This window comes from Ctenopharyngodon idella, chromosome 7 (assembly GCF_019924925.1).
Source record: "Ctenopharyngodon idella isolate HZGC_01 chromosome 7, HZGC01, whole genome shotgun sequence".
NCBI classification, from domain to species: domain Eukaryota; kingdom Metazoa; phylum Chordata; class Actinopteri; order Cypriniformes; family Xenocyprididae; genus Ctenopharyngodon; species Ctenopharyngodon idella.
In genome coordinates this window covers 42,741,222-42,813,310 of record NC_067226.1, presented here as the reverse complement: position 1 = coordinate 42,813,310, position 72,089 = coordinate 42,741,222, and the positions used below count along the sequence as shown (strand labels likewise).

General features: G+C 38.0%; 1 protein-coding gene and 1 long non-coding RNA gene across 2 annotated transcripts; one reads left to right on the top strand and one right to left on the bottom strand.

Moving 5' to 3' along the window:
* Positions 1-41,801: 41,801 nt before the first annotated feature.
* hnf4b (hepatic nuclear factor 4, beta) lies at positions 41,802-64,767 on the top strand. Its single transcript, XM_051898516.1, has 10 exons — positions 41,802-42,269; positions 47,117-47,300; positions 49,533-49,627; positions 52,106-52,209; positions 52,331-52,480; positions 52,574-52,661; positions 55,032-55,184; positions 56,987-57,250; positions 58,745-58,864; positions 61,225-64,767. Exons 1-10 carry the CDS (start codon positions 42,155-42,157, stop codon positions 61,350-61,352), a joined length of 1,401 nt encoding a protein of 466 aa, XP_051754476.1. The 5' UTR covers positions 41,802-42,154; the 3' UTR covers positions 61,353-64,767.
* Positions 61,427-67,258, bottom strand: LOC127515178 (uncharacterized). Its single transcript, XR_007930780.1, has 2 exons — positions 66,370-67,258; positions 61,427-65,086 (listed from the first exon to the last, which is right to left on the bottom strand). It is a non-coding gene; the product is annotated as an uncharacterized LOC127515178 (long non-coding RNA).
* Positions 67,259-72,089: the final 4,831 nt, after the last annotated feature.

Sequence of the window (72,089 nt, the reverse complement as noted above, 5' to 3'; positions counted from 1 at the left end):
TTAAGATTTTCAACAAATAGTGAGTCAAATTTCAGTATTTTTCCTGTTGTATGCCTTCAAAAGATTTTGAACATAGTGCCCGAGTCATATGGACTGCTTTAGTGATGGTACAATGGCGCTTTTTTGTCATTTTTTTAAGTTTGACAACCCATGCAAGTCAAGTTGCACTTTTGGATTCGTGCTGAATGAGAGCGGTACGTGAGCCCAAGTTTATTTGTAAAGCACATTTTCCACACGCCAGTAATTTCAGTTTCACTTTAAATAAATTTGTTTAGGCTTGGTGTTTATAATAAATGTTGTTTATAATGAAAGCCACTATCATTTGTTTGTTTTAGGGGCCATTTACATGACACTGTTTTCAACTAAAAACGGTAAACGTATGCGTTTTGGCCTTTTATTTACACAACAGCAGCATTTTGGGGACCTGAAAACGCAAACTTTTGCAAAATATGCTATACATTTTGTGCTTTCATTGTATGAAAAAGAGCAGCAGGAACATTATGCCAAATGTTTCCTTTGTGTATGGGGAAAAAGAAAATGATACATGTTTGGAACAATATGAGGGTGAGTAAATGATCACAGAATGTCCAGGCAAAAAAGAAAAACAGAAAGAAATAAAAACATTCTTTGGAAGGAGGGAAGGATTTGTTGGGTGAGCACCACACTGAGATATACACTGCTCCTCCTCAGACCTCTTCACTAGTCCACAGGGGGCAGGAGATGTATATAGACGGGGGGAGGAAGAGGAGCACAGAGCCTTCGCCCCTGCCCTCGCTCACCCGCTCCCTCCCCCCGTCCCCTGCATCTCTAGATCTCCATCTTTCTCTCTCTGACCCTGCAGCAGGCCGGAGCAGCCCGGGCCTCTCGCTGTGCAAATGCCCTCTTCTCGTCTTTCTGAGGCCATTCCTGACTCTAATTGGTTCAGACCAGGCTTGTTTCTGTGTAATCCTTGCATGTTAATACTCCCACAGTAACATTCTCCCGCCTAATGGCTGCCCAGCGAGAGGCATTTTCAACCGCATTACCTCTTATCGAGTTACGGAGCCCCACCGTTCCAAATAAGACAAATTTAATTGATCCAGTCTATAAAAATCCCACTCTGCTGTGAAGGGCCTGGTTCTAGGGATTCTTTATTTATTTATTCCCTCTGTTTTCCCCACTCAGGCTGAACTGCCTCTGCATGTGGCGTGGGGAAATTAGGTTTATTCAACTCCTTACAAAGAGGAGGGACAGGGGAGACAAAATTCAAAAGGCTTCAAAATTAGATCAATGGTCTCAACAATCAATCAACGGCCGGGCTACTAAGCCGCCTCGCTCAGGAGGAGATGTGAAATGAACCTTTAAAACAGCAGGCTTTTGCTCCATACCTCTGCGTGCCGTGCGGAGGCGAGCTACTAAACTGCAGAATGATTCAATGGTTAACAACATTCATCGCTCTCTCCGCTGCGCTGCCAAAATATTCCTCGTCCTAAAAGGCGAGCACACACACACACATACACGCACAGGAATGCATACGGCAGAGGATGGAAGTGTGGCATTAATACTTGTTCTGTGGTCTCACGGCTCCCAAAATAAGCCAGATGCACAGGAGAGTTTAAAGAACACAACTTTGCCGAGCAGTTGTGATGTGATGATGTGCGTGCTTGGCCTTAATTTCACCCACTGTGCTTTTTTAATCCTGTTACTGCACATTGGTCTTATTGGGCTCAATGCAACATTGCAGGCTTATCAGAAATAAATACATTCGATTCACTGTACGAGCTGGGGATGAGGAGCCGGCGTTTCAAAACTCTGGCTTTAAACTTTTCTATAGAAGAAAGGGGAAAACTCTGGATTGGAATATATCCTATTAATGCATGGATATTTGGAATACTTAATTCTGATTGGTCAGTCATGACATTGAATGTTCAAAAATGTATGTATAATGATGCTAAAGTGCAGAGTTTACTGCTGGTCCATGGCATACCAGTGCTATTTTTCATACCAATATTATTAAGTTAGGATAGCTAATTGCTGTCATCTTGCGACTTTATGGTGAGTATAAAACTTTTTATAGATGACAGTACTCTCAGGAATCAACTGAACAAAAACATTGCTGGGAAGAACAAGAAACCGATGAGACTGAACAAATAAATATTCCTCAAAAGCCTACGTATCGTATTTGATACATATTGACATGATTTTTCTAAAAAATAAATTAAATGATGTACGGATAATCAGTTAAACCTAAGTATTTTCAGTCTAGTAAGTGTAAATTTCTGAATTATTACTAACAATATAAAAGTCATTCTTTCATTTATTTTATAAAACCATGAAGGTTGGGCAACTAAAAGGCCTTTACATGTTAGAAAGTATAAATTACACGACAGAAGGCATGTAGTACATTGTGTACAACAGGTTCTTCAGAAAAGTTTTGATCATGTTTGATCATTTGCATATCAAATATGATACAATAGGCTTTATAGAGTTATTAATGTATAAATTAATATTGTAATATTGTTGCAATGTCTGTCTTGTTTGTAGGCTATTTGTTTTCTACATTGTAATGGACAGTGTTGGGGGTAACGCATTACAAGTAACTTGAGTTACGTAATCAGATTACTTTTTCAAGTAACTAGTAAAGTAACACATTACTTTTTTAATTTTCAATTACTTTTTCAAATAAGTAATTACTTTTTCACATTTATTGACTGACAGCTCTCCTGTCCTTATGTTGAGAGAAATAAAGTGTTGTGCGCTGTGTGAACATGATGGTTATTGTAGTTCTAGACTAAATGTGAACATGCATTCACTCATCTCACTTGCACAAAAACACATTCAGTATTCCTCAAAATGAATAAAAACAGTGAAATGCAATCTCAGAATTTTACACAAACCTGTAATAATTAAGTATATTAAATTACATAAATATACTTTATGTATTTAATCTCACTTTATTAACCAATATCTTTGCTGCTGACCTTCAGTGATCTAATTCAACCATACTAATAATGCTGGGTACACACCACAAGATAATAGGGCTGATTTTGAGCCCATTTCTCGCCTTCCGACAATCCTAGGTAATGTCCCGATTATCTTGATGGTTCTACAGATTATCAGATTTTCCTGTGGTGTGAGGTGTGTTAAGAGTGACTGAATCTGCTCGCCCCAGTCGCGAATCGTAAATATTCAACATGTTGTCCTGATGTGTGGGGGGAACCCCGAGGACAAACGCATGCACGCTCTGGAGATTATTGCGTGAAATGAAACAATATCCAATCAGAAAGCGAGCTGACAGAAGAAGGAAGCATAATAAACGCAGTCATGGCGCAACACAAAGTAAAGACCATGTTCCCGCCGTCTCCACGACTTCACCCAAACCCTTTTCTTCTTTTCCATGAATTTTCTGTCAAAATCATTTTAAACACTATCATCGCAATTTCTTCCTGCCTATCATCCGCCATGTTTATTCTGAAGTCTCGGGAGATTTTGTGAGATTTCCCGTGTTCACAGTTGGGACTCCGGTTGAAAATCTGTTTGTGTGTGGTGTGCTGTCTTTGTCACATCACGGCACACCACACACTATAGGAGCAAAACGGTTAAATCTAGGATTTTTTGTCCTCATGTTTGTGGTCTCTCACATTTTGAAAATCTCATACGAGTTTAAAAATCTTTTAGTGTGTACCCAGCATACGCAAAAATTACTTTAGATTTAAAAATAAGAGTGTTGAACTTCCTTCTTCTGGCTGTATCCTGTTCTTCTTTAATCCAGAATGGCAGCAAAGCTGAAAGGTTTGTTTGAGCTGCGCCCTCTACTGTACAGGCGTAAATATGCATTTCCTTCAGCCTGAGCCTTATTCTTTTCACTTTGGGTGTGAAAGGGCCTTAACATTTGCCAAAAATAGAACTTTTTTTTGTTTTGTTTTGTTTTTATTAAAAAAACAAACAAGCAAGCCCAGTCCAGGTGAGAAAAAGTAACGCAAAAGTAATCTAATGCATTACTTTTCATAAAAAGTAACTAACTCACACAATTAAGTTACTTTTTTAGGGAGTAATGCAATATTGTAATGCATTACTTTTAAAAGTAACTTTCCCCAACACTGGTAATGGACTTTATTTCTTAGACCAAAGAAGCTAATTTTTAAGCTAATCTACAGTTTGTGTTCATTTTTTATTGGGTAAGTTGCCTTGTAATAAGCAGGATAATGTACATTCAGCTGGTCATTAATGCAAAATAAAGCCCTTCAGGGTGTTACAAGACCCGAACGCCCTGTCAAGGTTTATTTTGTGATAATGACCGGCTGAATGCACATTATCCCTTACTTAAGCAATGCTTGGCATATGGAATATATGCTAATCCTAGAAGAGTATCTTCTGCCCAGCGTCTACTTTGCACAACTAAGAAAGTAACTCTGAGAGGGGGCAGTAAAGGCCACAGACCTCGTGTTTCATCGAGGAACTATTGGCACAGCAATCTACTGCCCCTTCCTGCCCTCATGACTAAAACAGAGCTACCCAGCAGACTCTCCTGCCTTTCATCTGTTCATCAGACATTCAGAGGAGTGAGAACGAGAGGATGAGAGGGAAGGGGAGGAGACATGCATAACATGTAGAGAGACGGCCACTGGAAAGGGGTTTCGTAAGATCTTTCGCAGCTTCTGGTGTTTGGAGAGGCGGCTAAATTAAAATCCTGTCCATTAAATCCTCTGTAGGCATTAGAAATCCCTTCTCCCTGACCTTTGGATAAATTTCCATCAATCTCATTTTACGCATGATTAAGGTTTTAATGAGAGATGGGCAGCCTTAATGCTGGGTTTAATCTAGACAACCTATTCTTCAGTGCTGCTAGCTAGCCTAAACGGAGCTGATAAAGCTAAAGCCAGGATTTTAACAAATGCGTTTTTAGAGGAAAAGTAATACGTTTCCCTCTTAAAGGCAATCGCCCTCTGATTTATTTGGCAACATAACACTTAGGTCAGGTGCACAGACATCGAGAAGGACAAATTTTCAAATGAATTTCTGTTTAAAGGGTCGATCTGTATCTGCTATTCTGTGACAGAACCTTACGTTTGAGTCTCCCCTGAATAAACCTTGACTTACCGTAGGTAACCAGATTGTAATGTATATATGCTACATAGGCTCATTAGAAAAACATGCCTTTACCTACATTTTTGCAAAACTCCAAAAACGTACCTATACCTACAATCCACTGCAGTTAGCAGTTGAACTGAACACTAGTGGCAGTAAAACAACAACAACTTTTATTCCTTTTCACAAAAGGTTTGTTTACGGAGGCAGATTATCAATTAATAAAGACTTATATTCACTGCTTCCTTGCAAAATACTGTTATGACCTCAAAACACTTTTAAAAAGCAATCTAATATGGCACGGTTGCATTAGAAAATGCTTTTTATCAACTCTATCAGTTAGGTTTAGGGTACACTGTAAACCTTAATGCTCAAAATAATTAATTGGTTTGAGTAGGGTAAACTTAAATTACCATCATGGTGACAAGTGGAGCATGAGCTTGGCTTAAGAACAGATATATGTTAAGTTAGTTCACCCAAAAATGAAAATTTTGTCATTTATTACTCACTCTCATGTCATTCTACACCCGTAAGACCTTCGTTTATCTTTGGAACACAAATTAAGATATTTTTGACGAAATCTGATGGCTCAGTGAGGCCTCCATTGCCAGCAATGTCACTGAACCTCTCAAGATCCAGAATAAATACATATCCAGATAAAGAATCCAGATAAAGACATATTTAAAAGAGTTCATGTGAGTACAGTGGTACTGGATCACGTAAACAAAGCCTCGTTTACTGAAATCACGTGACTTTGGCACTCCAAACCACTGATTTGAAACAAAAGATTCGTAAAGCTTCGAAGCAGTGTTTTGAAATCGCCCATCACTAGATAGTGAAAAAGTCGTTATTTTTTAAAAAAAATTTTGGCGCACAAAAAGTATTCTCGTCGCTATATAATATTAAGGTAGAACCACTGAACCACTGGTCTTTATGAATTAGCTTACTTAAAAATGTCAAGTTAAGAGCAATTAAAATGTATGAGTACAAAAATAATGTATGAGCCAGTTCTGCTTACTTAAACTTTGAATTTATTTACTTTTGATGTAACTGATTACCTCAAATTGTATGAGTTTTGCCAACTTATTCAGGTTTACATTGGGGTTTAGTGTAATAGAAAATTAACCTTTCAATGCCACATAAAATACATTTCCGCAGTACGTACAACAACCAGTGTAATTAAACATTGCCAAAAACACATTCATCTGTTTTTGATAAAACTGAACGCACTTTTAGCGCCACTGCCAGGAGATTTCACTTTGAAAGTGTTGTGAAACATGCAAGAAGCAATGCAATTTTGCAGAAATGTCACCACTGTTGGGTTGTAAACAGGAATTTCAAAGAGCGAGATTTGTCAAAATAATAAATTTCCTCCTTGAATTACAATAAAACATTCATCAATTTATTACTGATCTGAAATTCTCACATAAGGTGCTGTGTAATGAGGGGCTGTGCTTTGCAAGCCTGAGCTCGAAGCTGTTTGCTAGGTTCTCACAAAATTCAGAGACATCCAGCTGGACATGACAGCTCCTGTTCTATTCACACATTTAAGATTGCCTTCCTCTGAAAACAGTATTCACCAATCAGCTTCAAAACCCATTCCACAATGGTGCAGTACATTCAAGTTATAAAACATATCCACTTTCTTCAGCCATAGCAAACTGAACAAATTTTTAAACTAAACTTTATCTGTTCTAATATTGAAGGCCCAGTGTGTGGTTATTGAGAAACTTTTTCAGAGGTATAGTGAAAAAATCCATGCAACCAACATCCAACATGTCCACTGATGGTAATCATAGGTATTTGCATGTAACGGTTGCAGACATACATTTTTGTACATTTGCATACACACTGAAAAGTACATAATCAATGTATTGTCAGCATATAAAGCAGAAGTATTTTACATTTTAAGCAGTTTAGAGATGTAAAATGTTTATTCATTGAATATTGAATTTTAAAATAACTTTAATGTATTTACCTTATTAAATTATCTGCAAGTACAGTTTTTTAAAAATATACTTTTGGGATTTGAAGCACACTACAAGTGCACATTCAATACAAAAATGGAGACCACAGTTTAAATCTCCTGCTTCTCAGATTTGTTTCCTGAGAAAAAAGACCCCAATAACCCCAATCTCACCCAAGTCACACACTGTTCTCACCAAAGTATGTGATGAAAAATTTGAGATTTCAAAGAACACAAACATTTCTCATTTCTTCCAAAATCAAATTCTATTTGAGCAACGCTATCTACAATAATTTAACTTTATAGCTTTACGGTTTTATCAAAATAGTTACATTTGTTTCTTTTTTTTACTTCTTGTAAAAAAATAAAAAATAAAAATAGAAACATCCTAAACAAAGTTCATATTTAAAATATAACAGTCACTGCACCCTCTGAATGATACAATTTTCATCTGGGAGGCAAGAATCAACCTAACTCCTCGCAGGAATATACTATTTTGTTGATTCATATTTTTAGCCATTTTTAACAAAATCTTTTTTTTTTTTTCAGGTAACAGCTTGGATAAAAACAGATGAAAAGCATCTATCATAAGCACCATGTTCCCTGGTGCAGTAGGTAAAATCCGTGGTGAAATCCCCCTCTTTGTATGTGAGCCTGGTGTGGCGTAGTGCTGATCTCTGGAGAGGTAGCTCTTTTGAATACATATTGATATGACTGAGCTCCTAAGACACAGCGGGAGAGCCTAAGGCCACTTCCTGTTTATTACACATGTACTCTGTGCGTGAGCTGGGGGTGTGGAGCCGTAGAGCCTCGGGAGGGGGCAAAGACTCTACACTTTATCTCCTGCTGTGCCAGGCTAAAGCAGCATGTACTGCCACATGGGGCAAGCACTTTTCTGAGGCCCATGTACATGCACTGAAAGCGCTTGTGTAAGAAAAGAGCGAAGCCATTTGAAAAAGCAATCAGGGATAAAGATGAATCATCTTCTGGTGGTGCTTAGATCACTTAGAGTTCATAACAATCCAATGTTCACAGAGTTTGTGTGCAAACGAGAGGAAATAAGGGTGACCAGGTGGCACGGATAATGCGAGCATGCTTAAGTGTGTGTGAGAAGTCGTCGAAGACATCCGTGATCATTGTGAAAGTCCTTCAGAATTAATGCAAATGAGCCTTCGAGAGACTGAGGAGAAGTCGGAAACGAAAAGGGGGAGGGTGGCAATTAAAGAATGCCCAAAGCAACAATATTGAGGACAAAGCTTTTCTTCTATCTAATTATATTCTACAGCAGACACCTGCCCTTTCACCCTGTGTTCTCCACCTCCTGGTACTCGAGTGAGGCAGTGAAACGCTCTTGGCCTTTTTGCCTACTGAGACGACTTCACAGATGGAGTCAAACTGTAGCTCAGGTGCCATAAGAGGACTGAAAAGCACAGCTATTCTGTTCCGTTTTCACAGGGCAGTTACACAGAGGAAGGCAGTAGTTCATCTGAAAGGAGGACAGTGAAACCCCAGCCTGTTTTAATGTTGGTCTGCATTCGAATAGTGGCATGATTGTGACGCTGAACTCATAAAATCAGCTATAAACAGCAAACCAGTTGATATATCAGTTTACTTCACCCAAAAATTAAAATTCTCTCATCATTTACTCACCATGTGTGTAACTTACTTTCTTTTGTAAAACACAGAGATTTTTAGAAAAAAAATCTTTCTGACTCCATATAATGCAAGTGTATTTTTACACTTATTTTGAATATTATTATTTTCAAATTTTGCCTATAATGACTAGTCAACATCCATCTGACTGTATGACTATTAGGGGTGCGACAAGATCTTGCGATATTAAAATGTGATAAGATTTCTCATCGAGTGAAAAGCTGTCTCGCGATATCACTATGACGGAGCGTGAGGGTGAAAATTAGCATAGAATATGCCGCTGCTACGTTTACATTACATTGCTTTTTTTATAGAAGTAAAAAACATTTAATTCAGTTGGATAACAGTCGCTTCAATTGTAAACGTCTGCTCATCCAACACGAGCTGCAGAGTCGCACACAGTGCAGCAGGAATCAGTTCGGTGATCACGTGATGAGAGTAAGGCGAGATGACTGACAAGACCATAGCGGAGGATTCGTTGCGCAACAGAGCCTAAGCGTCTGATAAATGTCTTATCTTGTAGAAAGCATGCTCAGCACCGCCGCTCTCTATACACAGAGTACGTGCGATCGCGAATTTGAAAGCGAAAGTAAAACGCGAGCTCCCTGTTGCAAGCAAATTAGGCTACAATAGCCGGTCTCCCAATATCAAACCTATCTTAGGCTGAGCTGTGTAGTTGTAACCACCTCTTAGCTCTGGTCTCTGTTTTGGTTTCTGCTTGCACTTTGAATATCGAGAGAGTACTTTGATTATGGTTGCACTTATTGTTTGCACTTAATAAGACTAAGAAAAAACTTTTATTTATTTTTGTTATTTATACTGATTTTATGTTCAATTTGTGCAAAGGAGTTCAGTTAGAAGGTCACACGCACCCTCAATCAGAAGTTCTGGAAGCTCATAATTCATGTACAGTAAGGTCTGAAGAGACTCGTGTGAAATCATACAGGAGAGAAGCCAGTCAGTTGAGTTTGTGGCAAAACCTTTTACAGTGCTTGTATATTGTTGTCTTTCATTGCATATGATAATTCATACTCAGAAAGTAGAACTGAAATTACATTCATTACAAGATTATTAGTTAAAACATTTCGGAATGCACCTGCAGACAATTTTGCCAGACATGAATTTTGTCATCGAGGATACTGTGCAAAAATCTCGTCTCGTTCTCGTGAACCCAATTTCGTATCTCATCTCGTGAGCTACCCCTACTAGTCATGTATTGGGTTATTTTTTTCTAATATGAAAAAAAAAAAAAAATTTGTTGATATTTTTTGCAGTGGTGTTAATTAATGTGTTAGCTTTAGCTTTTAGACAGTTTGGTCACTACAGCAGTGCTTTAAAGATACAACTTTCTTCCTGAGAGGTTTTTACAGTACTATGCAAACAGACTAAAAGCTAAAGCTAGTTAAAGCACCAGTGCTAAAAATATCATAACTAAAATATCCATACCCTTGAGAAAAAGAAGTACACTTTAGCATACTTTTGAAGAGAGTTCTTTCTATGAAAAGAGCGAACTGAATGTAATGTTTTCAGACACTTAACTGCTATTTATATGAAGATGTATTTAGTTTCAATTTATATTAAAATGCAATTAGTTTAACTAAAATGCTTTTCTTGCTTAGTATTTTTGTCTTGTTTCCAGTCCAAATATCTAAAACTTCTTAAACCAAGATGCTTTTACTAAAATGCCATAAGACATTAGGTCTTGTTTTCTGGGGAAATATATCAAATTTAAGTGATTTTTTTTTGCTTAAAACAAGCAATTGGGTAAGAAAAATAATCTTGTTTCTGTTTGAATTAAGTAATTTTGCTTATTAATTATTATAATTTTGCTTTTTCAATATTACATACTGCACCTTTATGTACACTTAAGTTGCCTTCTATTTCATTAATATTATATTATCCACAAGTATACTTTTAAGATCTGAAGTACACTACAAGCGCACATTCAATACAAATCAGCACACTTCTTTTTCACAAAGGAAACCATGTGCACTATCCAATAAGCCACAGCTCAAACAGCAGATCACTTTCAAATTTTAAGTATAACAATAAATAAAAGAGGAAACTGTGCATGTCATAACTTTTACAAACATATAAATATTCAATCAAATGTAGCTTAGAAAAGTACATTTGGTCAGGCACAGAGCCCTGACTCAGAGTTCATTAAACAGGAGATGATCTCCCTCTGCCTCACTCCAGAGGAATTCTTATAGGTGAAACACTGTGGAGGAGTCAGTAGTAATGGCACGGAAGTTCATAAAAGAGAGACCAGGTACTGGAGATTGGTTTTAAATCACTGGCCAAGTTGCTTTGCTCCGAAGGGAGACAAGTTTAGCTAATGAAGCCTGACAGCCCATTCCAGAGCAGCTCCGCACAGGAGAAGATTCCGCCCGGATGCAGCCGCCGCCGCCCCCGGCTCGGCTTCGCTCAACGAGCACAGGGAATGGAAGAACTTTAGAGAAACTAACTGCTGCCCATTTCCTGCTTATTTAACACCCAATCTCACTTCAAAGCCTGTAATAGCAACACGACTCTGAAACATCAAACACGCTCGCTTCCCGATCTTCCTCTCCCACTTTCACTCATTCAATAACTGCCTCTCTCTCTCTAATTCAATCCTGCTCTCAGGTGGCACAATTAGTTCCTACCACCAGGGCTTGAGGCTTCATCCCTGCAATGAAAATTCAGCACTAACTACCCATCACTTGTACCAGGGGCACAGAGTGATAATGCACATGCTGGCATTAGCATACTGACTAATAGCTGTTACACTGTACATCTGGAAACGTACCGGCCTGAACGAAAGCAGATGGATTAATCAACGTACTACAGACTCTAGAGATAAAAGAGTATTTTCAACATAATAACCTTTAAAAACCTTTCTGTAGTTGTAATTTGTAGAAGATTAACACTAAAAACTAGTTAATCTTTTATACTAATGAATGGCGCCTTTAAGGTTAATTGTGTGGATCCCATTGTGCGACTCCTCTAGTATTACACGCAACAATGAAATCTCACAAGGGAGGAGAAAGTACTAACGGAGCAAGATTTACGGATTCCTTTTCACAACCTCTGGGAGAATCACGCCAGCAGGACATTTTAGACAGAGGAACCAAGACGAAGCGGAAAATGCTTGTGAACCTGGCCCTTAAACATATTTCACTGCCTTACTAAAATGAAGAGAGAAAGTGGTGGACTTTGAGTTGAAGGGTGCTGTTAATTTACAGCACATGGCAAAAACAGAGAAGTGAGGATGGAAAGAAGGCAAGAGAGAAAGGGAAAGCTCTGAGTTTAATACGATTCCCAGCTCCCTAATAATCCCCGGCCTCCCCCCTGGAGTGGACTTCCACTAACCCCTCCACTGCTCTCCTCTGTTTCATATTCTTCCAAGATGATCTGGAACTAATGTGCTGTTTATTTTTCCCAGAAGATAGTGTCTGGGCTGCTCAGCTCACGCAACCTGTCTTTATCCACCCACAGGTGGATGGAGAGAGAGAAAATGACACGGGGAGATGGAAAAGGAATAGGATTTAGATGGATATTTGTGTTGCTAGTTGGATTTAAATATTTTTAGATCATCGCTGTCCCCTATAAAGTTATATGCGAGTGGAGGTGCTGAAATCAGTGTCTTGCAACAGTTGCTTGCTGCTGATAATACGCCAAGTTTCTGATGACACCTTTTGTTTGCCCAGTTTATGAGCTGAAAGATATAAAGTGTACGTGATTGCATTTGCAGAATGTTAAAGTAATACATTCACTCATAGAGATCAGCCTCAAACAAATCCTACGCAAAACTGTTCTGAATTCAAAATTCTCCTTATATATCATATCATATCATATATATATATATATATATACACACACACAGTTGCAAGAAAAAGTATGTGAACCACTTGCAGAATCTGTGAAAATGTGCAAAATTTTAACAAAATAAGAGAGATCATACAAAATACATGTTATTTTTTATTTAGTACTGTCCTGAGTAAGATATTTTACATAAAAGATGTTTACATATAATCCATAAGACAAAAAAATAGCTGAATTTATTAAAATGACCCAGTTCAAAAGTTTGTGAACCATTGATTCTTAATACTGTGTGTCATTACCTGGATGATCTACGACTGTTTTTTTGTTTTGTGATGGTTGTTCATGAGTCCCTTGTTTATTCTGAGCAGTTAAACTGAGCTCTGTTCTTCAGAAAAAATCTCCAGGTCCCAAAAATTCTTCAGTTTTCCACCATCTTTTGCATATTTGAACCCTTTACAGCAGTGACTGAATGATTTTGAGATCCATCTTTTCAGATGGAGGACAACTGAGGGACTCAAACACAACTATTAAAAAAGGTTCAGACATTCACTGATGCTTCAGAAGGAAACACGATGCATTAAGAGCCGGGGGGTGAAAACTTTTGAACAGGATGAAGTCAAAAGAGGTCCAAATTTTTCTTATTTCGCTTGAATATCATTTTTTTTCATTTAGTACTGCGCTATACTTTTATTATTTAGAAAGTGACCAATAATTTGTGACCGATATTTTACATGTAGATTTATTTCTCCTCTGTAAACTGTTTCTCAAGCGCGTTCTCTCATCACCACTGCTACTACGTGAATATGACATATCACACTACGGAGGCCGAGGCGTGTCCTGAGAGTCACACAGAATATAAATTAACATGGCACTACAATGTTTGTGAAAGGGCCATGCGTTAGAAGTCATAGAGCTCTAAGTAAATTTATGATTTGCTGTCTGTTTGAACCAAAGAACTATCTGTACCATATTTAGGGCCCTGTGATTTCTGCGATGCAGAAATCACGGACGGAATCGCGAAATCCATTCATAAAAATGGAATTTACTGTATAATGCAGAATATCACAGAATTTGTCACATTTTGGATGAATAAATCAAAAGTAGGTGGGTACACTTAAATCAAATCACTATATGGACTAGTGTCTGTGAATATTTAACCGCAAGAAGACTATTTGAATATGAATCCTGCATGTTCTGCATATGAATGAATGGGGCAGAAGTGCTAATACGTTTTTTTTTGTTTTTTTTTTTTGAATAAAAATAAAAAATAAGCTGGTCGTGCAGTGCGCTATCAGAGTTCCTCTAAAACCCTCCACCTTCCCCAGCTCCACCCTTCTAGATCTACGGGATTTATGTATGCCTATTGATGCAGCAACATCAGATCTTACATGCTCACAGCAGTGTGTCTGCTGGCAATAGCAAGTCCATACTTGCTCTGCAGCAGCAAGAAATTTAATACAAAAAACAGTTAAAGGAGATCTCTTATGCTCCTTTTCACAAGATGTAATATAAGTCTCTGGTGCCCCCAGAATGTGTCTGTGAAGTTTCAGCTCAAAATACCCCACAGATCATTTATTATAGCTTGTCAAATTTGCCCCTATTTGGGTGTAAGCAAAAACATGCCGTTTTGTGTATGTCCCATTAAATGCAAATGAGCTTTCCAGAAGAGGGCGGAGCTTTAACAGCTCACGCTTCGGATCAAAAACAACAAAGCTGGAGAATCTTGCGCAGCCAAAATAAGGATTGTCAGTAACGGTGTTCAGCCTTACATTGTTCAAACCGGAGTCGGACACTGATGGAGAGACTCAGGAAGAAGTTACAACTTTTAGAATGAAACTGGACGTTTCTGAATGGTTAGTGGATAAATTTATGTAGTTTTTGTGGAGTTAAGTTAATTCAACTCGACTAGCATGTACATCATATTTTGTACAGATCCAGCGTTGAACTGACCCTTGTTTGTGAAGCAGTCCAGCGTAAAATGATTTGCACAAAAATGTAACACTACCAAATTTCTTTGCCACATTTCCCTTATAAATGAAATTCATCCACGATGTCCTCAGTGGCTCAGATGTAGAGAGTCTATGGAGACTCTTATGTTCAGAACATAAGATAACAGAACATTTAAAATGTTTTTTGCCACAGACATTGTATATCTCCAGCTGATAGAGCGAATAAATAGAAAAGGCGGACTGCTGCAGCTCACTCAGGGCGGTATTCTATGCTAATAGGGCAGATCATCACCACTCATGGGCGGGGCTTCCCCTACTCTTACGTAAGAGTAGAAGGAAATCTGGAATTGCGCGTTTGGAGAGACTATTTATGATTAATGGGGATTAAAAAGGATTAAGTGGATTTTTACCATTATAGGCTAGTTGTTCTTACACACTGTGGACACACATCTGTGTTTAAACACCTAAACACATAATCAAAGATGAATTTTGCATAATAGGTCCCCTTTAAAAGATCATTGCATGTAATAATTGCTTTTATTTTAAATTAATAGATTCTGAAAAAAAAAAAATGCATCATGGCATTGACCCACACACTCATAAAATGCACAAGCTATTTTAGCTCTGGTTCACTGTCGTTACACACCTTCCTTACACATGGTGAGTGATAAAATGATACGAATCAATATGAAGGGACATCTGACAGGAAACAATAATAAAACCTGCATAGAGAATATGCAAAACGACAGGTGACAGGACAGACAGATATTGTGTCTACTGTGTCATCTGTGTCAACGCCACGTTACTTCCTGTCTTCTATCCAGTGAATAGATGATGGGTGCACATGGTGATTTGAGCTCCGATGCAACCTCCTTTACTGTTGTTGGACAAAAAGACAAGCCAAGATGATTTCCAACAGACCGGCCCAGTCAGTTCCAATAAAGCCTGACAGCAGCTGTCAGACACTCTAATGCATGCTCTTTCAACACTCTCTCCTAGTGATAAAACATCGCCTCAGATTGTGTACCCTGATAAAAGTTCCCTCCGCTCACCCTGTAGGAGACACAAGGAGATCTTTGATGTAGAGACACCAGGGATGCTGCGTTCCCAAGTTGCTATGGGCGTCTGAGAAAGCAATGAGGGCCCTGTACTGGCCTTTTCTCTCCTTGAAGATTTGTAAATAAAATATCAAGGCATGGAGAATCCTGAAACAATCCCTCCTCAGCTGCAGCGGCATGCACCGGGGTGTGCGGCGCAGCTCGGGAAAGGGAGGTGGGCAGCAGATGCGTGATTGAACTCCAGAGGTGCTGGGCATGGGTGTTAATGAGATGGGAGTGGGAGCGTTTTCTTCTCTGCCCTCCACACGGCAGCCTTGAAACCGGCCCCGACCGGGCCCCGTTCACGCTGGGGAAAGGTACTCGGACTAATCTGCTTCATTTTCTGCCTCTTTAACCGAGACCAATGTATTTAAACGGTTGCTCCTTTGACAGATGCTCAGTTCAAATTATTCCTAACTGGAAATTTGCTGGAGCAAAATTAAATATCCTTCAGGCCAGGCCGCCTTAAGAGAACGCTCAACATCAAAAGGGCGAACACTTCAAAAACTAAAACTAATGACCCCAGCCCACCTCCAGGGAGTGTCGTTCCAGCCTCAGATCCTGGCCAGCTAAGATTTCAGTCTTTAAATGAAGATTTTAACTGTTCCCTTGACTCTGGTCTTTAACACAGAATACAGAATAAGAAACTGACACTACATTTTACCACGTTTCATCAGTCCCAGAACAGAAACAAGGTTATAATCTGATGCATCTATTCATGACTGATTTTCACTTTGTCAATCCAATCATTATCACCTCTACACACCCAAGGTGTGGAATCGCACCGCCAGGGCAAAGCCCTAGGTTTGCTGTGGGTGACTACCATCCCAAAGCACGTTAAACTTTCGAAATCCCTCTAAAAATGAAGCTCCATCCCCACCGTGAGGCCAGAAAAAGCAGGGCAGAGAGAGAGGGTGCACGTGAGAAGGGGAAAGAAGGGTTACAACAGCTGGCAACATTCATCTCGGCTCCCTGATCAGAGCCGACAGGAGTCATTAAGTCATAAAAACCACAGAAACTCCCACTCTCCAGATGAGCAAAAGGAGAACAGAACAGCCACTCGGAGTAGAGAGGGAGGTCCATGTCGGCCCCTCTTTTCCCAGCGAGACTGAGGGAGAGCCTTGTACTGGAGGTTTAGGGTATTGAGGATGACATATCTAAAGCATGGGTGAATTATACATCTGGACAAAGCTGAAAAATCCAAAACATCAAGCATCATAACAGCCATCAGTGTCTTAGGATGGACAGGCTGTTTTGAAAGAAACAAAATCTTCGTTCGTAGGCAATTCCAACCAGGAGTAATGGTTGAAGTAAAACAGCAGATTGACTGAATTGCATTAATAAGCTCTTGTTTTAACTGACAGACTCCAGTCCTTGGATCAGTAAGGGTAAACATCATATTAAGCAACTATGCATTACTTAGAGAGCTTATGATCTACTAGCAACATTCTGCCTTTTGAATAGAACAATTGATGCTACTGAAAAAAGTACAGAGTTAGGGAATGTTTACATGACAACAATGTACTAAAAATGGAAACTTTGCGTTTTTAAAAAATTTTGCGTACCAACGCCAACATTGCTAAAACGATCCTCGTTCACATGGATCCATGAAAATGACTAAAAACGCTGTATTATTCATGCCAGGCCAGTAGTTGGCGATGTCACTTTGTAAAAAAAAACATTATATAAACTGAACACGTAATACGCATGATGTCACCAACGACAGCTATATGATAACAATATTGTTTTCAAAAACTTGCACTTTGAAAGTCTGTTTTCAAAAGTTTGCACCAAAATGTCGTTGTCGTGTAAATTAATGGCCAAAAGACATAAAAAGCATAAAAACTGCTTTAGGTAGTAGTTACTAAGCCTCTAGTGTAACTAAGTTTTAAGTAAAAACTTACTATTTCTAACCATATTGTTATAAAATGTAATGTTATAAGACAAAAAAAAAAAAAAAGCTAAAAGACTGCATCATCTGCGATTCTTGAAAAACAGTGATTGATCACATCAGAAAAGCTCCAAAATGCCTTTCACATTTTCTGACATAATAATCCATAAATATTTCAAAATATGAATGCAAGGAACTCAAGCAAGCATTAAGATAACATGCGTGGCACAGCACGCCAGAACCTGCCTCTGAACTCGCTATAAAGACCGACCTATGCATATTAGTAAGATGTTGAAATATTGAGAGTGAAATGAACCGACAGTGAATGGTGTGCCATGCTTTTTTAAAATCTGATCAACGAGGTGTTTCGGTCTCTTGTGAAAGGCAGCAGTATTTCGTTTCTTCAAGCAGTGGGGTTAAACAAAAAGCAAATGTTAAGCCCCAATCCTCTGAAGTTGTGCCGGGCTTTGAAAACCAATACCCAAGTCCTCTCACCCAGACTAACCCACCATTTTACAAGTCAAATCAAATGCCTTCTCAAATCAGGACACATCATTTGTGACATTTATTTCAGTTCTTTTTTTTTTTTTTTTGTAGCATCATGGATAAAGACAATCCATGAAGACAAAATAGCTCACCCACTCAAAATCTAATTCTACACCTGTGTCTTTTGAGTAAACAGGCAAAAAACACTAAATGTTTAGGTTTACAAGTGCTAGTGCCCTGGGAACATGGGGAGAAATGGACAACGCGCTCCAGAACAGATTCTGCCCGTTCAAACCCTCACAGTGAATTTTCCACATGTCATCCACCTACCACTCTTCTTTGTGCAAGGCAATGTCAGGCATGAAAGAGCTTTGATAGATTTAAGACTTATTCAAGCACCAGCTGCTTAACCAGGGCATGAGCTACAGTGCTAACCAGGATTTAGACAGTAAACTTCTGCCTCTTAAAATCTTCTTAAGCCAGCAATTCACAAATATTGTCCTCAAATGTTGGGGGAAATATATCAAGAGACATATTTAAAATAATAATAATAAAATTGACTTTAAAATTAAATAATTCAGAGCATGTTATGCCTCAAGGCTACATTTTAAATTATAATATTAATTAATATTAATTAATTTATACTATTATATATTAATACTGTCTATCTCTAAAATAGAATATATTGACTTCTAAAACCACTTTTTAACTATTGAATGATATTCTCGCCTGGCACAATAATGTAATAATTTAAAGGGTTAGTTCACCCAAAAATGAAAATGCTGTCATTAATTACTCACCCACATGTTGTTCCACACCTGTAAGACCTTCGTTCATCTTTGGAACACAAATTAAGATATTTTTGATGAAATTTGAGAGGTTTCTGTTCCCCCACAGAAAGCAACATAATTACCACATTCAAGGCCCTGAAAGGTAGTAAAGACATTGTTAAAATAGTCCACGTGACTACAGGGGTTCAACCGAAACAAAACAAAAACAACGACATTATTCAACAATTTCTTCTCTTTCCTGTCAGTCTACATTGTTTATGTTGTAAACACAATGTAGTGCTCCAGGTTCTACGTCAGAACGGCGACTCATTATTGGCTGGCTCCTGCGTTAGCATCACATGCATGTGTCGTGCTGCTCACATGAACAGCGTCAGCCAATACTGAGCCAACCTAGAAGCGCTACACTGCGTTTACCACGTAAACAGTGTAGGAGACAGACAGGGAAGAGAAGAAATAGTTGAATAATGTTATTTTTGTTTTGTTTTTGCACACAAAAAGTATTCTCATCGCTTCATAACATTAAGGTTGAACCACTGTAGTCACATGGACTATTTTAACGATGTCTTTACTATCTGTCTGGACCTTGAATGTGGTAATTACGTTGCTTTCTATGGGGGATCAGAAACCTCTCGGATTTCATCAAAAATATCTTAATTTGTGTTCTGAAGATGAACGAAGGTCTTACGGGTTTGGAACGACATGAGGGCGAATAATTAATGACAGAAATTTTATTTTTGGGTGAACTAACCCTTTAATTCTTTTTCTGGAATAATACATTTAAAATATATTTGGGGCTTTTCTCACCAAATACAAATATGTGTGATCAATTGCAAACAATTTGATTACTTAATCAGCATGTGATTTTAATATTTTTTATTTATTTTATGTTTATATTGTTTATTAAGTGCAAATTTGATAGTCAAAATATATAATTAATTTACAAGTTCAAATAAATCACAAATAAAACACACATTTAAAATGAGGAATACATTCTTAATAAGATAACAGTATTATGGTTTTTGCTATAATACGCTTTCGTACATCTCTACAGAGGCAAGAAGGATGGCCATTTAAGTTTTTTTTTTTTTTTTTTCCTGGTGGAATGTGGAGAGAACAGCAGACAGGGAGGAGGATAGATGTAAACCTCTGAGCGTTGACCCGGAACGGTCTTCCCTTGCCCTGCAAGCACAGCAAGGTCCACAGTCAGAAGAATAAACTCTCAGTCCTGTTAGCCGCTCCGCTGCATGGATTTAATTTTCACCATCTGTTGCCTTCATGCCTCCATGCTTTCCATTTCTGCCGCACATTCTTCACAAATTCAGTAGCTTCCTTCTTCTACATTTGTAAATGTTGTTGACTGTGGAAAAGGTCCATGTTTACTTTGAATCCCTGGCCATTTCAAGGCCTCCTCTAATCACCCACAGCTGTTCACTTCTCCTTTGCTTTCCTTGGCCCATCTCTTCAAACACACAGACTATATTTTCAATGTAAATTATAGATTTGTGACAGACTAAATAAAAAGTCAGATTGTTATTGGAAGCAACATGTCCTACAGTAATAATGATATTTCATGTTTTTCGGGACATTTTCTTCCCTGGCATCTGTCCAAAATAGAGTGGCAGCTGTATTTTACTGTTGTGCACCACTCTTGATGAGTATTGTGGTGAACTCTCAGGGCAGATAGCAGAGAAGTTATTCTAGCCTTTCTCTCTCTTTCTCTCTCTCTCTCTCTCAACTAAAGGCAGTAACAATTTAAAGGCACAATATGTAATTTTTGCCGCTAGAGGTCGCTTATTCAAAACAAAGGCTTAGCTTGATGACACCATGAATAAGCGTGGAATCATGGAAATGTCTTCACCTCCACAGCCGATGGAAAGGAATCCCACAGACTCGGGCAGAAATCTTGTTCATGAGCTAATGTATTAAAGTTTTATTATTGTCACGGTGGTATGAAGCATACTTGCCAAGAGCGAATGCCAATGAGAGACACGATTCACACCGGTCTCGAGAACAGCGGAGCATTTATTATGCTGCAGACGGCCACTTTCGCACTTTTCATTTGCGCGAGGGGTAATGGAGCGCTGTTTTACATGGTTAAAACAATCATATTAAAAAGATTTGAGTGTGTTGAAAGTTATGATATAACGTTACTCTGTGCGTTCGCTCGGTGGCTGGTATGTGACATCTGTTGCACATTGCAGTAATCTAGATAGATATTAGAATATTATATTAATAAAAGCTGGATGACTAAATGACTGTTGCTAAATGACATGCAATTAAAATGTATGATGGAGAAAGCTCTCTCTGATTATGCTATGTTAGCCACTTGAGAGAATAAAAAAATTCAAGAAAACAAGCAATTCAAACAATGAGACTTACTGTGTTGAGCTATATGACAATGATCAGTTTTCTGTTGATAAATGTATCAAAACAGTCGCTCAGCTGTCTAATAAAACAATATATTAAAGCGTCTTTGTTTTTTCCATGGTTTCTACAAAAGTAAAACTGGAAATCGAGGGTAACGTGGATATGACATCAATGACAAGCGACGCAATGACTCGGTCCATGTCCTGGTTAAAATTGCTGATTTCTCTGGATTTAAACATTGTTGGAAACGTTTGGGATAATGTAAGTACACAAGTCAACAAAATAAATAACACTGTTCTAGTGGTTTTTGGATATTTTCATCTAAAAATCTTACATATTGTGCCTAAACAATATATTTTATTTGTGAACTGATGTTCAGCTGTTCTTTTTAATTGTCAGCTTATTTTCGGATCATCAGTAAGGCATCACAGGCACGAAGATGTACCTCAAATTTCACCAAGCTTACTAAAAAAACCCTCAGTCATCATGTTTTCAGGCCATTTGAAGCTTGATTTTGACGTGACAAAGCAGTGATATCTAAGTGGGTGAGTTGTTTACTTACTTTTTAATGAGTCTTCCCATTAAAGCCATAATTTTCTTCATTCAGGCCGATTCGAGAACACGGATGAAAACAAGAGGCAGGGTTTATTGCATAAACCAATCATAGCCAATCATAGCCAATCATAGCGCGATGGAGGCATTGCCTCCACTCACATGACTTTCCCCTCATTCATTCTCAATTGCCCAACACCAAACCCTTTGGGGGGTCTATTAAATGTCAATGGGCTCAGGGGAGGCAAGCCTCCTGCTGTAACTTTACCTGCGGGTATCGCTATTGGACAGTGTTACTTTATAAATACGGGTGAATTTTACATTTTTTAATGTCACATTTTGTAATATTTGCATTATCAATTATTTTCTCTTTTTTCTCTTTATCTATTTTTTGTTCTTTTTTTTTTTTTTTTGAGGTGACACTGCCTCCTTGCCTTCTCAGAGGAAACAACCCTGACATACATATAAACATAGGTATATACATATATATAGCTGTCATAGGTTTTATAGGTAAAATTCAGACAATATTTCGACATTCAGACATCTTAATATTATGTCTGATTGTCGAATAGTGTCTGAATTTTACTTTTTTTTGCAATTTTTTTCAAGTATTCTGTGTTTGTTTGATTTGTATTTTAGACTTCTGTATAATAAGTTTAACCTCTCATGTAGAAAGTTGTTAGAGAGGGACAGAGCAAAGAGACCAAAGAAATGAGTAAGAGAGGGAGGCAGAGATTGAAAGAACGAGAGTAAAATGTATAAAGAATCGTCTGTTCTTCTTCCTGCCTGAGGACCTCGTCTGCTCTCACCTGCTCTGTTTGGCAGCAAGTGGAAAAGCAAATTTTACACAGTCTGGGACACAAATTGGCATTCTGAACCACAGTGATTCCTTGAGTGTAATCTAATTAAAGCACACAGCCAGTGGGGTAGCGGCGAGAAAAAAATATCAGTGCATTAAAAAGTTCAATGGATAGAGAGACATAAAAGTGTCTGGCACTCTTCTCCAAAGCCATCATCAAGTTCACTATCTGTAACTTTACAGCTCTTACCAGGAATGACAAGCAGTGGATAGTCTGGTACATCAAGGCAACAAGAAACCCAGACCAAAAATAGTCAAGAATATAGAGGGTCTGTATAGTCATTGCATTGTGATTTCTGTAACCGTACACCCACTTACAGCACTGCTGGTTACAAATTCATCCAACATGAAACTTCCAGTGTTATTTAATTGCCTTTAAAAGTCACATAACAGTTTAAACAAGCACAGGGTGCTTTGGTTTTCCATCATTCAAGAAAAAGGGATGCATAAAATCCTTTCTCCAGCTTTGAGAGCCATTGTAACTCTATAACTTGATGCAACATCTTGAGTTGAGGGAGGATCAGTTGAGTTTAAGCTAATCCATGACATTATCCTCAGAGATCTGAAATATGAGCGTAACATGTCTTTTTGAGAGAGGGGGAAAGATGATCTCAGCTGCGCTAAGGTTTAATGTTATCACACTTGAAATACTTTAGTTCATCCAGTGATAATGTTCACCACAGAAACAGATAAACAAAACACCCTCGGGTTGATTTATCCAAACCTGGGGACTAGGGGTTAAACGGATCGTAGTTGATCCGTTCGGACCAGGCCTCATGGTTCGGCATGCAATTCGCAAATTAATTGCAAAGTTCAACCATCATAGAGTAAAAGTTTATCTTTTGCATGTGTTTTGTCATGCTGATTTACACAATCAAGCAATTTTAAATAATTCCAACATGCAAAAGAGGAATCAATTTGGTACAACGAATTCCTCTTTTGCATCTCCTTGCGCTTAAACGGACACAAACACACAAAATTATGTCAAAATACTATATATATGTTCTAATTTCAGTTTTAGTGGTTTAGAGCAAAACACACAGACCATGTATGAAACACACAGCCCAAGCAACACTAGTAGCCCATTATAGCCACGCTTAATTATTTACTGCTCTGGAAGTTTTAAATGTGCCTTTCAACCTGAGATAGTCCGAGAGGGCTTACAGGCCAGGTTCTCCGCATCACAGTGGGGTGATCGTCATTTTACACCACCTATAAACTAATTCAAACAAGACCCCACTACTGCCCATATCCCAGATCACTCCTGTGAGAGAGAAAAAGAGAGAAGTTGAGTTGAGAACCAGTTGGCACACATTGTAAGCACATAGATGCCAGCTACATCCATTTGTGTGTGTGTGTGTGTGTGTGTGTGTGTGTGTGTGTGTGTGTGTGTGTGTGTGTAACGTGTTGGCCTTCCAGCCCTAACCACCAGGGATGATGTGATCATGGGCAATAACACAAGATCTTCACAACATAATCAAAGCCGCTCTTGGGTTTTTCACTATTATTTCTCACCCATATATGTTTCATCTAGGGGCATTCAATTTAACAATGCCCAGTTCTTGAAGCCCTAGAGAATAGAAATCAACCAATATCACATAGAGCTGCATGATTAAGCATTAAAAGATCGCAATCTCAATTCAAATACCATGCGATCTCATTCCTACAATAAATGACAACGATTCGCCTGTCTATTAAACCTTTGACAGTATCACAGCAGAACATTCAAATCTGCATTGGTGCATCAAAATATTCATATTATCACAGAAGAATGGGGATAAAAGTTTATAGTTCAGATATAAACACTGATGTCTATGGAAGAGATCAAAATAGAGTAAATCCCCTTTAGTAAGTAACATGGCTCTTCAAATAACGATTGTATCGTAAAGTGTCTAGTCATTAAATCTTTCATGCAAGAGATTTGTTCAAAAACACTGATTTATCAGTGTTAATTTGTTAAGTTGTCTGTTCAGAATAGAATCGTGATCTCTGTTTGAAACAAAAGTACCATTCTTCTTACATGTTTCACGGCACTTTTAAAGTGAAAAGTTAAAGGATTAGTTTACTTTAAAATGAGAATTACCCCAAGATTTACTCAAGCCATCCTAGGTGTATATGACTTTCTTCTTTCTGATGAACACAGTCGGAGTAATAGTAATATATATCCTGATGCATCCAAGCTGCCAAATAATGGCAGTGAACTAGCTAACAGTCATCTAAAAAAAGACGTCAGTTACATCTTAGAATAAGATGTAACTGACATCACGTGTCTACCTCGTGTTGCGGGTTTTCATGTGTGGTTTCGCATTCGGTAACTTACAGCGATGGAGATATGTGTCATCTGACAGTTTTAGATACAGTCACCGTTCGTCACTGGAGCTGCTCCCATCAGTTTTGCATTCTACGTACGACTCAAATGCTCCGCTCTCCACCCAGATATAAACGCTGCTGTGGTTTAATGAAGATTTGACGGATGAACTCGCATCTCGATTGGGCTCTTATCATGTCAAAAGTAGTGCTGTCAAACAATTAATCGAGATTAAGTTTGTGTTTCCATAATATACGTGTGTTTACTGTGTATTTTTATTATGTATATATAAATACACACACACGCATGTATACATTTAACAAAAATATATTTATATATATATGTTAAATACTTATATATAAATTATACATAAATTTAAAAAAATATATATGTGTAAATATTTTTTTAAATATATGCATGTATGTGTGTGTGTGTGTATATATATATATATATATATATATATATATATATATATATATAATAAAAATACACAGCACACATATGTATATTATGTAAACACAAACTTTTACTTTGGATGCGATTAATCGCGATTAGTCAATTGACACCACAAGAAAGTGATACGAATTTTTAGTTTTATGGACGTTTTACCGTTGCACGCTCAAACTGACTGTATTCGAGACGCTACTGTAAGATGCTGTGTTAACGGGATATTTCAAGACTAAGGCCGTGTGTCCACCAAAGCACTTTGAGCCAGCTGAAAACGTTAGGCGCTTTGCTTAAAACGCCTATCTGTGAGCGCTTGAGAGCGCTTCGGCAGCACAACGTTTTTTTTTCAAGTTGAGACGCTTTGTTGCTCTGATACGGAATATCCATGGCACTGTTACTTGTAACTGATTTTGCAGGTAATTTGTTTCAGACTTAAAATGTTGACACGATGTAGAGTACTTGCTATGTATGTTCGGAGACAAGCAATATTAATTTCTCATCCATTTTGTTCCGTTCTCTGCTTGTTGATGTCGTTGTACAGCAAGAATGTTGTGACAGTTGGTCGGTGTTGTATTTGTCCCGCCCCTCCTTCACTCTGATTGGACGGCTGGCTAAAAAGTGACAGTGATGAGCGCAGCGTTTTACTCAAAGTTGAACATTCTTCAACTCGAGACGACCGGTAAAAAACGCAGAGCTCTCAGCGCTTGAGCGTGAAAAAGACGCTCAGCACCTCGTTACGCTCCTGCCGTTTAAAAAACGTGGCGCTCCCATTGAAAACAACTGGAAAAGTACGCTAGCCGCTGGAAAAGACGCTTTGGTGGACACGGGGCCTGACACCCGTAAGTAAATGCGGTTGGTCAATCCCAAAACTGACAGTGTGCACGTAGCCCTAGTTGTCTAGTCAGGTTATTTTAACACAATGCGTGTTTTCCAAGAATGAGTCCTGAAAATTTACGGGTGTGAGTTTGGTTATAGAATACAGTTGTCACTCCCATAAATAATTGAACTGTGTGTGAACGTAACTCAAATACAGGACTGACAACCATATTCTGTTGCTGTGTAAACATGGCCTGTGTCAGAAAAGCTACACATATGGAGGTGGTTATGTGATGCAAACATCAAAATGTATTAGTTTACAAATCACACGCTATGGTATTTATTTTTTATTTTTTGTATTATATCGGTTACATGAAGGACTGAGTCTCACTAAGGAAGAAAAAAGTGCTTGCTTCATGAAGGGAGGCAGTGCCAATCTACTGTCATGCAAAAGAGGACAAACAGAGGCCGTGTGGGATTTTTTATAACAATAGCAATACATCACTGCTCCAATTAGCCCTATTACATGCTCAATTAAGCTGTTCACATGCATCATCTGTGCCAAATATCTGTCAACACATGTACATGGATAAAAAAAAAGAGCACATAATGGCTTTTAAAACATTACATTAATACACATTATGACAACATTCTGTACAACAATATTTATGGTAATGTCACAGTGCTTTTCTGTGACAATAAAAAGGTCCAGAATTCTCTGCCTTGTTTTGCCTCTGGGCAAAATTACAGGTCTTTGACATAAGTATACAATAATTGAGATTTTGAAAAATAAGATTGATAAGCATTTAACATCTACCCAAGGATATGAATCACAATGAAATCTTAGATATCAATACATCAGCCTTCCATTTGCATACTTTAAAAAAAATCTAACCCTAATTCGCATAGGCGTACACATCGCTCAGTCTTATGATGGAAAAAGTGACATATTCTTAATTCAAGAAGCATCCCCCACTCTGCTAATATGTCATGGTGCATTCCCAAGGACCCAAACGAGACAGAATGGATCTGAGCGTAGATGTGGCCGCTGGGTTTCCCTCCTTCCCATTCTTTTTACTTCCCACTCGGCTTTGGGTTTTTATTAATTTTATTTAATTATCCTAAAAAGCTCTTTTTACACCATAGCAGCGCCGCCGCCACTCCACTCCCCAAGTATGAGCTATGTAATTTAATAAAGCTCCATTAAAGGGAGGATTTGATTAAAAAATTAAGCTGCCACGATCACCCCTTTCCCCCACCCCAACTTAGGATGAGATCCAATATTTCACATTATGAATATGTCGAGCAGAAATTATCACCGCAGGACAAATTAATACATTTCACGGGACCTCCGCGATGACACGCGTCCCCATGCGGAGGAGACGAATGTATAGAAAGTTAAAGAAAAGGAAAATGAAGTGTGAACTTCTTCCTTTATCTCGGGTGTTACGCCTTTTTTCCTCTCTTGTCTTTCCCATCAGGCTTCATGTTCAAATCTCCTCTCATAATTCCCCATTTTCCACTTCCTCCCACACCAGGAGACGACTGACTGAGTCCGAATCAAATATCTCAAATGGAAGTCACTTTTTACCTATTCGCCGTGTATGACGACACTGCCTTGCAATTTCTCGAGGACCCGAGCAAAGTCTGTGCTGCAACTTTTCTGGCTTTGCTTTGGAAAAGCGTTCCTGTTGCCTAATTGTTTATACGTAGTGTAGCGACCCTTTGAAATCGCATCTTCCCCGCTGTCCAGCCAGAACAAGCACACTGTGTGCAAGCACAAAGACTCCCTGATAAAGAAAACGTGCGAGCTGTCATTTGCCATCGGTCACGAGAGAGACGGTGGGATTTTGTAAGAGAAAAAGCATAAACAGCACAGTTTAAAGTTAAATGGCATTTTGGCATTACAGTTTTGGAGGAGAAACATAATCTGTGCAATTAATGCCTGAAAATTATAGCCTGGATCTAGTAGTGGTTTGAAGCATAAGTTATTGATTTTGAAATGAAAACCTGTACTCTTCAAGGTTAAATCCAGTCTACCCTCATTACGGCTCTGTCCTTGAGAGGACCCACATTAGGGGCCGCAGCAAGGAGGAGAGAGGGGCTGCTTTAATGAAGGTGAATTTAATGGGATTTAATGTAGCTGGGGGCAATGGAGCAGCAGAGATAGGGTTTTAACAAAGAGCCGGGGAGCAGGGGTACAGCCCAGAGAGCAGCCATTTTCCATTCTTTTTATTTATTTCGCCATTCAGCCAGATGGGATGAAAGCACACCATGTCTTAGTTGTAAGTGGGTCCCGCGAGTCAGCACTTACTCTTTGCTCTGGAGTCAAGCCGGCAAAAAAGAACCCGGCTTTTCCACCCCTGTCATCTACACAGCCTATTGTACAGACCAATATAATATGATACGATTTTTTTTAAAAGAATCCAAATCTGTTCCACACACCTAACCCCTTCAACCTGAGCTGAGGACAGGGGGACGTAACACACAGTGCCGTCCAAATATACGATGATACATTCCAAAATTCTTTTCAAAGAATGCATTTAAATAATTTACGAGCCACTGATGTGAAAAGACACACTCATTTTGCAAATGCTCAGCACGCCTTGGCTTCATAAGAGCTGTGGAATAATTGTTTTTATTGTATGACCAAGTTTAATTTTCATTCCACACGATCCATGGTCTGCTACAGCACGGCGTAACCACTGCATTCTATTTCTTTCTTTCTTTCTATTTCTTAATGTCAGACTATGGTTGTCACTCATACAGTACTCATACAGAACCTTTAGCCATGGCTTGTACCAGTGTTGTTTTAGCATCATTGATATCCAGTGTTGGGGAAAGTTACTTTTAAAAGTAATGCATTACAATATTGCTTTACTCCCTATAAAAGTAACTAATTGCATTACTTAGTAATGTAACGCATTACTTTTCATAAAAAGTAACTTTTGCATTGCTTTTTCTCACCTGGGCTGGGCTTTTTTCTTCCCGACTTCTGTCGGGAAGAAGTCACCAGTGCGAGCTCAGCAAAAGTGTGCATCGAGTGCACATATCGGCCACAAAGGAAGCGCTCGTGAGCACCCTTCTGAAGCCTAAAAGTGACAAATGGGACACCCTACAATCTCGTGGACTTAATGGGCACACGTACGCGGCAGCCATTGTAAGTCCACAAGACCGAAAGTGCATAGAAGTGTGCTATTTGGGATTCAGCCAACAAAGTCTGATTTCTTAATCTAATATAAAGTAATTTTTGCTTATTAGTTTGGTTGAATTAGATCACTGAAGGTCAGCAGCAAAGACATTGGTTAATAAAGTGAGATTAAATACATAAAGTATGTCAGCAATCAGCGTGTCGAATCAGCGGTTCGGAGCGCCAAAGTCACGTGATTTCAGCAGTTTGGCGGTTTGACGCGCGATCCGAATCATGATTCGATACGCTGATTCATTATGCTCGAAGCTTCCTGAAGCAGTGTTCTAAAATCGGTCATCACTAAATAATAAGTCCTTATTTTGTTTTTTTTGGCACACCAAAAATATTCTCGTCGCTTTATAATATTAATATTGAACCACTGCACTCACATGAACTGATTTAAATATGTTTTTAGTACCTTTATGGATCTTGACAGAGGAAATGTCATTGCTCCCTATGTAGGCCTCACGGAGCCATCGGATTTCAACAAAATCTCAATTTGTGTTCCGAAGATTAACGAAGGTCTTACGGGTGTGGAACGGCATGAGGGTGAGTAATAAATGACATTATTTTCATTTTTGGATGAACTAACCCTTTAATATTTTGAATTTTGAACATTATTTTTATATTTTATGTTTTCATTTTAATATTAATTAAAGTTTTTGCAATTTTTTTGAGTGTTTTTTCTATTTTTTACATTTGTATTTTTAGGTTTTTTTTAATATGTGTATTTAGTTTTATTAAGTTTTTGTTTAATTAGCTTTAGTTATTTTAGTACTTCAACAAACTAAATAAAAAAAATGAGAAATGTTGCTTTGGCAACTAGCTGAAATAAAATAAGCTTTATTATTATTATTATTATTATTATTATTATTATTATTGTTATTATATTTCAGCTAATGTTAATTTTAATTCAAGTACACTATAAAAAAAATAAAGTTTCCAAAAGGGGGTTTTCATAGCGATGTCATAATTAAAGACATACACCTCATAGAAGAACATTTTGGTTTTGGGACCTTTCAGCCAACAGTTCTTAAAAGAATCATTTTTTCTAAGTTGTAAAGAACATCTTTATTGCTTCAGTTATTAAATTAAGAACCTTTTGTGCAATAGAAAGATTCCATGAATATTGATGCCAATAAAGAACCTTTATTTTTAAGATTTTTTTTTTATTATTATTATTTTTATGGTTTTAGTTTTAGTTAATGATGATAACCCTGGCTTGTACTCATGCCTCCGGCTGCCTTTCACAAAAGAGACTCTAGACAAGCAGCGATTCAAGGAGTTGTCAACTTTCGAACCTGCTTCCATTATTAATTATGTGTAGATTGCATAACAACTGTTGAGGCCCCATTGGATGAGTCAAGCTGCACACTATATCGCTGAGGTCACATCTCTCTCGGCCGTGCCCTCCGCTTCTCATGTGCTTGATGAAAACAATGTGTGCTCTCTGCAAATAACATTAAACAGCCCGCTTCTACAGTAATGCCCCATAAATATGCCCAAATCTTGAAAAGCAAAAATAATTACTTTCATACCTTGTTCTGAGGCCGTTGCACAGATTCATTTCTCTTCTCAACCCCCCAACACCACACACTTTTCTTTTCTAGCCTCACAAATCAGCCTCCTCCGTGAATGCAGAGTTGGGATGCTTTAAAGAGCACAAACAACACATTAATTAGAACTGTCAGAGCAATGAATTTGCTCATAGATTCCTCTGTAAGGTTTCTGTAAAGTTCCATAATAATAATAATAATAATACCAGGCTCACAAGTAACCCATTACACATCACTTGTATTTTACCCATGCCTGGCAGACAGTCTAGTCTAAAAATGAATTACAGTTCATCTCCAACTTATTTTACTCATTTTCCCTTTGAGAAAAACTCCTGAGATGAGTTCACCCGATGCGCTTATGTTGAATAATACCTCTCCGCATTTTAATCAGCAAAACACACTGTTGATGCATCGCTTCACACGCGTTCTATGAATCTCAGAGGAGCCGCTCAAAACTTTAGAAGAAAACAAGTACTCTGTTGCTAAGAGGTCAAACTCAGGGTATATAATTAAAGACATACACCTAGCGCAGTGGTGGGTACGTGAAAGGCATAATTAATGTACAGGCATGCACTTCCAACTCACTGATCCTCTGCCAAGTTCAGCATGTGTGGACATGATGCTCCAGCCAAGGGCATTGGCGTAATGATGAACGGAGCAAAGACATCCTCCAAGACTCACCTTGCCCTTTAAGCATTTGCAGAGCAACAGGGATATCCGCATGACAGGGAAACCCCAAGTGTCAAAGGTCACCAAGCATCTCAAATGTGAATAGAGTAGGAATGGAATTCGAGCCCCTGAGCAATTCAAAACCATTTCCCTTCACTCTTAAAAACAAAGGTTCTTTATAGTGGAAAAAAGTTCTTTCGATTATTAAAATGGTCTTCGCACTAAGACAAAAATGGTTCTTTTAAGAACTGATCACTTTGGGGAACCAAAACAGATTCACTGCGAAAAACACATGTTGGAATCTTTATTTTTAAGAGTACACTCTAAAAAAAAAAAATGCTGGGTTGATTCAACCCAAATTTGGGTCAAATATGGACAAACCCAGCCATCGGGTTCATTTTTTTAATTGGTTTATAAAAATGGTTGGGTTTGTCCATATTTGGCCCAAATCTAAGTTGAAACAACTCAGCATTTTTAGAGTGTACTGGACTGTGAAATAAATATTTTAATTAATGTAATAATAATATATATTTATATAATAATAATTGAATTAAATAAAAAACTGAAAAAGGTATCTTACATAGGGATGCAAAGGGGTGGAAAATTTCCAGGATTTTTGGAAACTTTCTGGAAATTCATCAGAAATTTTCCACCCCTTTGCATCCCTAGTCTTACATAAAATAAGATAAAAGATAAAAGAACTTCTACTGTAAAATAGACCTATAAAAATAAATAAATATATAAAATAAAGAGAAATAACAAAATGAAACTTTTTCATTACATGAAAGTACTTCTGAACCCAAGCCCCCTTCTCGCAGACCTGAGCAACCCCATCAAAAAGCAAAGTCAACATTAATTGGAAAGAAATTAGGAAACCTTGTCAAACCTAGTTAATTTTTTATACTTACTAAACGACGGTGATCACAATAAAACAAGCTGCATTGTTCGCACATCTGCATTTTCCATTTAATCCTTGACTTTCATTGGAGCTGTCTGTAATCCCTCAAACATGACTAATGGGAAACATTAAGTACAAGTTCAGGAACAAGTGGTTTTAATTAAAAGCTGCTTCATAGAGGCCTTGAATGGCTGGAGGTTTTTTTTTTTTTGTAATTCTTCAGAGGAGCCAGCATGTGTTTTTCCTTTTATTAGCAGTTATGGACATACTCGGTCCACACAAGGTGTTGCACATTTTCTGCAGAAACATAAAAGCCAAGCATTGCTATCTAAACCACATTTCTTTAGCGACTAAAAAGTGAAGAATGACTGAAGGGGAAAACTGATGTAAATGGTGGTGCAAATGGAATGAAGATGGAGCCGAGTTCAAATAGCCATATTTAGAAAATAGTACGTCTTGTAGGCGAAGACTAAATAAATGGTTAAAACATGCTGAGTGGCACATCGGATGGATATGGGAGGAAAAAAAGAAATAAAACAAAAAAATCTATTTTACCGCTTCCGACAGAGGAAATAGTTAGGGATCTCCGCTGGAATCTTCATGGGAAACATTCATGACCTTGTGCTGACAGCAGTTTGTTCCACCCACATGTAGTGAACTCAAGTTTATAAGAGTTAATGAACACTACTGCCATACCGATTTTCAGTGCGAGTGTGTGACACTTTGACCCCACATTATAAAAGCATGGTAGTCTACTGCATATGGGTGTAATCACACAACCAGATCCATTCAGATCATGGCCTATATACTGCGTGTCATGGCCTTAAAATCCCACAGATTGCATATGAAAGAGTATCGCCTTTAAATTTAATCACTGGAGACGTTTTTTGATTGGGCTGGATTCGGCTATGAAATTATTTTATGTTGATAACAGCATTATATTTTGTGTTACGTCAGATTCTACAAACCTTTTTTACTGTAAATACTTTTAAGAGATTGTAAATAGTAATAAAAGAAGTTAAAAAAAAATATTAATGTTGGGGTGACGCATTACAAGTAATGTAATTTATGTAATCAGATTACTTTTTCAAGTCGCTAGTAAAGTAATGCATTACTTTAAAAATTACAACAAAATACCCAAGTTAGCGCAAGTTACATTGTTTTTCTATTTATTGACTGACAACTCTCCTGTCCCCTTATTGACAGAAATCCGGAGTAAGTGCAGAGGAGTTGTGTGCGCTGTGTAAACATGAATGTTACTGTATTTCTGCATTTACTCATCTCACTTGAACAAAAACAGATATAGTATTCCTCAAAATTAATAAAAACAGTGAAATGCATACTCAGAATATTAACTTTCTTTTTTCTCTTGAGTCCTATTCCAGAATAGCAGCACAGCTGTAAGGTTTGTTTTAGCTGCGCCCTCTACTGTACAGCCGTGAATTTGCATTTCCTTCAGCAAATAACGTAACTTTTTTTAGTTGTCATTAAAAACCCGTACGAGTCCTGAAAAGTGAAGCCAAAGCGTCTCGATCGCCCCCAGGTGGCTGGATGCAGTATAGGTCATAAACCCCGCCCACTCTATGTAATGTATCGGGACGTGAGACAAACTAAACAATCAAATTACACTTTGAACATTTCTTTTCCAAAGACAGTTTCTGTCATTTTAGGCAGTTTTTATCACGCTGGTGTTAGTTCAAGTGTTCGTTCTTTAAATAAGTTTGGTTTTAGTTAGTTATTTGATGCTATAAAAACGGGGGTGTGACGTCATGATTGACAGCTTCTCTGAGTGAAGTAGGTGCCAATGGACTTTTTTCTGGATCTTTGCGAGGAGATTGGAGCTTTAACTTTAATTTCTACATTTCCATAACTGTTTATTTCACACCGAAATAATGAGTTGTTCTGAGTTTGGGCGGGATATTGATATCGCGGCTCCACTTCGTGCTCACTACTGCGCAGACTCGAGACTCAAGATGTCAGCGCCATATTGACACACTGGCGGCTTCAGTTACTACAATAGAAGCAAAGAGTATAGATGGAAGAGAGTGAAGGTGCGTCGTCCATCTTTTTTTAAAGTCTGTTAAAAACCAAACAAGCAAGCCCAGCACAGGTGAGAAAAAAAAATGTAACGCAAAAGTAACGTAATGCATTAGGCTACTCTATAAAAAGTAACTAACACAATTAGTTATTTTTTAGGGAGTAACGCAATATTGTAATGCATTATTTTTGAAAGTAACTTTGCCCAACACTGAATATAATATATTTTTGTTATATTAATTATATTATATATGTAGTATAAGTAGTGTTTTAATATATTGATTTATTTGTTTGTTTGTTTTTTATTTATTTATTATTCTCTTGCAGTGAAAGTAGTGTACAAGGAAGAATGGATATTTTCTTTCTCCATGTCAATTTACAAACTAGCTCCATGAACCTTCAATTGGCACTATAAAGCAACATCATCTATGTGGCAAATTCTATTAAATCACTGCTAAAAGTCCCATGTAATCAAATGTAATTACTTAAATCACATGTTATTTCTTCAAATTTCAAGTCATCATATTAATCCATTGATGTATGCAGGGCCTTTTCTTCACGCAGGTCATGGCTTTGCACAGGAATACCGTCCACATTATGCTTTTGTCCATCTGCCCGGAATCTTCCCCTTGTGTCTGCTTAGAAATGGCGGACAGTGCTGAACGCTCAGCATGCTCGTCTGCATCTGAAGATGTCTGGAAAAGCCATTGGTTCGAGGCCATTTTTGGAGTGTGCGTTCTGAACTGCCTCCCGGACTTGGCGGTGTCCGTGACAGGTCCTCTCCTGGTGAGCTTGCTCCCATGATGAATGGCCACCTTTCTATTCTTTATTGCTCCACTAAATCATACAACTGCCATGTGTTTATAACCCATTTTTGCTGCTTTTTTATCCCTCCTCTATTTTTTGGAATTAAACTACAGACGTCTCTTTTTTTCTAATGAGGAACATACATAGTTTTTGCATGAAGTTTGCAGTCTTCTAATTCACTAATGCTGATTCTCTTCTACAAACATCCAATAAGCATGTACCCACATTCACTTTCATGCTAAGGTGCGGTTGGAATTGCTGTTGATATTAGCGGGCCTCAAAACACGATCTGTCTGAAAACTCCGCAGCTTCATTATTGAAATGGTAGCAAATGGAACTCACAAAAACCATTAAGTCCCTTCAACTAAAAGTCTTGATGCTCTAACTAATAAAGTGAATATTTGGAGTGCTTCAATTTTGTTGATAATTCAATTGTGCAGAGCTTAATGACTAGATGGTGCAATGCATCATCATCCAGTATACCACAAAGTAATTCACATTCTACACCTCCTGGTCATGTATTTTTATGCTCAGATTTTTTCCCATTAGCAAACTACCTCAGTAATGATACAGTGCATTATTTCAGCTATTGCTTTTGCAGAATTAACTGAGGTCTGTATAAAATATGTAGCATGGATATGATACATATCCATAGTGTAATCATACTCTCTGCTGCCTGATTACCTCTAGCTCTGCTTGTTCCAATTGTTTGCATAAACCTGAGCTTTCTGTGTGTGTATATATAGAGGCACACATATATATGTTTAAAAAATGTCCTGATAATGATACAGCGCATTACTTTCATTTCTGCCGAATTCTATAGAATTCTAAGCCTGCATTTACCTAAAATCATGACTTCACCAAACAAAAGATTTGAAAGAGTTTCAGATGCTAGGCTGCTATATGAAGCGCCAGAGACATCATTTATGTTTGGTTAATAGCCCTAGCCGCATTACAGGCAAGGTTGTGACAACACTGAGCAACAGCCAAGTCCAATTTTGCTGCTCTCCACACTTTACCTTTCCAAACTGCACAGGCACTGACTCTGAAATACAGCTGCTCTCACCCATCAATCATTCTTTAGTCCACACATGCAGACAGGTAGAGCTGCCTCGAGTGCACCTGTGAGGAGTAAATTCTGGTGCACTGACAGAGCCTTACAGTGGCTGTACGCATTCAGATTTAAGACAGGTGAGCCACTTATTTTAGTCACTTAGGGCATAGAATAGAGCACTGCAATCTGAACCTTTGGTATCTGCCGCAGTTTTTCTTTTCTTGTAATGGTAAGACATGTTTCATGCTGTTCCTTTATAAAGAGCTGCATATGGTTTTAGGTCTGGCATTTGTTCTGTAAGTTCTCTTCAAAAATCTAAGTGAGGTATTGATGTATACTCTGTACTTTGTCTCCACCTAGTGATGAAATGCAAAAACAATTTCAGGTCATTACTTTTAAAAATGTAAATAAAATTACATTTAAAATTGAATAAAATGCATGATTATTCAGAATTACCAAAATAAACAAATAAAAATGAATTGTCAGGCAAAAAAAAACTAGAATTCAAACTGTTCTGAAATCATTTTTCAGTGCGAAGCAGCAGTAACTTTCTGGGGGAGTATGGCACACTTCTCAGCTGTGCTGTGACTGACAGGTTTTTATGAGCTATCAATCATCTAAAGCGTGGTCTGTGTGTGTTATTGTGTGCTGAGGGAGGTCTGACCCACGGCCTGGCGTGACATTTAGAGAAGGAGCGACGCTCACCAAGGAAATCCCATTACAACAAAGCATGATGGATCTTTTTTTTTTTTCTAAAAAAAATTTAATATGAAGCCTGACATATAATTTGTTATAATTTGTCAAAATAAAATGACTACAATCTATCCAACTCCTATTTATTTTTATTTTATAATCTGTCCCCTGTTTTGAATAGCTCTTTTTTTGTTATTGAGCTGAACAGTGAAACAAGAAAGATTTCTAATATTAATACACATTTCAGTAATAAATTATTTGTAATCTATCATCAATGGCGAATTAATATTTTGTGAAGGGATTAAATAGAAATATCTCTTGATTGTTTTTAAGGAAGATATTGTATAGAGCACAATATTTAAATCAAGAAAAGGAAAAGGACAATTAAGGAAATTTAATAAGAAATGTCTTGCAATTTTGGATAGCACAGATTCAGAACATTCAAACATTCAGAAGAAATCAAGCTGCTTTATAACTCAAGAAAATGCAGAAAATGCTAATATTTGAGATACAAATACAGTAAGTAATGTTCTCACAGCCGTCCTCAAAGAGAGAGTTCCCACAGAATTTTTTTAATCTTTTTTCATTTGATCATATGATATAGACAAGTGGTTCTCAACTGGTTTGGTCATGGGACCCGCATTTTCCCGTGGTCATTAAAGGGTTAGCTCGCCCAAAAATAAAAATTCTGTCTTTAATTACTCACTCTCATGTCCTTCCAAACCCGTAAGACTTTCGTTCATCTTCGGAACACAAATGAAGATCTTTTTGATTAAATCTAAGAAATTTCTGTCCCTCCATTGACAGCCTATGCAAATAACACTTTCAAGGCCTAGAAAGGTAGTAAAGACATCATTAAAGAAATCCATGTGACTCCAGTAATTTAACCTAAATTTTATGAACCAATGCGAGCACTTTGTTCACAAAAAAAAAAAAAAAAAAAAAAAACATAATATACCACTTTATTTACAAAATATTAATCACCAACGTGCAATCACAAGAACACCACGACGCATGCGTGTTGTGTTGATGAGAGCGGACATTGTTATGTGAACGCACGTGTATTTATTATATCTATGGTTGAGCGTATATCGGTTGTACACTCGTTATTACGGTGCATTGTGGGTAGGGATGGCTTGATACCACAATTTTGGCTTTGGTACGGTACCACAGTCTAATCCCATAGTATTGATATTAAATCGATACCATGTAGGGTCTGAATTTTGGCGCGGGTATTGCGCATAATTTTACTTAGTCTCGCATGTTTCACATTTAGAAAAAGGGAAATTACTGCAAATGTTTGTAAACAAATTAATTAACACATTATCACATCAAATCAGTAATTTGAAAACTTTCTTGTGAGAAGTAATTTCAGCAACACTGCATCTCCCCTCTCTCTCTCTCAAAATGAGCAAATTGCTTCTGCCCTCAAAAGACATGGCGTCTGAGCTGCGCACTGCCATACAACACGTTCGATACAACACGAAACTGCATTTTTAAACCTTGCCAATTTGAACATCCAAGTGATTTTATATCATACTTGAGAGCTCTTTGAAAGACGGTTTTCTTTCAAGCCGCCTTTAAAGAGCTCACAATTGACTTTAAACTGACTTGTTTTTCCTTAAATGATCAAATACACACAAAATTATGTCAAAATGTAATAAGCCTAATACATGCTGCTGTCTGTCACTAAATAAATTTTGTAACTTTAATTGTAAGGTTTTGCCTTTTTAATGTATAAACAGGAATATCCAGTGTTATTTTATAGTTGATTACTTTATTCAATTTCTGTAGTAGCTTACTTCTGTACCTGAATAGGCTACTACTGTTAGACCTACCTAAACTAAAGTGCGAATATTATGAGATCAAAACATTGCGTTGTCAAACGCAAGCTGGAGCTTTCGTGTTATTTAAACGATATGATCTTATGTATGTGCGTTGATCAGTGTTAAAAGAAAATAAATGTCCAAAGTAGATCGTTTGAATGATGCACTCACCTGTCAATCTCTCAATGTCTTGTACAAGTCAGGAAGGACAAGTGACAGATGCTTGGCAAGGTTTAATGGTTCTACTGCCCTCTTTATTAATTAGTTTTGGGCGTGTTGAGTGAGAATCAACTGCTTTATCCATTTTGTTCCTCTATGTGTTCACATTTGCCGGTTTCGCGTCAGTTTGGGTAGCACACTGCCACCTAGCGGTGAACAGTATACGTACCGAAATTAGCAAAATCATGATATCGAACCGTTTTAAATAAAATACCAGTATTTTCCCAGAACCGGTATACTGCGCATCCCTAACTGTGGGACTGAATTAGTCCTCTCGATAACGTCCACTATGGTTTTGGACACCACTACAAATGGCTGTCCCCTCAAATAGTGCCCTATTTAAGGGTATAGGGGGAGATTTCAGACATAGCCATTGACTGATTGTTGCGCAACTCTGAACGAAATTCCATGACATCAAGGCACATGTGATCCAAGTTAGCCATTGCGCTTTTTCCAATGGTAGAGCCATTGACCCTCGTATCTCCCAATAATAACTGGCATAACATCTGACAGGACAGGAAAGTTTGTTTTTCTGAAGTGTGAGACTTTTTATTTCGTAACAAGCTCCAAAAATACCATTAGAATAATGTCACTGACATATAGCCTGACAACATCTCATCTGACAGCAGATACTTAAGCGCATTTTAAACGCATTTTTCGTGTCTGACAGAAGAGTCAACAGCGTTCACGCGCATCTTTCAAAATAAAAGTTTCACATCAGAAAAACATTTAGAATTACATTTGCTTTTGTTTCTTTGACTGCACACTCTGTGACCCACTAGTTGACAAACACTGATATAACTACTTTCTGATAGTCAAAAGTCTGTGGAACATATTCATAATTAATGTGATGAACTACACCTGTGGTTACTTGGCTATGACACTTCAAATATGGGCATGTGATCTACCAGCGTCATCTGTGGCACTTCACTGCCATTCACAAGAAAAAAAAACAGATAACCAAACAATATAACAAACAAACATAAGCATTCATATATTACAAACTTAACGCTGCAACATATCACAGTGCAAAAATGCTGGGTTAAAAACAACCCAAGTTGGGTTGACAAACCCAGCAATTGAGTTGTTTTAACCCAGCTGTTGGGTTAAATGTTTGCCCGAAGTAGTTTTATTTAACTCAACTATTTTTTAAAAATTACTGTATTGCTTGCTTAAAATTAAAATGCAAGAAATTAACATTTATTAATATGTTTAATAAATGAAAATGTATTAAGTTTAATGAATAATAATTAAACAATAAACATTACATTGTTTATTAATAAATGTTCACCTTTTGATTATTATGGTTGCCTCTAGTAATTATGTGTCTGATTTTTAATTTCCAACCTATTTTGGGTTCATTTTAAGCCAGACGTATATTAATTTTATAAACAACAGTTGGACTAAATAAATCTGCCTAACACATTGGGCAAACATTTAACCCAACCGCTGGGTTTGTCCATTTTCAACCCAACTTGGGTTGTTTTTAACCCAGCATTCTTTAGATTGTATACTCGATGGCCACAGCCGCTGCATATTGTTGAGATTTGATCCAAAATGTGCATTAATATGGATGTGTATAGCATGAGATGGGGAAAAAAATAAAATAAATAAAACAGCAGAAACCAGTGTTGCCAGGTCCGCTAATTATATGTGATTTGGGCTTGTTTTTTCAAGAAGTCACTGAAATTGCTCAAAAGAAAAAAAAAAAAAAATGTTTTGAGGATAATAAATATTTTGAGGATAATAAAATCCCCATTTTTAGGGATTTCCAGTGCATTTTGGATTTCAGTTTGAGGTTTTTTTTTTTTTTTTTTGAAAGAGGCTAGAAAAACAATGTTTTTAAAAGGAACAAAAACAATGTTTTTGGCAGAAGAAAATCCATTTCAAAGAGGTTTACTCTTAAAAACTCATCTTTGTCAATAAAAGGATCTTCTGAATATTAACATGTTTTTCACACTAAGAAAAAAAATGGTTCTTTTAAGAACTGTTTACTGAAAGGTTCTTTTGGGAACCAAAAATGGTACTTCTGTGGCATCACAGTGAAAACCCCCTTTTGGAACTTTTATTTTTGAGATTGTAGACTGTTATGGGTGTATGCCACAACCCCTCAATACCAGGAGTTGGCTATTTTGGCCTCTTTTTTATTTATTTTTTTTTCAGATCAGTTCACTTATTTTCTAGCAAAACCTGGCAACACTGGCAGCAACTATTAAACAAGACCAATAGGTGTCAGAATAAAGTCCAAAACCACTGGAACTATTCAAAAGAATAAGAGATAAACAAAAACTTACTGACTGCACCTCTAAATATCTAAACACTTCTGGGAGGCACTGAATAGTTTTCTTGTTGATTGTGTTGATAGCTAATACAATTATGCCGAAAGAGCTCAAGTTGGTCTATCAGCAATGTGATCCAATTTTAATGTGGTACAAAAGTAGGAATGTAACTCAATAACATGTTATCATGCTGCCTTTGATCAACAGCACCATTGACCTGATAGCAAATGTACCAAAAGGGCAAAGTTTGAAAATAAAAGCTACTGGCTGTTCTCTTGAAGAAAGAAGATGGGTTTCGGACCACCAAAACACTATGCAGACTTATCAAATTCACACTACGTCTGCGATCCTCCTGTTGGCCTCTGTGCTACTCATGGTAAAGTGCATCTTTTAACCTCATTAAATTAACAACAACACTATGCTGATACATATGAGCTTGATATTATTCCCACTGAAAAGTGAGTCATGTTTACCTGGTCCAGAGCCCTCCCCTTTATGATTCCCTCTACACTGATAAGAGAACAGCAAACACATAGACATTTGGCAAAATCTCAGCCTATCTATCAGTCTAGCTCTGATGAGTCTTAGACATTAATTACTGTATCCTCAGTAAATCAAAGCGCTCCACTTCATTCCCTAGATGCAGGCAACGTATGGCAGAACAACGATCTCTGGAAGACATCTATGTGATTCCAACATCTGAAGTCCATCTACAAGGAAGGGCAGAGTAATAGATCCAAGAGCACACTGATGTGCTGAGGCTGAAGTGTTTACACGCTTGGATGGACTCAAAAAGCCGCTGAGTGAAACACTGGTGAGCTTTACAGTGTGCTGTTGATTCTCAGATACAGGCCGAATCCAAACTTAACCATGAAGATCTCAGGGGCTTCACTCGACCTGAGTGCAACAGAATATGGAATAACCCTGGACCCTACATTCACCATGCTAGAGTTTGACGGTCTCCGTGTTCTCCCTGTACAAACAGGTACGTATAACCTTTGGTCTGCTGACTTATTACCCAGTTACTGATGCAAAATGATAGTGATGAATTCTGAAGACAAGCCTTCTTCTATGCTTGAAGACCTTGCTGAAAAGGCCAGCTGGGCTAGTTAATGCTGGTTAGTGCTGGTGTGGCTGGTGAACTTAGAAATGTAAACCAGCACGGTCTTTATAATGAAGCTGACTGAACAAGTCTTGCTGGTTAAGTTAAGTGGGTCACTGACTTACCGTATAAGAGTGTCCATGACAAAAAAAAAAAAAGGAGAAATATTTTAAAAATCTAGCTTCGTTCTTTAGAAATTTATTTTTTGTATTCATGTTGGTGTAACAGAGTTGTATATATACATTGTGTGTCTCCACTTGCTGAATATAAATAATAAGAAGTTAAATAATCACACTGGAAGATCATTGGACATAATAAGGGATAACAGGGCTTCCTATTGGCTGGCTGGTTCTTTTTACTGTGTGCGCCCTCTATTGCACCTTACCAGTTTGTGTGTGTAAGGCCAGCGCGCCAGCACGAGTCATCGTATATGCTGGAATGGGCCTATATGAACTCACTCTGTTACTTCTGTTTTCTCAGTAAATAAATTGATTGGGGCACTATTATTTGAAGAACGAGCTTTATTGAAACACAACGCAAGGAGGAAAAAGAGACCAGTTACATTGGCTTCATATGGAAGTTTGTAGTTCGGTTGGATATGGCAATAGCAAAGGAAGTAAAACACGTGTGTAACAGTATGTTGTATACATGTAGCTCTTAAAGGCACAATATGTAAGATTTTTAGATTAAAATATCCAAAAACCACTAGAACAATGTTAAATATTTCATTGACTTTCCAACAATGTTTAAATCCAGAGAAATCAGCCATTTTAACCAGGACATGGTCATTGCGTTGCCTGTCAATGACGTCATATCCATGCTACCCTCGATTTCTCACATGTGTAACGAAAAGAACGGATGCGGCCGACTGGAGAATAAGCATAATAAAAGCTTAGCTGGACTCTTTAATAGCTCTTCCATGAACAAGATTTCTGCCAGAGTCCGTGGGAATCTTTTCCATCGGCTGCAGAGGTGAAGACGACAACTCCCATGATTCCACACTCATTCACGGCATCATCAATCTAGGCCTTTGTTTTGAATAAGCGACCTCTAGTGGCTAAAATTACATATTGTGCCTTTAAAGTGACAGCAGCCTAATAAACCTACTGCTGTCTTTGTCCTCAATGTTAATCAAACAACAAAATCACTCACTGCTCTTGACTGAATAACTTTTGTAACTTTAATTTTAAACTGATTAATAATCATCTATATTTATTTTATACAGTGAAGACTATGCAGTGTTATTTTACATTTGATTACTTTATTAAATTTTTGTACTTGAAATTTGTGATGTTTCATTGCTGTCTAAAAATTTGAACCACTGGTCCAACCAGGCCAGTAGAAAATCATCCTCATCACTGAGCCCTGCTGGAGCAGCTCTACATATTCACTGTGCTATTACATTAAAGATAAAATATGATAGAGCAATAATATGAACAGTAAAAGTAACAGTACCTCCTACAATACAGTTTAACAGGCATAATTAGGCGTGAAAATAACTGAAGGAAATATTTATTTGCTAAGCCAACTAATTTGATTCATATTCTTTTGGTTTCTCTGCCCAATATTTTTAAAAATTAAACATGCAATGAAAATACAGGTATTGGTACTCAGTATCTACAAGTACTAAAAATGAAAGTATCAGTATCTGACTTGTTCTGGAAAAACTGGTATCGGTGCATCCCTAAAAAATAATATTAAAAACAAAATAAAATAAATAATTATTTTAATGAGGCATTATCTTCATTACGATATCAGGACATTTGTCCCACCCTGACATTCTTGAAATTAAATTAAAATAAACTGATAGATAAAACAAAAGTGTCCTGTCATTGACCTATTTAATAATCCTGGTGCACCAGTAGTATCCCATTCTCGAGAACAGCTTCCAAAACACAATTTATCCTGTTGACCAGCAAAGTTGGTCTTTTCAGCAGGGGAGGCTTGTTTGAATATGATTGATATTGCATTTGAGTTGCATATACACTACATGCACGGCTGAGTTAAAACATAAACACAAAGATAAATGTTTAAAGGCGGTCTGTCAGCAGTTTGTATGCATGTCTGCTGCCAATGAACATGGAAAACCAAAATGCAAGCCAAGTAGAGCATGTGTTTAACCATTCTCATTTTTAAACTCTTCCATACTTGAGTGTTTAGGCCATTTGCTCACAGAGCAGGGCACTAAAAGGTAACTTCACAATGGCATTAGGTCCTATAGCATGAGATGCTGCTATTTCAATTACTATCTGGCCATAAGAGGACTTTTCAAAAGCCTGTGCGCACACCACTTCAACCTGTTCCTGCTTTCCATTATAATCTCATTTTCTATAATCATTAGAAGCGCTGCTGATTCAGATATACTGGATCCATCTTACCAAAGCACACATGCGTGGGTGCCAGAAGCGTTGTGGACTCTTAATATAATATAACTGCCCTTTGAACCCAGAGGCGTTCTGTATGTTAGAGCATATTACCTCTCTGAGTGGGTTTAAAGTGCTGAGTGTATTATTTGCATACATTAGACTTTATTCCTGCATCGCCTAAGTGAAGATGTGACGTTCACTGGCTTGGGATGCAAACTGGTGGCAATCAAATTCAGAGCCCAATTTAATGCAACACATGAGGGAATTGAATTAAATTTTAGCTAACACTGCGAAATTACCTAGGAAATAGCAGTAGACTGAGTCTTTTCACTGACCTGTTTAATTAAATGGAGTTTCTCTTTCGCAAAGTAATAAGTACAGACACTCTGACTCCGAGCGGGTTATTGGACACATCTCCTCCGCTGAGTAAAAATTGCAATCATTTACATCAGGGGACTGAAACGGGGGACTGGCAATTATCTCAATCTCAGTCTCTTGGAAAAAAACTAAATACAATATTTTGTTAACTTCAACCAAAAATATAGTTAAGAAGCTAAAGTTTAAATAAAGTTCAGTGTTATTGTCCCTCCCACATTGAAATGTGTTAAAGTCACCATGAAATAAAAATTGACAGGTCTTATTTTTTTTTAGAATATTGCTGTAATTATTCGTGCACATCATTATTATTTAAATCCACGTGCCCTCGTAATCTTTAATTAAAATAACTTCCCCTCCCTCTTACAGCGACATCTCTTCTCTTCTCTGATGACGTGTTTAATGGCAGGAGGGCGGGACAACCTGTCACTCACATGAGATCCACCAATAGTAAACCTCAACCATCCAATCAATTTCCCATGGACCCCTTCTACATTTTTTCATGTTCGAGAAGCTATTTCGCTCAGATATACGTTGCAATAGAGGAGAAAAGACTATCGCAGACTAAAGACTGTGCCTTCTGTTTCATTGACTATAAGCAAAATTAAAATGAAATGTACATGTATATGTATGGAAGCTTGTTTCCAAAAGGTAATTGTGACTTTTTATCTCACAATTCTGACTTTTTTTCTCGCAATGGCGAGTCTGCATCTCACAATTCTGACATTTTTCTCAGAACTGCGAGATTTAAACTCACAATTGCAAGTTATAAAGTCAGAATTGTGTGATATAAAGTCAGAATTGCAAGATATAAAGTCGCAGTTCTGACTTTTTTCTTGCAATTGCGAGTTTATCTCATAATTCTGAAAAATAAGTCAGAATTGCGAGTTATAAAGTCAGAATTAAGTGATATAAAGTCAGAATTGTGAGATACAAAGTCGCAGTTCTGACTTTTTTCTTGCATTTGCGAGTTTTTAATCACGCAATTCTGACTTTTTTCTCAAAAAAGTCAGAATTGTGAGATTTAAACTCGCAATTGCGAATTATAAAGTCATAATTGCATGATATAAACTCATAATTGCGAGTTATAAAGTCAGAATTGCGTGATATAAAGTCAGAATTGCAAGATATAAAGTAGCAATTATCCTTTTTATTTTTATTTCATGGCGGAAACAAGCTTCCATATATATGACTGTACATCAATGATGATTATTTTATTTGCCTAAAAAAAAGGTCAAAGACTCCTGCTTTACATGAAGAAATACACAGAAAGGATTAATCTGTATCGTCTTTGATGTAGCCATGTTTATCTACTGCTACACAGACCACTGGATCCATTCAGTTTTCCACGTCACAGAAATTGCTACAGAAAGCCTCCAACAACCAGATACACCATTTAGCCGATTATCTGATAGAAAATTTGTGCAGTGTTAAATATATTAAATATAATCATATTTTCATAAAATGTTTAAATAAATAAAAGAAAAAAATATTTTGTAATAAAAAATAAACCTAAGTATAGCACAACTGCTTTCAACTATGATGATAAGAAATGTTTCTTGAGGAACAAATCAGCATATTAGAATGATTTCTGAAGGATCGTATGACACTGAAGACTGGAGTAATGATGCTGAAAATTCAGCTTTGCATCACATTTTTAAATATATTAAAAGAGAAAACAGTTATTTTAAATTGTTATAATATAGTAGTCAACATTTGAAGTGGATCAAAAAAGTTCATCAAAGTTGTCCTAAGAACTAAGCTGTCCTAAGAAGGTTTTAGGACAACTTTGATGAAAGGTTTTGATCCACTTCAAATGTTGACTAGTGTATTTCACAATATTACTGTTTTTACTGTTTTGTTTTTTCAAACAAATCCAGCCTTGGTAAGCTTAAGAGACTTCTTTCAAAAAATGTACAGACCCCATATGTTGTTAAACTGATATTACATACATCAAAATCTGTTTTGTTCACTCTTTTTCCAACTAAGATCCACTAATGCCAGGCCATTCACCTGCATCAGTCCCAGTGCCTGCACCGCAGCACAGCAGTGTGAATCTCTGTGCTATCTGTGCAGACAGAGCTACAGGAAAACATTACGGTGCATCCAGCTGCGATGGCTGCAAGGGCTTCTTTAGAAGGAGTGTGCGCAAGAACCATGCCTACACATGCAGGTGAGAATTCATCGTCAGATTCATAACTGTCCGCTACATGTGCTTAACACACTTACAAATCATTTTTAATTCATCTCCAAACATGCTAGAGTGTCCTCTGTGAATTGTTATACAAAGCAGAAAGAGTATAGTAACCAATATAGAAGGGTTTGAAAATTCACTTTTGAGATTAATTAAGATTTTAGGTACTGTTTGTTACCCGAGAGCTCAATGAAAGCCAGTGTAGGATCACAGACATTGGCTGTGACCGGGCATTCACTGAAAAGTTTCACTGAAGGGCTCCTAAAAGTACACTATGGCCCTTTAGCGGTTTAAAAAAAGAAAAAAAAAAAAAAAAACGGCATGCACTTTGCGAAAGAACTTTGTTTTGGTTGTGCTTCGGCTCTGCGTGAATGTGCGGATGAATATGGTTATCATGGAAAGGATCTCAAGCTCTGGGGTGCGTTTCCCAAAGCGAACGATGGTCACAAGTTCCGTCGTTACCAATAGAGTTCAATGGGAGTTACCACCATAGTTGACTAACGATGCTTTCGGGAATGCACCCCTAGAGCTGAAGATAATACTATATCTTTACCCATTAATAGACAATTCCAGCACAACTTACAAACATAATGAAATGACCCTTCACAATAGATAATGCTTTACAACAAACTCTGTTAGAAAATACGGCAATTTATCTGTTCAATAAAATATCTTACTAACCTGTTGAGAAATAAAAAAACACCATATCCGCGTCGCTTTTACAACATTTCAAATCCCTCACTTCTCGCCATCTCTGAAAAGCCAAGCCATGTTGATTCTCATTTTATAACGAGCACTGCTGCGTTCTCTCTTTGCCAGCAGATTCTCCTCTGTTCGGCGTTTGTTTAAAACTGGTGATTCTCCAGAGGTTTGAGATTTAGCGTGCTCCATGTCAACATTTCTCGCTCGTTATGATAACTAACCTATGCAACTCTCACACCATACACGCCTCAAAACAGCCGGAGCAACTTTTCTCTATTTACGGATATGACGAGACATGCACGGGCGAGTGACGCATGTAGGCAGTTTCCCACGAAAACCATCCCGTCAGGTCTAAAATATAAACACTTATAATAGGCTTATCATAGTGAGTCAAGGTAAGACAAAAACACGTTTTGAAAAAAAGTATTGATGATGTATTGCATAGTGTACCTTTATATTTAAGTAATATAATTCATAACTTAAGAAAGTAGAATTAAAATTAATAAATAAAAATATTATTAACATTTTATCATACACAAAATATCATTTACAATAATACATTCAGCATTTTATAGTATTTTCAGAAACATTGTATTATATATAATATAGGCCTACATTATATTAATATTAAAAAACGCAGCCAATACAAATGTGGGTAACACTTCACAATAATGTTTCATTTGTTAATTTTAGTTAACTCTGAACTGAACAATACTTCAACAACATATAGGCCTATTACTCTAAGTTTATGTTAATTTACACATTTGCCCATAAAATGTAAAAAAAAAAAAAAAAAAAAAAAAACTGTATTTGTTAATATTAGTTAATGCACTGTGAACTAACATGAACAAATGGTTAATTGTGTTATTATTAACTAACATTAACAAAGATTAATAAATGTTTATATATTGGTCACAGTTAAGCTCACAAATGAGAATTTGTTTATAAAGAGTTACTGAAGTTTGTATAATATTTCTCTATATACAATCCTATACAACATCTTAAGTTGATATCACAGATTATATAACGCAAATGTTATTCCACAGCTCCACAGGGGTTGACTGTCACACATTCTCCCGAAATTCTCCCAGACAAGTTTTAAGCCTAGTCCCAGACTAAAATGCATGTTTGAGCTGTTTTAACTGAAAGCAACTTGCACTGACATCTGACATTTCTTAAAATATATCACCGCCATTGTTTTGTCTTAAGACGCACACCTGTAATGTTTTTTTTTGTTTGTTTTTTCTAAGGCACGTTTATAAAAGCTACTTAACCTAATTGAACTAAGGACTAATCCTGGCTTAATCTAAGCCGTGTCTGTGAAACCAGGCCATTGTTTTTGTGTCAGGAGCCCTTCTATATATTACCACAGTGTCCTATAAAAAAAATCTGTGATCTGTGGCCACCTTCATCAGAAGTTGTAAGAGCATGACCTGAAGTGTTTCATTGGATCTCTTCAAATGTGAGAATTATAGTAGCCTATGTATTTCTGTCTTTGTGTGTGTGAAGGTTCAGCAGGCAGTGTGTGGTGGACAAAGACAAAAGGAACCAATGTCGATATTGCAGACTTCGAAAGTGTTTCAGAGCCGGCATGAGAAAGGAAGGTAAAAGCATGAGAAAAGTCCATTTCATTTTAGTTTATGATGCAGAGTTTAAAGACTTTCTTCAAGGTCACAGATCTGGACTAGGCCTACATATAAACTAATTGAGTCTTTGGACTTATCCCAATACTTATGAATGTCTGCATCCCTCTGTGAATTAAAGATATTGAACAATTGGGTGAGCTCAAACTATTACAATAAGGCAATCCCCAAAACCATCATATAAATTTTAATATACTCTCAAGGTGAAAAGTAAAGAAACAATATAAAAGCATCTTGGCCACTGATTAAAAACTAGAAAGGCATTGTTCTGCTCCATGCATGAGCCTAAGACATCTTGTCAAAGTTGCTTTTAAAGATGCCAAGCTTCACAGTGAGAGATAATGTCTTTTGTCCTTTCCATTTATTAGAATAGAGCATGTACTGTCAGTAGGATGAAGTTGCATCCATTTAAAAAAGTAATGCAGCTTCAAAGATACAGTAACGTTGAGTGATCTACCTGATGCTATCTGAGAAGATAAAATAAATTTTACCAATTTGTCTTGTTGTGCTTATTACTCTTTTTGTGTTGAGCAGGGCTGTTCTTCAGATTAATACTGAAAAAAGGTAGTTAACTGTATAAACATACATGCCCTTGTAAAAAGAAATGCACTTTATCATAGTTTTAAAAAATGTAATTATTACAGAAATAATATACTTTTACAACCCAAATTCCGGAAAAGTTGGGACGTTTTTTAAATTTAAATAAAATGAAAACTAAAAGACTTTCAAATCACATGAGCCAATATTTTATTCACAAGAGAACATAGATAACATAACAAATGTTTAAACGGAGAAATTTTACACTTTTATCCACTAAATGAGCTCATTTCAAATTTGATGCCTGCTACAGGTCTCAAAAAAGTTGGCACGGGGGTAACAAATGGCTGAAAAAGCAAGAAATTTTGAAAAGATTCAGCTGGGAGAACATCTAGCAACTAATTAAGTTAATTGATATCAGATCTGTAACATGATTAGCCATAAAAAGGGATGTCTTAGAGAGGCAGAGTCTCTCAGAAGTAAAGATGGGCAATCTGTGAAAGAGTGCATAAAAAGATTGTGGAATACTTTAAAAACAATGTTCCTCAACGTCAAATTGCAAAGGCTTTGCAAATCTCATCATCTACAGAGCATAACATCATCAAAAGATTCAGAGAAACTGGAGAAATCTCTGTGCATAAGGGACAAGGCCGAAGACCTTTATTGGATGCCCGTGGTCTTCTGGCCCTCAGACGCACTGCATCACTCATCGGCATGATTGTGTCAATGACATTACTAAATGGGCCCAGGAATACTTCCAGAAACCACCGTCGGTAAACACAATCCGCTGTACCATCTGCAGATACCAACTAAAGCTCTATCATGCAAAAAGGAAGCCATATGTGAACATGGTCCAGAAGCGTTGTCGTGTCCTGTGGGCCAAGGCTCATTTAAAATGGACTGTTTCAAAGTGGAAAAGTGTTCTATGGTCAGACGAGTCCAAATTTGACATTCTTGTTGGAAATCACGGACGCTGTGTCCTCCGAGCTAAAGAGGAGGGAGACCTTCCAGTGTGTTATCAGCGTTCAGTTCAAAAGCCAGCATCTCTGATGGTATGGGGGTGCATATGTGCATACGGTATGGGCAGCTTGCATGTTTTGGAAGGCACTATGAATGCTGAAAGGTATATAAAGATTTTAGAGCAACATATGCTCCCCTCCAGACATCTATTTCAGGGAAGGCCTTGTGTATTTCAGCAGGACAATGCAAAACCATATACTGCAGCTATTACAACAGCATGGCTTCATTGTAGAAGAGTCCGGGTGCTGAACTGGCCTGCCTGCAGTCCAGATCTTTCACCTATAGAGAACATTTGGCACATCATTAAACGAAAGATGACCACAAACTCTTCAGCAGCTGGAAACCTATATCAGGCAAGAATGGGACCAAATTCAAATAGCAAAACTCCAGAAACTCATAACCTCGATGCACAGATGTCTTCAAACTGTTTTAAAAAAAGAAGAGGAGATGCTACACCATGGTAAACATGCCCCCGTCCCAACTTTTTTGAGACCTGTAGCAGGCATCAAATTTGAAATGAGCTCATTTTGTGCATAAAATTGTAAAATTTCTCAGTTTAAACATTTGTTATGTTATCTATGTTCTATTGTGAATAAAATAATGGCTCATGTGATTTGAAAGTCTGTTAGTTTTCATTTTATTCAAATTTAAAAAACATCCGAACTTTTCTGGAATTCGGGTTGCAAATAATATATTTAAGTGCAATATGAATGTAATATTTTCAGACACTTAATTTTCAGACAGAAATTTTAAATTAACATTTGCTAAATTTTGACAATTTTTATTCAAAGTGTATGCACTGGCTGCATTGTTATCTGTTTTCTATATGAAACACAGGTAAATTGATATAATTTTTCTCTGATCTTTGCTTGTGTCTCTTAGCTGTTCAGAATGAGCGTGACCGTATCAGCTGTCGTAGAGAAGGCCAAGCCGTGGGGACTCTCACCATTGATGTGCTGATGCAGGCAGAGGCTTTCACTCATCAGGTGAGCTTTCTGATGAACTTGCGTACTTTCAAAACATTACAATCTTTTCAATCTGTTCCAGGCAGTTTCAGCTTCAGTTTATGGTTTTATCCACTAACTGTACTCATTCTGCCATCTACAGAACCCCTCCCAGAACCTCATGAGGGACATCAACACCAAGAAGATCGCCTGCGTGGGTGATGTGTGCGAATCCATGAAACAGCAGCTCCTCCTCTTAGTGGAATGGGCAAAGCGCATCCCTGAATTCTGTGAGCTCTCTGTGGATGACAGGGTATGATTCCTGAGTGTGTTGTGTTTGTCATGAGCTATCACTTCTTGCCTATGGCAGGCACCAAGTGTGTTGTGTGTTGATGTGTGTGTGCAGGTGGCGCTGTTGAGAGCTCACTCTGCAGAGCACCTCATCTTAGGGGTGGCACGACGTTCACTTCCCTACAATGACATCATCCTTTTGGGTGAGTGAGTGAGTGGGTCGGTGAGTGAGTGAGTGAGTGAGTGACTGAGTGAGTGGTTGGATCGGTGGGTGAGAGAGTGAGTGGGTTGGTGAGTGAGTGAGTGGGTCGGTGGATGAGTGAGTGAGTGAGTGGGTGGGTGGGTGAGTGAGTGGGTGGGTTGGTTGTTTGAGTGAGTGAGTGAGTGGGTGAGTGAGTGGGTGGGTTGGTGGGTGAGTGAGTGGGTGGGTCGGTGAGTGAGTGAGTGGGTCGGTAGGTGAGTGAGTGAGTGAGTGAGTGGTTGGATCGGTGGGTGAGAGAGTGAGTGGGTTGGTGAGTGAGTGAGTGGGTCGGTGGAAGAGTGAGTGGGTGGGTGGGTGGGTGGGTTGGTGAGTGAGTGAGTGGGTGGGTGGGTTGGTGGGTGAGTGAGTGAGTGAGTGGGTGGGTCGGTGAGTGAGTGAGTGGGTCGGTAGGTGAGTGAGTGAGTGAGTGAGTGGTTGGATCGGTGGGTGAGAGAGTGAGTGGGTTGGTGAGTGAGTGAGTGGGTCGGTGGATGAGTGAGTGGGTGGGTGGGTCAGTGGGTGGGTGGGGTGGGTGGGTTGGTGAGTGAGTGAGTGGGTGGGTGGGTTGGTGGGTGAGTGAGTGAGTGGGTGGGTCGGTGAGTGAGTGAGTGGGTCGGTAGGTGAGTGAGTGAGTGAGTGAGTGAATGAGTGGTTGGATCGGTGGGTGAGTGAGTGGTTGGATCGGTGGGTGAGAGAGTGAGTGGGTTGGTGAGTGAGTGAGTGGGTCGGTGGATGAGTGAGTGGGTGGGTGGGTCGGTGGGTGGGTGAGTGAGTGAGTGAGTGAGTGAGTGAATGAGTGGTTGGATCGGTAGGTGAGTGAGTGAGTGAGTGGTTGGATCGGTGGGTGAGAGAGTGAGTGGGTTGGTGAGTGAGTGAGTGGGTCGGTGGATGAGTGAGTGGGTGGGTGGGTCAGTGGGTGGGTGGGTGGGTGAGTGAGTGAGTGGGTGAGTGAGTGGGTGGGTGGGTGGGTTGGTGAGTGGGTGGGTGGGTGAGTGAGTGAGTGAGTGAGTGAGTGAGTGAGTGAGTGAGTGAATGAGTGGTTGGATCGGTAGGTGAGTGAGTGAGTGAGTGAGTGAGTGGTTGGATCGGTGGGTGAGAGAGTGAGTGGGTTGGTGAGTGAGTGAGTGGGTGGGTCGGTGAGTGAGTGAGTGGGTCGGTAGGTGAGTGAGTGAGTGAGTGAGTGAGTGAGTGGGTGAGAGAGTGAGTGGGTTGGTGAATGGGTCGGTGGATGGGTGAGTGAGTGAGAGAGTGGGTGGGTGGGTTGGTGAGTGAGTGAGTGAGTGAGTGGGTGGGTCGGTGGGTGAGTGAGTGGGTCAGTGAGTGAGTGAGTGGGTTGGTGGGTGAGTGAGTGAGGGAGTGAGTGAGTGGGTCGGTGAGTGAGTGAGTGGGTCGGTAGGTGAGTGAGTGAGTGAGTGAATGAGTGAGTGGTTGGATCGGTGGGTGAGAGAGTGAGTGGGTTGGTGAGTGAGTGAGTGGGTCGGTGGATGGGTGAGTGAGTGAGTGGGGGGGTGGGTCAGTGGGTGGGTGGGTTGGTTGGTGAGTGAGTGGGTGGGTGGGTGGGTGTATTGAGTGAGTGAGTGAGTGAGTGGGTGAGTGGGTGAGTGGGTGAGTGAATTGGTGGGTGGGTCGTTGAGTGAGTGAGTGGGTCAGTAAGTGAGTGAGTGAGTGAGTGGGTGGGTCGGTGGGTGAGTGAGTGAGTGGGTCGGTGAGTGAGTGAGTGAGTGAGTGGGTCGGTGGATGGGTGAGTGAGTGGGTCAGTGAGTGAGTGAGTGAGTGAGTGGGTGAGTAGTACAAAGACAAAAAATTCGAGGCAAGTTTGATTTCTCATGTTATGACCCCTTTACCTTACAAAAGCCAGTTCCTTATTGGCATTCACCTCCAGGAAGTGAAATAATTTTAATAGGAAAACAACTGCACAAAAGAGTTGGGCAAAATTCAGAACTGAAGAATTGGCTGCCTTTCAATTCATGAGTTGGGATGCAAGATTTTATTTAAAAAAAAAAAAAACTAATAGTATGTCAATGATACTAAAATAACACTTACCTCTTCATTTACATCCTGTTAGGTTCCATTCTGTTTGGCATCTGGTTCATTTTCTTTTCACTGTGTAAATTATATAAGTTGTATAAGTTATAATCAAGACATTTTAAGTACCAGAGCTATTTCTGAAATATATAACTATATAGTATAAAATATACAATTTGCTTTAATGACAACATAGGAATATTAATTTTTTTAAAAGTTACAGAGCTCACAAGATAAGGCATTTTAATGATCCAAAAATGGCTACCTTAACGTGAGCATGATTTGTCATTATACTGTGTTTGTACAGGAAACGACTTCATAATTCCTTTTAGAGGCACCGAGCAGGAGATGTCCAAGGTAGCAGCTCGTATCTTGGAAGAGCTGGTGAGACCTCTGAAAGAGCTGAACATCACAGACACAGAATTTGTCTGTCTCAAAACCATTGTCTTCTTTGCCCCAGGTTAGTCAGGGATCATCGCTGTGTTCCCAGTCAAACACACTGTCTGTGCCAGGAGCTTCTCTTCTTGTTCCTGGCACTGTTTTGTTGCACTGACTTCTTTGGTTTTATGATGTTTTATGAGAATCTATTAATATCTGGGACGTGCTGGTGTGGATTGTTGAGTTCTAGACTTTCCTGTCTGTTGGCCTAGAGGTCTGATTATAACAGTGGAGCCAGGTTGCTCAGTAAGAATGGCTTTGTTTGATTTACTTTGGTTTGAGCAAAGGTTGCCAGTTTTTTATCCTCATGTGCTACAATTTAACGTTTAACCTGAAAATCAAAAAACTTGAATTTTTAAAGAAATATTACAGGTTTTGTCTATTTTTTGGTCACACTTTATATTAGGTGTCTTTACTCTGTACTTAAAAAAATGTTAGATACAATGTACTTATTGTGTTCTTGTTGTATTGCAAAACACTTTTGCTGCTATTGAGGTGGGATACGGGTAAGGTTAGCAACAGGTTTGGTGCTGTGGGTAGGGTTAGGGTGGCAAGGTTGGGTTAATGGGTAAGGGAAGGGTCAACAGTGTAATTATAACCTAGATGTCATTACAGAAATAAATTTCAGATGTAATTATGTGCAGGTATTTTTAAATATAACTACAATGTAAAAACATACATGTGCACTGTGCATTGTATCAAATGATTTAAATGTTTGTACATTGCAGTTAAAGACGCTTAATATAAAGTGAGACCGTTTGTCTTTTCTCTAGTAAAAAGTATTTTAAACAAAACACATTTTCTTAAAAAAAAATGTAACAGGGTGTCTATTTGCACTAAGTGCAAATAGCCAACAAAGGCTATTTATACAAGCTCTGAATACACTGAATGTTGTTATTGCATACCGTTTCACAATGTACTACAATACACTGAGGTGCAAATACTATTTGCACTATGTAGTATGTACTGTATATAAATAGAATCTAACAATATTTACACTTAGTGCAAAGAAAATACTGCTATTTTCACTGTAAATAGCATCTATCACTATTTACTATCTGCCATATTTGAATTGTGAATCATTTTATACAGTAGGTGTTACCTGTGTAGATAATTTAGTCTTTTGTAATAATTTACAAAAGCCAGTTCCTTAATGACATTCTCCTCCAGAAAGTGACATAATTTTTAAAAGGAAACCCAGCTAACAAAAACTATGTTATAAGAGCTTTTTGCCATTAACTTATGAAATCGTTATTTCTGAATGTTCTCTGAACGTTTTTATGTTTTAAAAACGTTTTTTTCTCGGTTATTAAAACATTAAGGGAATGTTCCTTTTTGCAAACATTATGGGATTGTTACATTTAAATGTTCTCAACATTCTGAAACAAGTAGTAACATTTAAAACAGTTTTGTGCTAACATTTTAAGAACATTATTAAAGACCAGATAACTCTGAACGGATGTTCTATTAACATTACTGGAAGAACTTTTTTCATAACTTTGAGAAAACCTTGCCAGAATGTTCTGAGAATGTTCCCTGTTAGCTGGGAAACAACTGCACAGAAGAGTTGGACAAAATTCAGAACTGAAGAATTGGCTTCCTTTCAATTCATGAGTTGGAATGCATGATTTTTCCCCCTTAAACCAGTTGCAGCTGTTTGTCCAAAGACTTAATCGGTCTGAGATTGTTAACAACACTGCACATACAAGTCTCAGTTGTCCATTCCATGCACTAAATGACAAATGTTTTCTCAGATAAACACAACACATCTCTCAATGATCTTTGTTTTGCAACCGATGTCACTGAACACGGTCTGTGTTTCAGATTGCCCTGGACTGCAGTGCGCTCAGGCAGTGCGCCGACTGCGGTTCCAGGCCCAGGTGCTGCTGGATGAGGCCACTAGCGAGCAGCGAGGGCGGTTTGGGGAGCTGTTGTTGTTGCTGACCACACTCCAGAGTGTGGCCTGGCAGATGGTGGAACAGCTGCAGTTGATGCGTCTCTTAGGCAAAGCCAATGTGGACAGCCTGTTGATGGAGATGCTCCTGGGAGAAGAAGCAACTAGAGGACCTGAAGCACTGCAGGCCTCAGGTACAATGAATATGCTGAAAAGTGAGATCTCTTTAATATCTAAATTATATCTTCTAGCCAGAAGTGAGATTAAATGGAGAGCAAATTAAGACACTTGCTGAAGTCTCAAGCTTCCCAGATCTTTCTCCGGACAAAAATACTCCAGTATTCTTTGATTTGTCTCCATTGAGAGAGATCTTATCAATGTCGCAGACTCTGGTCAGATTGTCATGATGTCAAAGACTGCAATTACACATCAAAGATCTTATTTCTCATCAAACTTTTGTAAAGCCCTTGTGATACAAGAAGTGTGCTTAATTGTATTGAATGTGCACTTGTAGTGTTCTTTAAATCTTAAATGTATATTTTTTTTAAACTTCCTGTATTTGCAGATAATATAATATTAATAAAATAAAAGACCACTTAAGTGTACTTAGAGTAGACTTTCATGACTGTTTCTTAACACACTTAAGTACACTTTTAAGTGCATTTTTTAAAAAATAATGTCAAATTGAAGTACATTTTAAATCAATAGTAAAATAAAAGTACATTTTAAAGTTTCAATAATAATCTTTTATGCTTTAAAGAAGTACACTTATTTTGACTAGCACACTAAAGCACACGTAAAGTACTGTGTTATTTGATATTACATTTAAAGTTAATATATTTTAAATGTACTAAGTTCATCATTACAGATGTGTAAATACAAATATATTTAATACTGTATGTGACACAAGTTTCAATAGAAATGACATTCAAGTATATTTTAGTTTACTATTCGGCAGTGCACTTTAACTACATTTCAAAGACAATAGAAGTAATTATTAAATTCCATATAAAATGAACTTAAGTGGGTCAAAAAAGCACTAAAGATCAGCTAATTGCATAATATAAATTTAAACTATAATACATGTTTATTTGATTGCAATTAACCTGCAATAAGTGTCCGAAAACATTAGTCAGTTCACACTTAAGTATATTCCTTTAAGTATCTATTATTTCCATAATAAGTACTCTTTTTAAAAGTATACTACTTCTTTTCACCAGCTCATATTATAGCTCTATACTCATAGTGTATGTCAAAATGATCTCTTCTATGTTTATTTCTCTCAAGGAATTTTAGGAGAAACATCTGAGACAAAGTTCAATCAAAAGTCTAAGATATCTGAGAATTTCATAAGCTCTCTTGAACGAAAAAATGTTCCTCTGGGTTGCCACACTGCTGATTTAGGATCTGTATGTAAACTCTTGGATTTCGAAGAGCAGTGCTGGTTCTGAGACATCAGAGTTACTGTAAACTTTCTCCAGCATAAACTTCATTGAACTCAGAGCTGGTTAAGATTCCATAGGAGATCTCAGTCCAGAGTCCATCTGTCTCAGTCTAAGCTATCGAGCTTAAGATAAGACCCACCATTAGCGCTCTGAGGGAGTTGAGGCTTTTTCTGACTTACCTGTAGTTTAAGTATGAACAGACTGGAAATGGAATAAAACAGTAACTTTACTGCCTTTCTGTAGAGTCGAATCCTGAGCCACTTATATTCAGCGCAGCTACAGAGTCTGTCCTCTCCAGAGGAATACTGGTGGAGCATATCCCAATGCCTAACTTCACATCGGTGATCCTTCCTGTACCCTCTTGTGAGTATCGCAAGCTCGGGTAGTTGAGCTGTCAATCCTACACAGTTTAAAGGGATAGTTCACCCCAAAATCTAAATTCTGCGATCATTTACTCAGCATCATGTCGTTCCAAACTGGTATGGATTTTTGTGCCTCCGTGGAACACAAAAGAAAATATTTTGCACAATGTCCGTGCGGCTCTTTTCCATACGATAAAAGCAGTGAACAGGAGCTGCTCCAAAAAGGTCAAATGTGTTTTCGTTTCGAAACACTTATGACATAATGAAGCATCGTTTACTGAAATCACTTTGCCAGTTTGATACCCGCTCCGAACCACTGATTCGAAACAAAAGATTCGTAAAGCTTCGAAGCTTCATGAAGCAGTGTTTTGAAATCGCTTATCACTAGATATTGTTGAATAAAGTCATTATTTTGTTTTTTTGGTGCACAAAAAGTATTCTCGTCGCTTCATAACATTAAGGTTGAACCACTGTAGTCACATGAACTGTTTTAAATATAACTTTAGTACCTTAGTAAGCATTTGAAAGTGTTAATTATCTTGCTGTTAATGGAGGCCTCACTGAGCCATCGGATTTTATCAAAAATATCTTAATTTCGAAGGTGAACGAAGGTCTTATGGGTGTGGAACGACACGAGGGTGAGTAATTAATGACAGAATTTTCATTTTTGGGTAAACTAATCCTTTAAGGCAACCTGATCTCATGGAAAAACATACCTGTGGGAATATTATTGCAAAACGCAAAATAGGTACCAATACGTACATATCACTGCAGTTTCCAACAGAAATGAACACTAGAGGCAGTAAAACAGCAAGCACTTTTCACAATCGTTTTAATACAGTTATGATTACTAGGTCAGATTATGGATTAATAAAGATTTGTTTTCACGTCTCCTTGCACAATATTATGTTATGATCTCAAAACACTTTTTACCAAAGTGCACGATTTGTAAACAAAAACATTTTGGACTTTGCATCGCTTAACCAGCACTATATGTTTCACTTTTCTGCTGTAACAAGCTTGCTCAGTAGCTCAGCTGGTACAGAATTGTACTTAGAATGCGGAAGCCTTGGGTACGAATCCCGTGAAACATGACTCACAATAAAAGAGTTCAAAGATGAGAGATCAAAAACAAGCTAAAATGGCATGATTACAGATGCTTTTTATGTCACATTTGCTTTTGTTAACACTATCGTGAAGGTTTAGGTGTAGTGATGGTGGTACGTTATTTTAAAACGTAATGGAGCATTAAGCTTAGCGCCAATCACTGGACATTTCAAATCAGAACTGCGGTGATATGTATAAAACCAACATAATAAAAACGTAACATATTCACATTCATCTGTTTTGGAAAAAAACTGAACATGCTTTAGCCAGTGGACATTTCACATTGAATCTGTCACGAAACCTGCATGGCACTACGTATTTCCGTTTTGCAAAAATGTTCCCACAGGTACGTTTTTCTAATGGGCCTGTGCTGCATTAAGAACACAGACTGCAGCAGGTTTATTAGGCTGCTGTCACTTTAAGAGCTGCATGGATCCAATATATTGATACACATGCGTTTATTTCTCAACTGTTTATGTTCACTTATGACATAACCAACTATGTTTACTAGGATATTCACCAAGATGGTTATTTTTTATTTTTACATAATGTTGTGTGAATTTTTCTGTTCAAGCGCAAGAAGACGTGAAAGGGAGCTCAATTCGGTATTCGTGTGCTGAGATGTAGCTCTCTGGGTGCGCTTCGGATGTTTGTGCACAGTAAACTTCACACAAATTGAGTTCCCTTGCACGTCTTCTTGTGCTTGAATATTTAAATGGGCAAGGCTTAAACTTTCGTGACGATGCAGCACTGGCAAATGTCCCTTGTTCACTTTCATGTTCTCACAACATTGCAATGTTAGAATTCATAAAAATGTTGGCAATTGACACCATTTTATATACTCGCCAACAACTAATTTTACTCACATTTGGTGCTTGGCGAGTGTTCATTTTAGGCCCTGCCATTTTTATACTGACTTTTTTTTACAGTGCATAAAAATAGTCCATATGATCTGTGAGCAATATTCCAAGTCTTTTGAAGTCATACTGTATGCTAGCTTTGTGCGATCACAGAATCTTTGTTTTCAGATAAGTATAAGCATTATATGTTTCCCATAAATAAATCTAGTTTCTGAAGAGAAAAAAAAAAATGCTGATTCAAACCTTCTTATTAGTTATTCACTTCAGTTCATTTCAAGTTTATTTGTATAGCGCTTTTCACAATGCATATAGTTTCAAAGCAAGAAAATGCATGTTTCAGTGTTACTTCATTAGATATAAATTGCATTATTAATGTGACTTTTGTCTGCTGCAGCTCTGCCTGAAGATAACCTGCTACCCACACACACTGGGCCCGAGGTCTTCACACATGGACAGACAGCAGACATGACAAGAGAAATGTCCAGCAGTCTCACCATGCCAACTGTCCACACGTGCCTTTAACCACATGTATAAAGTTTGTCCAGACATGATTAACTTTATATACTTAAGACCTTCACTTCTGATACACATGTGCATTGCACACAGAAACTAAAACTGGGGATGAGGAGTCATTGTATTTTATGCATAATGAGCAATGCTTAATAATAGTGTTAAAATCTAACAGTGTTAAATGTTTAATGTGAGTGAAAAATTAACAGACAATAAAAAGCCTTCAAGCAGTAATATAAATATTTTGTATTGAGATCACTGGTAAATGATTGTCTAATTTATTGGATGGTGACATGGCAGGGCGTGTACATAAAGATTACAATTCAACAACTCTCATGGGTTCATGGTTCAATCAGATACCAGATGTCAAACACATGAGGGTTGGTCTGCCTGGTTGGTTTCCACTTCAAAATATCTCCTTTTTTCCCCCCTAGACTTAAACATCTATGTTTTATTATAATATCATACACATTTCTCTCACTTGTTTGTTAAAAAAGTAAAAATTAGCAGAAAAAAGTTTTGCGTTTTTGCTTGGACTTACGTTTAGTGAATATCAAGATTTTTTTTATCAAATAATTTGTTTAGTAATGAAACTGAATTTGAATTGATTTTTTTTTTTTTTTAAAGAGGAACTACAGCAATGACAATGAAATCAGAATTTCAGCAAGTTTGAATAAATTAGACCAATAATACTTGTACAAAAATATTCACCAGAGGGCGCCAAATGCTTACTATTATCCTAGATAAAGCTTTTCCCATGACAGGAAGGGTGATTGTTATGCTTTCACTTTGTTTGACTAATTTGTCCATGAATATACAGTTAAAATAAGTAGTCATAATTGAACAAATTATGAAGTGAAATTAACCCATCCAAAAAAAAAAAAAAAAAAAAACTTTACCTACAAAAACTGTACAAGGAGGACAAAACTATGTTCTTTAAGTAGTTTTAGATAAGTAATTTCAGATCATAACAGAGAATGTGCATTTTACCATCATTTTTACCATCACTCCACTAAGACAGCCAAAATATTAGCTTTTAAAGGGATAGTTCACCCAAAAATGAAAATTATCCCATGAATTACCCTCAAGCCTTCTAGGTGTATATGACTATCTAACACATTCAGAGATATATTTAAAAATATCCTGTCTCTTCTAAGATTTATAATGGTAGTGAACAGGGGGTCATGTTTTGAAGCCCCCCAAAAATGCATCCATCCATCATAAATATAATCCATATGGCTCCAGGTGGTTAATAAAGGCCTTCTGACGATGGGTTTTTGTAAGAAAAATATCCATATTTAAAACTTTATTAACTATAATAACTAGCTTCTGTCAGACAGCCGTACGCATCGATTTGCAGCGGAAGAGTAACCTTTGAACTGACGCATTGACGAAGGCGGATGGATTACTTTTATAATGGATGGATGCATTTTTGGGGGGTTTCAAACCCCCCCCGTTCACAACCATTATAAAGCTTGGAAGAGCCAGAATATTTTTAATAATATCTCTGATTGTGTTCGTCTGAAAGAAGATAGTCATATACACCTAGGATGGCTTGAGGGTGAGTAAATCATGGGATAATTTTCATTTTTAGGTGAACTATCCCTTTAAATAGCCGTGTATGAAGTCAATGTTTTATGCAGGCCTAGTTGTTTAAGAGCCTATCTTTGGATTTCTTCCTCCCTCAGTAGGTTAGAAACAAGTTAAAGTTAACAGCTGCGTTGGTCAGGATTTCAGGAGGGATAGTCTGACTCATCAGCAGCAGAGGGGCTTAGTGGGCGGCTATACATCAATAAAGAGATGGAACAAGAAATATTTGCCCCCCTGGCAACAGTAGCCACAACGAGAGGATCTGTCCAAATAACTATAACTGCACTGTTAACACTTATTCAATAGGACCTTCTTTGTCAAACCAATGATTTCATAAACACACACACATACATTTGCAAAACTAATCATAGCTAATGGATGAGTAATTCTTTTATTGTACCAAGTTTAATACAGTTTTTCTCCTCACCTGTAAAGACACGTCCCCAGCTAGCAAAAAAACTGCCACTATGTTACTATGATATTGCCATAGGCATTGCGAATTAGATGCATTTATGCAATAATGGAAGGATAAAAATCATAACAGGATAACACTTAATGTCCTTGAATTCCCTGAAAACATATTTCATCACAGCAGTAAGTAGGTCACATATTTTTGTCAGTGAGCACTAATAACCTGTTGAGAGCATGTTTGTAATCCAGTTCAGATTCAGATATAATTATTAATTTCATGCTTTTAACAACTATAATAAGATAAATAAATTTAATTAGGTAACACTTTAGAATTATTAATAAATAACTAGAGCGGAACAAATGAGTGATGCAATATTAACATTCTAGTAACTGCTATTAACTAACAAGAAACTCTGATTAACTAATTAGTAATAGCGTTCTGTTGAACGAGGTAGTTCACTATTAGCTAACTCTTTATTTTACAATGTCATTGTTACATAGTAATGACTCAAGTATTACCGTATTCTAAAGTGAAAAGCATGATAACTTCCAAGTAATGACTGGAATCATTGTAAGCTTTTGAGGTTTTTGTAAGGGTTACTACTTCCTTCTAAAGGAATAATTATGGAACTAATTATTTGATACAGTATTCTAAAGTGAAGATAGTAATGACTCAAAGAGTAATGACTCAAATGTTACCAAATCCATCAGAAGCAATTACTAATCTGAGTTTGTTGTTAGTTAATAACAGTTACTAGAGTGTTAATATTGCGTTACTCATTTGTTCCTGTGTCGTTATTAATTAATGATGGAACAGTATTCTAAAGTGTTACCCATAATTGATAATATTCTAAAATTTCTTTTCGACAGAATCTGTGTTGGTTGTAATGCATTACTAAGTAATTAATTACTTTTCCCTTGAAAAGGTAAAGCAACGGATTACTCTTAATTTTTCTGTAATTTAATAACAGTTATTTCTGGTGTAATTGCATTAAATACTGTATAGACTATAGAACAATTCTATGTAAAACAATAGTGGATTTAACATCAGAATTTATAATTTAGATTTTTAATGTAACCTTCTCCCTTTAAATACTTTGGTCAGTTCAAGAATAATTCAAGTTCCATGTCTATTCTTGTATTGTTCAACTGGTCAGTGTTTATATGGGATTTAGAAATAATTAGTAATAAGTAAGCAATACTTTTTAGAGAGTAATTAGTACAGTAATCTAATTACACTGTTGAAGATGTAATTAGTAGCTAGTAATTAATTACTTATTAGAGTAACTACATTTGAATGTCTGTAAAGACTTATTTTTAGGCCAACCTGTAAGTTAGCATCAGCCTTGTCCCCTTAACAAAAAACCCAATAGGATTTTTCCATTGTTAGCAACCGCCTTTTTCAAGACAAGTAAAATCTTTTTTTTTTTAAATCACGAGATACTAAAAATATTAATGTATTTTATGTTGTAGAATGTAGAAAATATCTACTATCAAAATAAAACATTTTTCCCTGTTTATTCTAAAGGTTTTTTTATGTTTTGAATGAACCACAGGTTTCATTCAAGGAGATAGATACCTCATTCTTCATTGCTGTACATAACTGCTGACTGGTGTTGAAAAGACATTCACCATTCTCCAAGAACTTTTGGAGCTCCACTTATTTCCAGCTGGCTGCCTTTCACACCCCTTTCTCTGTGCTCTTCTCTGGGCTTTTCCATGCTGCTTCAGTCCTCATGTCTTTGCTGTCATAGGAAAACAGAGTAAATAAATGACAAACCGCTCAGTACGCATTAGCACAAACCGGGTCTTTCAGCATGCCGCCGGACTTACTGACCCGAAGTCTTGCTTCTGTTAAACCTGTAAAAACCAGGTTTAAAGTGTATTATTCCCAGTACTCTTTTTAAAAGTATGCTAGTGTACTTCTTTTTCACAAGGGTAGAAATCTCGTTCCGTTGACAAAAACTCGATAGGGTTTTTCTGTTGGCATTTGGATTATTGTAGAAAAGATCTTTGACCAACAAAAGTTTATGATTCTTGCATGTTTTGTTCATCATGATAATCTCTCAACGTCTAATTTCTATGGCAAATATGTAGCATCAGTTCTTAAAACATAAATTAATATTAATATTGAACAACTTGATGTTGTAAATTGACAAATAAATGCTATGTTAATAAATCAGGTTTGGAAAAACACACATTTATTGAATTTCAGAGAATTAGAGGAAGTTGACTAGACTTCCTCTTTTTTTTTTAACAGCGTTCCCACACATTTTACCAAATACATAAACACACTGATCACACACACACACACACACACACACAATCACACCCACACACACTTACCAAAATTCTAGTATTGCAATTCCCATGTGTCTTACACATTTTCAATGAAAGAAAAACACAGATTGGTAATATAATGTTTTTTTATATATATACTGGCAGTGACTATAATGATGAAGACACAGTCAGAAATTAGTCAATAGAGAGTCAAGTAAAGGGTAAATGGGTGACTAGATGGATAAGTTTCCCATTATACAGAATATCATTTTGAGCAACTGAGGTGCTTGTTTCAGGTACTATTCCTTGTCAATTTACCTTAAAAAGACAATGTTTTTGCTAGCTTTAGGGAAAGTACAGCAAATTAAATACGTCCTCATTCTGCCCCTGGAACATAGATTTTACAGCTGTTGTGCAAGTTATATTTCTAACTAACTCTGTGATTTGCTACATAACAGTCACTGTAGCTCAATCTAAGTGTGTTACAAGCCAGTTTCCGTAAGTTTGTTTAAGTGTGCAATTCCAGCACAGAAGCCAATAACTGTTGGAGAATAAATATGCTCATATGTTTCAGAGAAACAAAAGGGCAGAAAACAGCTGTACACATTTAAGAACACATCTTTTTTTTTCAGTATTGCCAACAAGAGAGGTCATGATGAATCAAAATGATCAAAAGCAAACTGATGCATAGACTGTAATCCAAATTCTCACATTTCTCAATAAATGAAGCCTGTGGAAAACTTCAAACCTCAACTCAGATGCATCTTCAAATTCCTCTTACTGCTATCCAGAACAGCTGTCGTCCATATCTGGATTCAGTGATCTGTCCTGGCTTTTGCATTACTGTACAGGTGTCTGCATGACATAAAGATCGATAGTAGGTTAAATACAGTGACTGTTTTCAAAGAGATATCAGAATAAAAAAAAAAAAAAAATCACTCTTGCCTTAAATCCCTCCCAAAAATTTTTCCAGTGAAATGCAACTGAATATGTGGTGATTCTTGAGTACATTATTTTACGTGTAATAGTAATTTTAAACTAACAAGAACAGACCAAAAACAACAGAAACTGAGGGCTATACATACACAGGATAACTGAGGAGGAAAACAAGGCACAGGTGGGGACTAATCACTCAACTAATGAATCACTATGACAACAAATGCAAACATACTTAGAAACTGTAACAACCAAGGAAACAGAAAGGAGGAAAAAAAGGAAACAATGAGAAAGAAACTAAGAGACTTTGCTTGCTTCTCAATGTGCATACTATCCACCCTAAATAGTATGTGACTTTAGTAATATTCAATACTATTTGGCATTTAGGGCGGATAGGGTGGGGTGCAGGGCATTGCTGCGTCCGAAATGGAATACTTCCCTACTATATAAGCCTAGTAAGCAAAAAACAGTATGCCAAAAGAGTTGTTTGTCCGAATACGTTGGCTGCAGCCGAAATTGCATACTCTCTTATTTTGAATAATTAGTTCACAACTGCTAAAAAAGTACATTCTATATTGTATGAATGTGTGTAGTATGAATGTAATTCAGATTGCTAATAATTGCTGTCATTATCATGTGACCTACCAGTGTCAGTTACGTCGCTTCACTGCCATTCCTCTCTCATCTCCCTCATGGGATAGTAAAGTGACAACTTTAAAGTATGCACATGTAAAGTAAAGTATGCATACTTCAGAATCTCAGCGGAAGTAGTAGGTCATCTGGGTACTTTTTGCCTTTTCTTTTATGAGTACTGTGAATTCGGACATACTTCTTTTGTCACATACTGTTTTTCACTTACTATATAGTAGGGAAGTATGCGATTTCAGATGCAACCATAGTATCCGAAAAACAGTAGGTGAAAAGTCCCCGGATGACCTATTTTCGCTGAGATTCTAAAGTGCACATTCGATGGACACTTTACTTTCCGATGAGGCCACGGGAGAGGATTTATGAATGGCAGTGAAGCGACGCAACTGATGCTGGTAGGTCACGTGACAGTAACAACATGGCGGGTGTAGTATATCCGAAATTCTTTCATACTACCCAGAGTCATACTATATAGAGCAACATGTCTTAACTGTTGCAATGTAAATTCAAATGTAGTACCTACTCAGACAGTATGCGATTTTGGATGCAGCTCATGAAACATGAAACTGAAACTAGACTACTGTAACGCACTTGCAGGGATTCAGATGAAGGTAGAAGATTATAGTACAATACAACAAAGTTTAATATCCAAGACAGGCAGACAGGCAACAGCAAACACACGTAACATCGACAATACCGGACAATGAACTGAAACCAGGCAGAAACTTAAATACACAGGTAAATGAGGAGATTAACGGTGACACAGCTGAAGGTGATGGCAAATCATAAGTGGCGGGAAACTAGACAAAGGAAACACATGTGACTGAAAGTGACAAATTAAAAGTCCATGAAAATGAAATTAACTAAACAGAACCATGACATTACGCCCCCTCTCGGAAGGCGTGACCTCGCGCCGTAACTGAAGAGAAGAGAGAGGGATGGTGGGGGCTTGTGAGGTGGGCGAGGAGATGGAGAGAGGGATGGAGAGAGGAGCAGGCAGAGGGATGGCAGAAGCAGGTAGATGAAACCATGGAGGAGTTGATGGAGGCAGCAGCCAAGGAGGAGATGTGTTGTGGAGTGAAGGGTTGGTGAAGGGATGACGAAGAGCTCCCTGAAGCGCAGATGTAGTGTGCGTGATGGTGGCGCAGAACCAGAGCTCCCCAGAACCGACAGCCCACGGCAGAGTAGAGGAGGGGAGGAGCCAAGATGGTGTAGAGTTGACTGACGGCATCTGGGGGACGACCGACGGAGACTCGGCAGATGGATCCAAGGGCACAGACGGAGAGCCGATGACCTCCAGCGACATTGCTGGCTCAAGAGACCTCGACAAAGTCGCAGCGATGATCGACATAGGCGGAGCCAGAGTACCCGAGGGCTGAGGCGGAGCCGGTGTGATGGAGGACAGAAGTGACGCCGAGGGGAAGGAGGAACCCGCTGCAGCCATAGGGGTGGAGGGACAGAGTGCAACGGATGGCCCGCAAGTCCGTTGCGGAAATGGTGTTACGAATGACCAAGGGGGAGCCTAGAGGAGCCATCAGTCCGAGGGTCTCCAGAGGAGCCGTAGGGGGGAGGAGCCAAACAGAGCCGGCAGGTCGACAGGCCGAGATGGAGCAAAGAGGTTGAAGGCAGGAGGTGGAGCCACAGGATCCTCTTGCACGGGCACTGCAGGTGGATGCACGACCTGCAGCTCGATGTCCCAGTGACTCCCCGGAGACAGCGCAGGGCTGTAGACATCTGGCAGCGGTGGGGCTGGAGGACTGGCTGAGCTTTGCGGTAAAAGCAACGTCGACAGAACAACGGTAAGGATGACAAAGTTCATGGTACAGTCCATAGATAATGATGATACTGGGTGGGATAGGGTGGGAGTTATTTCCTCACTGAAGTCCATCAGCCAGTCCTCACACTCCATAGTCGTCTTTCCCTCGTCCGCTGATGTCGTGGGCTCACGCCCCTGGTCAGACGTTTGATGGAGTTCCTCTTCCGGGGCGAGGGTCACCTCTGGCTCGTATTGTTGGGCTCTGGCTGACGCGTCACGGCCGGTGGTAACTCTCCGTCTGCGGGGGGCTTGCACGAGTACTCCACGGTCCATGAAGAAGATTCGGGCTCTGGGTCTGGCTGTGTTCTGGACCGGGACGCAACGCTCTCCAGACACGGGATGATTGCTTCTCTCCAGCTCAGTCCAGAGGTGTCTGAGAGGTCCACAGGATGATGGTAGTTTGCCCCGATCCAGAACAATGACTTCAGGGTCTCGTCGTCATAGGGGCAGCAGACGGCGAGGTGGAAAAATTCTGTGGCAAACAAAACAAAATCATGGCTCTTCTGAGCCACGGTCACAAACTTTTTTGCGTATTCCATTTATTATTTGGTCCAGTATTCTGTAACGTGCTTGCAGGGATTCAGATGAAGGCAGAAGATTATAGTACAATACAACAAAGTTTAATATCTAAGACAGGCAACAGCAAACACACGTAACATCGACAATACCGGACAATGAACTGAAACCAGGCAGGAACTTAAATACACAAGTAAATGAGGAGATTAACGGTGACACAGCTGAAGGGGATGGCAAATCATAAGTGGCGGGAAACTAGACAAAGGAAACACATGTGACTGAAAGTGACAAATTAGAAGTCCATGAAAATGAAACTAACTAAACAACCGTGACATTTACATGTTACATTGTTACATGTTACATGATTTCTATTGAAAGATTAAAGGTACTGACAGATATTGCAGTCATCGTTATGATTAATATAATGATTAATTTATTGAAAGCATCCAATAACAGGGTTACTAAGTTATAAGTGAGAAGTAAAAGTACTATAAAAGTACTAAAAATATTCAGCTGGTCATGTGATCTCAACATGGCAGCCCACATGAGGAGGCCCGCTCCATGTAATATAAAACTTTTATTTGACTACTGATATGAATTATGTGCATGAATGTACATAATTTTAAACATTTATCAAACAGTACTATTAACTGCTACACATTAGGCAAACATACACTCTCAGAAGAAAAGGTTCAGTGTGGTTCTCTATAGATCCTTATGGTTCTTCATTCAATTTTAAAGAACTCTTTATGCCGAATATTTTCTCTACAAGGAGATGTCACAGTTCTCTCCTGTCCCTGACTCCATCTCCCATCATCCTCCCTGATTCACACCTGTATTCACTTCCTCATTTCTCTCCTGCTGATCATGAACTCCCTGCACCTGGACTTCATTATCTGCACACCCTTTATAATGGACTCACTTCCCAGCACTCATTGTCTGTTCTTACGTTTGCTTATGTTTGGTTGTTCTGTCTCCTTGTTTAATAAACCCATTTGCTGCTGAAGTCCGATTCTGATTCCTCTCTGCTGCAACCAACTGTAACAGGAGAAATGTCTTAAATGATTGCATAATACTTTCATGTTTACAATTTTTTTTTTCTAGTGATAAAGTATGATTACAAGCTGTTTAATTTATACAATTTAATTAAAATTAAAAATGAATTAAAATTTAATTAAAACTAAATCCATAAAATGGTCCCATGATGTGAACCCCTAAAAGGTTCTATATGAAGCACCTGAAAGAACCTGAAAGATTCTATTTAGAACCTTTAAGTGTATGACCCTACTTTTGTTTTGTGTATGTGGTTTCAGTTGTTCCTACATTTTTCCTACATTGAATTTAGATTAGATGTTAGTACAGAACTTATTGATAAATCATGATTTGTTCATTAAAACGTTCACATAAGGAAAAGTTGTGTGGAAAACCCTTATATGGAGATTGTTTGGGCGTGGTTTATGCAAATGACTAAGCTTTGGCACACGGTTGCTCATTTAGAATACTCTAAACGTTCATTAACATTAGATTGATTTTAAGAACAAATTCATGTGCGTACTCACATGTTGTGATTTAAGCAGAATTTTGTTTCATGAGAAGTTCTCCCATACAAATATAAAACAATCCATGCAAATATAAGTGAATGAGACCCAGTGTTTATTACCCTTTTTATCATGTTACCTTTCTAAAAATGTGACAAAATCCATATTGTTCTCCAGAATTGTTTCGTTGGCTATATTCTTCTTCAGAAACAACTGCTGGCACATGTATTGTGTTTGCACTTACTTTAGCCAAAATCAAAAAGATTAACATCACCGCCACCCACTGCAAAGCCTGCTTTCAGTTTAATACGTCTAAGAATAGTGTTTTGGTACTATACAAACTTTTTGCGAAGACATCAAAATTAGAGCCCAAATGTTAAACCAACACTGTGGTTGAGCACAGTGGGAAAATTATTGTGTCTCTGTCTGTAATTCTTTAATCAAAGAAAAGTGGATGGTTAAAAGCTCAAAATATCAACGCAAATATGACGACACAACCATGAAAATATAGTGATCATAGATGGGAGGAGTTGCTGATTTACTAGCCAAGAATGAGAGAAGTGGGCAGAAGTAAAGCGCAGACCTGTCACTTGAAGCCAAGCATCTCAAAACCTCAGAAGCCATGGTAGAATTGGCCCCTATCATAAGCATTCCCAGGTGCCAGGGAAAGACAAGGACCAGAGCACACAGACAAAGACAGAATGGTCAGCCCGTAGTCTGGCCTGATTTTCATTAAACTCTGCTGATCCGTGTCATAAACAGCTCTGCTCTGGAGATATTCTCCACACAGACACCATGCCCACAATAACACAGCCATTACTTTCTGAAAGTCAGCTTTGACTCTTCTGAAATAAAATACAGATCCCTGCCTCCATCTAATTAATGTAGCATTGCTGCAATTACCCAATAACAATGTCATGTGATAACAAGCAAGCAAAAGGACCTGTAGAGTAGTAAATACAAACCACACAGTTATTTCTAATTTTTTCACCCACTTTAAAAACAGCCGCGAAA

What these genes read in the sequence shown, in the direction of transcription:
- hnf4b (XM_051898516.1), top strand. Translation starts at nt 42,155, where the DNA reads ATGAAGATCTCAGGGGCTTCACTCGACCTGAGTGCAACAGAATATGGA. An exon ending in CAATGACATCATCCTTTTGG is followed by an intron (nt 52,662 to 55,031) that starts GTGAGTGAGTGA and finishes GTGTTTGTACAG; the next exon opens with GAAACGACTTCATAATTCCT. An exon ending in CATTGTCTTCTTTGCCCCAG is followed by an intron (nt 55,185 to 56,986) that starts GTTAGTCAGGGA and finishes TCTGTGTTTCAG; the next exon opens with ATTGCCCTGGACTGCAGTGC.